Below are 72,089 nucleotides of genomic sequence, written 5' to 3'. Positions count from 1 at the left end.
ATGTAACATGACTGTCATGTTTCTTTTGGTGAGGAATATGTCAAACATGGCACCAGTCTGCCCTCAGTGTCACAGCTGCAGTTCTGGGTATTATCAGCAAGTCACATCAAGGATTTACATTTTATGACCTCATACGTATTATTATTCATATTCTGATATATCAGCATTTTGTTGTCACACAATAGTTAATGTTCATAGTGTTCAGTGTCAGTGTCAGCAGTTAGAGTACAGTGTGTTTTTGTTGTCTCATGTTTTATGATTAAATACCAGTTTAACATCAACAGTAGTAGTTACCAGCGGGCTCCAGCAGCGGGAGCATACAGCTGTTATAATAAGGTGTCCTCAGCCATCATCTCTGTCTTTATCTTGGGCGCTGTTTAGCTCAGTTGGTAGAGTGCAAGCCCCAGATGCCGAGTCTCCGCAGCGGACCCGGGTTTAACTCCTGGTCTTGGTCCCTTTCCTGCGTGTCACTCCCCCTCTCCCTATTTCCTGTCATATCTTCAGCTGTTCTATCAATAAAGGCCAAAAAAAAAAATTAAAAAAAATTCTGTCTTCATCTGAGGCTCTGCACAACATTTAACTGTTTCTGTAAAAGCAAAAAAGAAATACGTTAATTCTATTGTGCAAAAGCAGCCCAGGTTCATGTTAACATGTGTAACATCTGCCCACAGTGCAGGAAGTGGTCACAATGAGGGCATTTCATTGGAAAAAACACATTTTTTCAAAAGTTTTCACCAAAATGAACTGAAAATCTTAATGTATATTGTTTTCCGAATCAACAAGTTGGCCTAGATAGTTAAGATCGTGTTATAGACAGAGCTTCATGACATGTTTACAGTTACTTGTAACACAACTCTTAAAATTTAGGTTTGGTGAGTCTATTTTCTCCAAAGAAGCAGTGTTTACTGGATATGTTAAATTTTCAATGTTTACCATCCATATGTGATATTCTTGAATACATTTACATACATCAAGTCATCATCACTGCAACATCATTCAAAAGCACAAACTCTTGACTTTTGAAAATTTAGTGTGTCTTGCCGATGTTAGTTTAGTGTACAGGGTAATCCAGAATCTGGCCGCTCCTCCGTTAAAGGAGTTCATATCACTGCGCCCAGACACCAAGAGAACAACGAGGACGACTCGCAGAGGTGACTGTGCAGTACAGCACAGACGTACTGAATTTGGCAGATCAGCCTTTTCTGTCAGAGCCACTAATTATTGGAACTCTGTACCAAACGAGATCAGAGACATTAGTACATTTACTGGTTTTAAATCTAAGATAAAATCATGGCTTAAATCTACTCAATTATGCACCCACCAACCATAAATTCAAACATTAGCTCACTATTTTGTAATCTTTTTAGTGCTGTATCTTAATATTGTTTTGTTGTGTTTTAACATTGTTATTTTATTCCTGTTGTATTGTGTTTTAAGAGTGTGAAACCATGTTATTGTTGTTGTTTGAAAGGCTGTTTGTGTGATGAGTTTTTTTTTTTTTTTTTTTATGTGCTTGTCTGTGTTAGATTTATGTTATTTGTTCTTGCCCAGGGACTACAGATGAAATTTAGCGAGGAGCTAATTCTGGTACGGCTGAGAGCCGTGCATTGTCCCTGTTAAATAAACTAAATTAAAATTAAAATTTGTTGTAAATGTTGAAATCAGCTGAAACAGCTGTTGGGAGGTAAGAAACACGTCAGACACAGAAGCAGACAAGATTCACTTTAAAGACAAAGAACTGACACTTTTTACAAAGAAAGAAACATCTGAATGTTTTGTATTTAATGCCAAATTTGAAAGAAGGCACCAATTATTTATAATTTGTTGGAGCCGTTTCACAAAGTTTGTGAAGTGTCTTATCAGGATGCGACAACTCTTAAAATCACATGATTGTTAAGGGAGTCTGGTGACGTTGTCGTTGCTAGTAAATGTACTTAATTGCTTGGAACAAGTCCATGAATTTCACACACACACACACACACATGCAGCCGCTCATTTCTTGCACCAATTAGATCAAGTTGGTCAAAACAAGTTAAAGAGTTAAAGTTAGTCATATTGTTTGTATTGTTTGTCACGTGATCGTCCGTCTCCTCCACACATGTTCAGTCTTCCTGCCAGAGAGTGCGCAGTTAACAAAGAGTTCCATGTGAAGGAATGAAAGAGGATGTGTTGATGTGCACAGTTTAGTCTTTAGGACCAGAGATGAGACGTAAAGAGGCTCTGCTTCATGTTTACAGTCCGATCACTGAGGAGCGACACTAAAAGTCAAACTAACAAGTCGGTGATGTGGTGAGTTTACTCTCGACTGACTCAGAGGAGATTTGCAGCCTCCAGATCAGTTCCAGCAGCGGTTTTAACCTGAAACGGGACCTTCACCTCCTCAGTGATGTTCCTCACACTGTCACGACTGGAAGCGTTTCAGCGACAGAAGACGTCCTGCAGGTGAACTTTACTGTGTAACACGTTTCTGCAAAAAGAGGAATGAGGAAAACGAGGAGGGGTTTTTCTTTTTTCGTCATGAACTTCATCATTAAATTTGAGACTTCAACATTAAAGTCGATCAGCTCATAAACAGTGCATGAGGCAAGAATGAGTTTGCTGATTTTCTAATTTTATCCTTATGTTATTTAAATATACATTTTGTACTTTAACTTTGGGTTTGCAGTTTAAATATTTTTCTAACAGTCATTGATGAGTAAATGTAATTGACGTTGGATATTTGTTAATCTTTTCTGTCTATAACAGGCTATTTCATTTAAGTTCAATACTCGCGATACTGCAGCTTTTAGAGGCAGCAGCCTCACACTCTGGCTCCAGAGGGGTCGTTGACCTGAGTGTAGCAGTGGACCTCAGACTAGCAGTGGAGACACAGGGTTTTCATACCGTGTCTTTTTCTATATTGTTTTTAGGCCAATTTATGGATAACTGAGTGACACTTGTGGAATAAAGGTTTTCTTTATTTTTTCAACATTACCTAGACGTGGAGTGAATTATTACAGTTTTTCTCAATTGTTTACAAACAAAAATTGGTATTTGAGACACAATAACCACAACATCTAACTCATGCACCAACCCCCTGAACCAATTCTGCTAAACTACAAGCACAATTCCTGCTTTACACTTAAACTGCAGTTCTAAAACACACTTTTTTCAAAACACAACACACAATTCTCTGCATTTGGCACAGTTTTTATAAGGAAAACCTCTTGTTTTCAAAAAAACACTCTGTCATTCAAAATTCTAAGTCAATTGCCCTACTATGTGTACTGACCCATCACATGGGCAAACACCTAGACACTCTACACAACACACTCATTCCACCAGATCAGATCAAGTACGTTGTCATTTGGGACAATGTAAGTTTCCACTGGGCTGCTCTGGTTCGTAACTGGTTCACTGCCCAACCACGCTTTATAGTGGTTTATCTCCCTCCAGATTCTCCATTCCTCAATCCTAGTTGGAATTTTTTTTCTGCCTAGTGATGGAAAGTGTATGACCAAAATCCACAAATGTGAATGCCCCTTCTCCAAGCTATGGAAGACACATGTGAATATATACAAGTTAGAGGTTGTGATGCTTTGGGCATAGCAACCACTTTTAGTGTTTACATAAGCATAAGGCAAAAACTGTGAAGTCAAAAACCATCCAAAGTACTGAATACAGCTATGTTTTGCATAAAGCACATCTGTGTGTTGTTGCTGCTAGGAAAGAGTGCAAACAAAGGTGCATGTGTTTTGTGTTATGATGCTAAAAACAGTTTTGAAATGGGATTGTTAGGTTTTGTTTCAAGAGTTTCATTTTGCCCTATAAGTTAGGAGTTTATCTACATGTGCTGTGTCTTACTCGACCTGTGTGTTAAGTTATGACACAGTGAGCCAAAGTCTGCAACATGTGTGTAAGCATTAGGCAAAAACTGTAAACACAGGCACCTTTGTTTGCACTCTTTCCTCGCAGCAACAACACACAGATGTACTTTATGCAAAACACTGCTGTATTCAGTACTTTGGATGGTTTTTGACTTTCAAAGTCTTGTACAGATTTTTATTTTTATTTTTTTTTGTGAAAGATTGATCCACTACAGTTGATCTAGACACATGAAAACAGAGAGACCCATTTTTTTTTTTTTTTTGTCTTTCAGGTTTTTGCAAAAGTAAAATAAATTTTTTTTAAAAAAAAGACACAAAGAAGTGGTACATCTAGAATGTCCTACAAAACATAGTGTTGTAATGGAACTATTCAAAAATATTTAGGCTATGGACCCTGTCTCCTGTTGGCATTTGGCTACATTACCTCATCCACATCACAGGCACGTTGAGTGCAATAAATCTATTATGATTGATGAACCAGTCCTGGACCAGAGCAGCCCGATGGGGACTGACATTATACCAGAAGACAACAAACTGGGGCTGCTCTGGCCCATCCTAGACAACTGTCTCATGAGGTGTGTCCAGAAAGCGAATAATGAGGGCTGTGTTGTAAGCCCGAGGATGAAGTGGTGATGCAGTGTCACTGTTGCCTGCTCTCCTTCTTCGTCCTCTTCCTTGTCCTGCTGCTGCTCTTCCTCTCCCTCACCCTCTTTTTGCCTCCACGTTTCCAAAGTTGGCACAAAGGAGCTGAGCTCACATCAGGTGTATCTGTAGTGCTATGGCTTAGACTGATTGGTCTACAATTAGATTTTAAATGTGTGTGAGTCTGTGTGCTATTCCAATTTGAGTTGTGTTTTTTATTTTAAATAGATGTGTTTTCCCAATGATTGCATGAGTCTTCCTTTCTGAACAATGTGTCTTATGTAAAAAAACAGTGTGTAGCGTTTTGCAAGAAGTGTGTTGGAGAATTTCAAACACAGTGCAAAGCATATATTGTGTTTACAGGGTTGGTGCTTTTGTTTAGGGCATGGTCACCAAAGTTAGAGGTTGTGATTCTTTGGACATAGCAAGCACTTTTAGTGTTTAAGCATTAGACAAAAACTGTAATGTTTTGATGCTAAAAACGGTTTGGAAATGGGATTGTTAGGTTTTGTTTTAAGAGTTTCATTTTGCCATATAAGTAAGGAGTTTATCTACATGTGCTTTGTCTTACTCGACCTGTGTGTTATGTTATGACACAGTGAGCCAAAGTCTACAACATGTGTGTAAGCAATCGGCAAAAACTGTAAGCAATCATGCTTTATTTTTACAGTCCAACAGAACAGTCCACAGGCAATACTGTACTACTGTACTCACTGAGTCCTGTACTGATATGTAGGACTGCAATTTTCTGGTGAGAGTAGATGTCTTACCTATTCTCATTTCGGAAAGTCTAGATGATGGATGCTACAGTGTACCTGCTCAAATTTGGCTGTACTCTTTGCCCAGTCTGCCTCATTGTTAGACCACATGGTCAACCAAAGTGGCTCGGATCTGACCAGAGATTACGGGCCTTGGCCTTCCTTGTCCTCCTCCTCTTACTCTCACTCCTCTGGCTCTGCCTCTGTTTCCAATGTTGTCATCCATTGCTCCAAAACAGAAGAGCTCACATGTTGCCTTTTTATGCTAAAGCTAATTGTAAAACTGTGTGACAGGTCTTTGCCCATGTGATGAGTCAGTTTGCATATTAGGGCAATTAACTTTATTTTGAATGACAGTGTGTTCCTTGTGAAAACAAGAGATTCTCTACATGAAAATTGTGCCAAATGCAGAAAATTGTGTGTAGTGATTTGAAAAATGTGTGTTTTAGAACTGCAGTTTGAGTGTAAAGCAGGGAATGTGCTTGTAGTTTAGCAGAGCTGGTTCAGGGGGGTGGTGCATGAGCTACATGTTGGGGTCATTGTGTTTCAAGTACCAGCATTTGTGTGTTGAGAAATTGAGAAAGACTTTAATACATGACTGCAGCTGAGAAGATTTCATTTTTCTCTCATGTTAGATGTCATGTTAGGAGTGTGATGAATTGATTTTAAACTTAATGTTCTTAGACTCCTTTGCAGATGAAAATGCCACCCTGCTTTACTCGACTCAACTTCCACCACAAGAGAGAGAAAAAAACAACCACTTTTCAGTTGGGAATGATGACACTGTCTAACACTATCTATGACACCATCATGTTGACACTTCACTGGAAACTTATTTCAGTCATGCTGATAAGAACTGGCTTCAGGTGTTACGCTAAGACACTCTGCAATTTATTTTAGTATTTTGTTCATGTGATTTTATTTTCCCTCATGATGATCCTATTTGATATCTGGAGTCATTGTAGTTACATGAGGCAAAAACAAAGTCATCTCAGGACAGGTCACTTCTTAATGATTAGAAGTTGTGAAACATTGATAGCTGATATAAAACTCTGCCTTTTTAGATTCATATCTGAAGACACCCCATTGACAATCTTTTTTAATTTGTCAAATGTAATTCTTTAACTGAAGAAAACACCACTTTGAAAACATCTTTATTTTCTAAAGTCAAACACGAAACAGCTGTTTTACTCTAGTGATGTAGTATTTTTAAGAAGATTGTATGGTTGACATGGTGTACACATAACACAGACCCACAATAAAACACAGGCAGTGTGGATGCACAAACATATCTACAATATAATGTTAGTATATGGTCTGATATGATTAATGTTATGTTTCATGTATGTGCAATACTTTCCGGTAATGCCAGTTTTGATGGCATTACTGGCATTTTGGCATTTTGATGGGTCTTATCATTTAGTCACAGTTGACAGGAAATGTAATCTTGTCAAAATCTGCTGTGATCAACACCCATCCAGTGGTTTGAGCTTGTTTTGAGGTGTTAAAGTGAAGTAAGAACAGAGTCACACAGACACTCTGAGGAAGAAGCTGATAAAAATCTCTGCTCTCACATTTCTAAGAAATGTAACTTCTCTTTTCTCCCTGTTGCATATTAATCAATACAAAGTAGGAAGTTTGATCAGAAGCAGAGTGACAGTGTCGGTGCTGGATGTCAAGATGGGTCATGCTCTGCTCGGTGTGCTCGTGTTATTCTGTGAGTACATCTGTGACTTTCTATGTGATTGTCAGTATTTATATCAGTGTATTAGTTGTGTAGACATGAACTTTGTTGCTGTTTGTCTTGGTTCAGATTGGAGGATCATGTTAAGTTTATTACTCAATTAGTTTGTGCACACGTACCTGGACAATACATGTACAGTATATGATCACAGGTATTATGTATATAGCTGTGGAATTACCTGTATTGCTTATTTAGCAGGCCTTTATATATTGAAGAGGTTTTTAAATGTGTTTCCCTCCTCTGTAGCTCTGTATCATCACAGAACTGTGTGATACTGTTGATAGATAAACAATAGTTGTCACTGATGAAACTCCAGCTGGATTTTATATTTGATTCTGGTCTAATGAAGTTTTAATCTTTATTTTAGTGCTGAATACACTCCTGTACGGACATGCTGAAGGTGACTAGTTATCTTTTCTATATTTACTGATTATGTTTGTCCTGTATGCCACCTGCTGTATCACTCTTGACCACTTGTTTTAGCAGCTGTGTTTTTCCATATATGTGTCATTTTACTCAGTGCATATTATGAAATGACTGGATTAGTGCTCAGTTGTTCAGGAAAGCTACTTGGAAAGTGTAGCTCTGCATGATGCCACTGACCTCACACTGGAATAAGTTTAGTGACTGTAAAGATACTTTAGTTTTTAGTCTTCATTATGGCCCAACACTGTGTATAGTTGTGTGATACAGTCACTTACAACAGTCTGTCTCTCACTCAGTCATTGTGGGTGGTGACGTGGTGTGTTTGCTGCCACATGCTGTGTTTCTCGTTATGACCTCTGGGAGCTGCAACAGTCACAAGTTGTCAAATGCTTCACAAACAGATGATGACAAATCATTAACCAAAGTAAAGTGTCTAATATAATCAATGTAATCATAAACTACAAAACTCCAGAACAGTTTCAATGCTCTTCGGCATAATTTCTGCACTTCTATAAACTATATTTCTCTTTATTCTATTCTCCTCTTCTCTCTTTATTGTTACTGTCACAGAGTTCAGCAACAACAGTATAACTTATTTATAAGCCATTTTGATATAATCATGTTTTGCACTGTGTATGTAAGATGTGTGAACTAAAAACCTTTGACTGGTTTAGACAGTACTGGCTCAAAGCTCAGTACATGTTGTATTTTGAGTTGATTTGTTTCAAATGACACACGTTCAGTGACCTTCATCTTGTTTTTTCACAACAAACTATCAGACATTATTTCATTGTGAAAGCCAAATACAGAACTCAACCATAGAAATAAGCCGTCCTCTGTTTACCCTGCAAAGGCTCAGAGGTGATAATTGAAAATTTAACAGCTGTTTAACAGCTGCTAGTGGCTTTTCACCATCAAGACTAGCATGTTTTTGGTGCTGGTCTATGTTGTTTTTTTCAGCAGGGCAGTGAAAATGTTCAACTTGGCTCTTTAACACTTTAACAAGGTTTCGCCTTCACAAATGTAACATTCAGTAGATAAACTTAAGAATTAGATGAAGAAACCCAGAAAAGAGAGACATGACATCTAAGAGAGGTCCTTGACCAAGTTTAAACAAGTACATACACCACAAATAATGTTCAGAACAGCACCAAACTTCAACTTCGGGGCATCAAAACTCCCCAGCTTGCTTAGCTGGATTTTTATGGTGAGAGGAGCACAGCTCTCCACTGTCCTCCAACAGCTTCCTGTTGAGGTGAAGTCCCGATACGATGATTACCGGGTGCAGTTAGAAATGCTCGATTCCATTCTTTTCCCTGTCCGCATTCGATAATAACTGTTATAAACTGGCAGGGAAGACACATATGAACTTTGACTGCTTTTCCATGGAGTCATAATCATACATTTTCATCCTTGAGCTGCGGAACTCTACTGCACTCCGTTATCAACTCGTCGGGACTTTCCCTCAACAGGAAGCTGTTGGAGGACAGTGGAGAGCTGTGCTCCTCTCACGATAGAAATTCAGTTACGCTAGGGGAGTCTTGATGCCCCGAACTATGTGCTGAGACCCTATTTGTACTGTTGCTGAAGTTTGGTGCTGTTCTGAGCATTATTTGTGGCTTTTTGATGGTGGTTTCTTGTTGGAGGTGTATACTGCAGTGTATTGTTATCATGCAGTCTTTTTCTGGGGTTGCTAACTGTGCATTCAGACCAATAGCGCACAAAGAGGAAAATCCGTCTTGTCCCCCTTGTCCGCCTTGTCCACTCCACCTAAGTCACTTAGTCACCCTGTTCGTTCTTACTTCTTAAGTTAAAGAGCCTGCACGCCACTCGCGTTAAACACCACCACGCAACTACTGCTGTAGCACAGCCCATCCATTTACCAACATTGTTGATCACGGAAAGTTACTTGATGAACAGTAACTTGATAACGCACTATGCGCACGCGCACACACACACACACACACACACACACTATGGCGGTAAATCGATGTCAGTACAATTAGAGATACACGCAGCAACGCACGCACGCACGCATGATTATTTTGTTATGCGTGCGTGTGTGCGTGCGTTGTTACGTGCATATTGTACTTCACGCGTAAGAAAAAGCTGCGTACGTATGAAGCAGCGTGTGCACGTCTGTGTGTCACTGTTTGACAAATGTTGTTAGGCGTTCACACGTACGTGCATTCGCAGACTCTGATGCTTCGCAGCCGGAAGTTGATCTGCAGCGCGCACACCAGTTCGCATACATGAACGCCTCACGTAGTTGGCCTTTTCATTTTAACCAACCAGGGGAGGCAGCAGTGAGCCATACTTTGCCTGCCGGAAATTCAAAAGAAGAAGAACAACAAGAAGAAGAAGAAGAAGAAGAAGAAGACGACGAAGACGACGACGACGACGACGACGGAGGATGAGAAAGGTGACTGGGAAATGGTTGATATTTACGTATGAATACATAGGTCATTTGTGTTGTGTAAGTTTAAAAGTAGAGTCTGGAGTATTGCTTGTTTCAGTTTGTAAAGAAAACATTGAAACTGGGCCCCTCCTGTCGGGCTGAACTGTGTAACGTTAGCCTCCTGCCCCTGACAGCAGCAGTTACCAGGACCACAAAGGTAAGGAAATACAGTCCGAGAGAAGCGCTGGTGCCTCCGTCACCAACACCGGGAGCCTCCGGTGTTATGTTGCCGTTGTGGTCAGCTGGGACGATGGTATTAGCGGCGGATGCTAACCGCCAACGCTAGCCAAAGTTAGCATTGAGTTAGCTCACCACCACAACAGTCTACAGTCTAAGCTTTAGTTGTCAGTGACGGGAATCGGCCCGCGGCTCCAGCGCTTTACTCAGGCTATATTTCTTTTTCTTTGCCGTCCTGACTGCTGCTGCTGAGAGAGAGAGACGTGCCAGCACCATGTATTGTTATAATAGATCCATGCCTAGCACTCAGCAGCATCAGAAACAGCTAGTGGGGCTAACGGGAGGGCTACACAAAGCCACCACCACACAGGACTAGAAGCCAGGTGATGATTAAGACGGGTTTCATTTTTAAAAGTCTAGCGTTTATTTTGGGCAAAAAACTCAAGACTCAACCTTTTAACAGGGTTCATAAAACTCATTCTGTGCCTTAGACAAGATAATAAGGTATTAAGCACCAGAACTGCGCCCCCTGCTGTCGAAAAGAGCCTCCACAGAGTGGGTTGATGCAGCAGGTGGAACATTTATATTGTTAGTGCTGCTAATCAGTTAGCTCATTAATGCTTATTAGTTGCTAATAGTAAGAACTCTCCTACATGTGCTTGTATTATTGTTGTATATTGGCTGTTGTTAATTAAGCTGAATGATTCATTCTTATTTCTATTGGTTGTTTACCATTCCTGGTACTGTATAGTTAACCATTTACCTGCTGTTCTGATAACTGCTTTTTATTCTCTGTTACAGAACCACACAACTTTCATATACCTTCCACACACACATACTCATCTGTCACACTCACACCATCAACCATTCCTAATCAGCAATTGAGAAACTAAAAGGATAGTTAACAACAGATCCACTCAGACACATGTCAGACTGGTGAAAAGCACCTGTAAAACTGAGTTTTGAGAGCTTAAAAAAATAGTGTTGCCTGTTGTGTCTGGTTTTAACCATTTTATATACCTACACTAAGCTTGTCCTTTTTCATGTCAGGTGTATTGTTGATACAGGGCTAAACCAGGGTTTGACAAGAGTTGCCAGTGTCTGATTCTACACCGTAACACAGCAGAGTGGGCGGGGCCTGCAGACCGACCCAGTTACACCTGCAGCGAGCAGACAGAGGAAGAGGAGTGAGAGATCCACGGGGAAAGGAGCAGGAGAAAGAGAACGACAGCTGTCGCCAGCAGACGGGCATTGACTCTCAGACTAATTGAAATGTGAGTTTATCCTCTGCCCTAGGGATGTAATGAGATCAAAATCTACAGTATTTGCTGTCATTTCATACCATACATGTTCACAATAATATTGAGACACTTTTGTTATCACGATATCGTGGTATTACCAATACGTTACATCCCTACTCTGCCTCCATTGTGCGAGTAGTGATCCCTGGTCGTGGAAAGTTATTGCGAATGTGTGTAAAAGTACAGTGACTGAAGTCCCCCCCCCTCCCCACATGACAGCGTAAGAGGCCGGCGCCCAAGGACGGTGTGACAGCAGTGGTGCCAATGACGAGAGTGATGACGGTGAACAGCTGATACTCTGCCCCATCGTGTGAGCAACAATCTTAGGACGTAAATGAAGTGGTGTGCATGTATTGGGTTTAAAAGTGCAGTGACTGCCATCTCGTTTCTCCCACAGCTCCCAAGTCTGCGCCCGGCAGAGGACAGTGTGCAAGTGGAAGACAGCGGTGGTCGTGGAGAATCGGTGTTACCAAGTCACCACAATAACGGACCCCTTCCCCCCAGACCCCATTCTGTAATTTCTGTGAATAAATATTGTTTTAAATGCCCTTTACGGTCTCCAAGCACTTTCTTGGTTATCGAAACACACGTCATATACGTCAGCGTAGATGAGAGCCAGGTCAGAGACAAGAGAGACAATGAATGAAATCCCGCGAAATGATGTGCGGTCAATATGACCGCTTATGGCCGAAATAGGTAAAACAAATCATATTTTCTTTCCTTTTCTGTAATTTATATAAAAAATATTCTCAACTAAAATACAGAGACTTTTAGAAAAATGGTTAGAAGTCTGTAATGTTTGCATTTTGTTATTAACATCACAGATTGATAACTTAACTGATAATGTTCAAAGTTATTATTAGTATTATTATTTCACATAAACACACAGTAAGTATAACGGTACTGTGCTAGGTATTCTTTTCGTTAGTTCTTTATTGCTTTAGCAATATTGTTGTGGCATTCATGGCAATAAAGCAAATTTGAAATTTATTGAATGAATAAACCTTTAGATTCTTGATTCTTGCCTATAGACTGATAAGTGTTGTGTGTACAAATGAGCAATACATCCAGATTTCCTGAGATTTGTATTGTCAGTGGGAATTTAAATTTAAATATCAGGCGATGTTTTCTTCATGGAAATTATTTTTCGGGCAAACAATTACAATAGAGAGGGATCCGTTGTGTGACAGTGGAGCGGAGGGTCAGCAGCTGGATTTTGCACGCACGGTCAGTATTATTAGTAGGTGTTTGAGGTTTATTACGTTTGCAGACATTATTATATTCAATGTAATAATGTAACAGCCTTTGCGCGCGCACAGTTTGCGTGTGTATGCAGGGGCCCGTGGTCATGATAATCCCCTCTATGGCTATAAGAGATGGATCAATTTCATGTAGTTTTTATTGAATCAAAAATACATAGGTAGCCTATTATCTAATAAAATAGTCCCACTGTAAAAAAAACAAAAAAAAACAAAAAGGCTGCAGGGCGACTGGGTTGTGGGTCAGCATGTCGTCTTCTCCTCTGCTTTAAAAAACAAACAAACAACAACAAAAAAACTGAGCAGCACTGCTCAATCCACTCATACACACTGTCAACCTGAATAAGTTACCAGAACTCAAAATAATTGAGGCAATCGATTGCCTCAATTTTTTTGAGTTGATGAACTCAAAAGTCAGCATTTTCCAGAACTTAAAAGGTTGGATGACTTGCTACTTGTACCTTTTGATAACCGTTAAATTAAAGTGCTCATTTAGCTCAACTCAAAAATTTGCAGTTAATATGACTAAGTTTTCTCTTAAGGCAACTCAGTTATTTTGAGTTAATATGACTTACAGTTTCCAGTTTTCAAAACCCCTGGAATAACTTCACAGAACTTTAAAAAATAAGTACACAACCACACCATTTTATGTTATGCAAACTCAATGTTTATTAGTTTGTGCTGTTATTGTTTTAAGTACACATTAGTCACATATGTTGAGTTTGTTAACTTAAAAACATGTGATTCAAAACTTAACATTTTTGAGGCAATTGATTGCCTCAATTACATAGAGTTTAACAAACTTAATATCTCTCTCATATAACTCAAAATTCTCTGATTCTAGCCTTCCAAATGTGTTCCTGGTCACTTAAGGCCCTAGGAAATAGATATTTTTCACAAATTTCTGATACTGACCAAACAACTAATCAGATAGTCAGGAAAATAATTGGAGTAATCAAAAACAATAATAAACAATAATAAATAATACACAAATGAAATTAGCTTTCGTTATCAGCTATAAAAGTGCTTTTGGTGATCTGGCTAATTCCTTTCAGTGACGACAGAGATTCTCACAGGGTGGTAGTGAACTGGACTTGTATCATGGTCACTGATGACAGTAAGGAGGCCCACGGCAACACCATCAAGCTCTAGCTCATCAAACTCGTCCTGAATGGATGAAAAAGAGACACTAATCACAAACTAACACATGGAACAGAACAGATGACATATCATTTATCTTTATCACATCTCCAGTTATATCTTCCTCAACTCTTAAGTCTTAACTTCTTGAAACTGGAAGAGAGATATGCAATGATGGGAAATACATTAATCACATATCAAAATGTACTGTTTGTGAGCTTGGATCCTCTGAAAGATTAGGTTGTAACCTAGGATAGCTAATGTTAGCTCGCTAGTTCTAGCAGCTGACCATTACATTTGTTGTAATTGGATAGCTAGTTAGCACCATGGTGGCCAGCGGAGTTTTGCCTCTGCTGTAAACTTACAATCCATGGCGTTAAATAAGTAAAAGTGAATAAATATTCAACTTCAAAACTTACAGTAAGTCCTGACTGCTGCCGCGTAGGTCGAACTTTCTGCCTTCTGTTGCTTCCGGCCGCCAACCATCTCTGCAGTTCAAACTTTTCTTCTTCTGTGTTTTTCAAAGAGCGGTAAGGAATCAGTGTAGTATGCACATTAGCGCCACCTTCTGCTTCGGAGGGTGAATCAGAGATGAACTCGAAATAAAACATCATCCCTGCAGCTGCTCAACACTTAAGTAAAAATAAAAAAAACATATAGGCTAGAGTAAACTGATCCTCCACTAATGTCAAATGCATTGTAGACGATTTGTCCCAATCGAATTGTTAGTTTTTTTTTTACTGATTTTATTTATTTGGAGAAGCACTTTGAGATTTTATTGTATTTTAGCATGTGCTATATAAATTAAGTTTATTTATTTAAATCATCCCTATTTAAAACCATAGAAATAACAGGACTTTATCATTCTTAGCATGTAATAACTTAATTCTATTAAGTTGTCCTAAGTGATGTTTTTAAGTTATGCTCACTTAAATACAAAATAGTTCCATTTTATCAAAAATGATTGGTCAAAATTACTCAAAAAGGAACAACATGTTACACCAACTTGACATAATTAAGTAAGTAGAACTTTTTCTAAAACTTTGAGTATACAGTACTTAATCTATTTAATTACTTTGAACGTTTGGGTTTACAGTGCATTGTTAACCTTCCACAAAGACAAGTTATGTTAAAACGAACGAGCAGAGGGGTCATTCCCCGGCAGATCGCACCCATGGGCCACAGTTTATTTCAGAGTTGTGTGAGTGCGGCTGGAAGTGGGGATTCCAGCACCACGGTTACACCCCGCCTTTCCGAAACCCCGCTGTTCCGAACATAGACATCAATTCATCATAATTGCGGGGTTTCCCTTTTTTTCAAAGACCCCGCTATTCCGAAAAGTCTATTGGGGAACCCCCCACTCCGAACGGACTCAATCAGAAAGGAAACGGAGGCTGCGCATTTATCATTTTTTCCTTTGTGGGTTTAAACGGATCATGTGGCGGATTAACCGCAAAACAAGCCTACTTCATATTAATAATGACATAACGCTCATTATGCTTCAGCTGGACAAATGGCTGTGTTGAATTGATTTTTTTTTTTTTTATCATGCTAAATATCCGAAATTGTATGAAAATTGCTCCAATGCGTTATACCGATCTTCGTGCATATTCAGACACAGCCTGATATGGGTTCTGAGCAAAGGAATGTCTGTTTTCTCCCCCGGTCTGTTGTCAGCAGGAGCGAGGGCTGCAGGCTCGCTCCTGGGTGAAGTGGGCTCAAGCCAGAGTTCAGCCGCGCTCGAGCCGAGCGGGGAGAGAAAAAATGTGTATTACTTTTGCTCTGTGGGAGATCTCCCACAACAGAGTGGAAGAGAAACCAAGGGGGACAGATCTGCCCAGCAAACATCAGAACGCAGAGTGCAGCCTTTGTCTGTGACCTGGTTCAGCACCCTGGACAGCTGCCTGCGTAACTGGATGTGGGAATTTGATGCATTTGAAGCCGCGACATTAGGTCAGAAACGTCATATATAATAACATTGTTTCGAGTCGTAAACAGTTCTGTAAGTGGAAGAAATAACAATAAATTAGGCTATTAGTGTTAGTCAGAAGGGGCCGGTGCAGAGGGATATGGGTGGCGGTCGTGGGCGGGGGCCCCGGCGGCCCAATCCCCGGATGGTGACTCTAGCCATGGGGACATGGAATGTCACCTCACTGGGGGGGAAAGAGCCTGAGCTGGTGCGGGAGGTTGAGCGGTACCGGCTAGAAATAGTCGGGCTCACCTCCACGCACAGCCTGGGCTCTGGAACCCAACTCCTTGAGAGAGGCTGGACTCTCTTCTACTCTGGAGTTGCCCGCGGCGAGAGGCGGCGAGCTGGTGTGGGCTTGCTTATAGCCCCCCAGCTCAGCCGCCATGTGTTGGAGTTCTCCCCGGTGAGCGAGAGGGTCGTTTCCCTGCGCCTTCGGGTCGGGGATAGGACTCTCACCATTGTCTCGGCTTATGGGCCGAACAGCGGTGCAGAGTACCCGGCCTTCTTGGAGTCCCTGGGAGGGGTACTGGAGAGTGCTCCAACCGGGGACTCCATCGTTCTCCTGGGGGACTTCAACGCCCACGTGGGCGATGACAGTGTTACCTGGAGGGGTGTGATTGGGAGGAACGGCCTCCCCGATCTGAACCCGAGTGGTGTTTTGTTACTGGACTTCTGTGCTAGTCACAGTTTGTCCATAACAAACACCATGTTCAAGCATAAGGGTGTCCATATGTGCACGTGGCACCAGGACACCCTAGGCTGGAGATCAATGATCGACTTTGTGGTCGTGTCATCTGACCTCCGGCCGTATGTCTTGGACACTCGGGTGAAGAGAGGGGCTGAGCTGTCAACTGATCACCACCTGGTGGTGAGTTGGATCCGCTGGCGGGGGAGGAAGCTGGACAGACCTGGCAGACCCAAACGTATCGTGAGGGTCTGCTGGGAACGTCTGGCAGAACCCTCTGCCAGGGAGATCTCTAACTCCCACCTCCGGGAGAGCTTTGACCAGATCCCGAGGGAGGCTGGGGACATTGAGTCCGAATGGACCATGTTCTCCACCTCCATTGTTGACGCGGCTGTCCGGAGCTGTGGCCGTAAGGTCTCCGGTGCCTGTCGCGGCGGCAATCCCCGAACCCGGTGGTGGACCCCGGAAGTAAGGGTTGCTGTCAAGCTGAAGAAGGAGTCCTACCGGGCCTGGCTGGCCCGGGGGACTCCTGAGGCAGCTGACGGGTACCGGCAGGCCAAGCGTGCGGAAGCACGGGCAGTCTCGGAAGCAAAAACTCGGGTCTGGGAAGAGTTCGGGGAGGCCATGGAGGAGGACTACCGGTCGGCCTCGAAGAAATTCTGGCAAACCATCCGGCGCCTCAGGAGGGGGAAGCAGTCTTCCACCAACACCGTTTACAGTGGAGGTGGGGAGCTGTTGACCTCGACTGGGGACATCGTCGGGCGGTGGAAGGAATACTTCGAGGATCTCCTCAATCCCGCTGACACGCCTTCCATAGAGGAAGCAGAGGCTGGGGACTCAGAGGTTGACCCATCCATCACCCAAGCCGAAGTCACTGAGGTAGTCCGTAAGCTCCTCAGTGGCAAAGCACCGGGGGTGGATGAGATCCGCCCTGAGTACCTCAAGTCTCTGGATGTTGTGGGGCTGTCTTGGCTGACACGTCTCTGCAGCATCGCGTGGCAGTCGGGGACAGTGCCTCTGGACTGGCAGACCGGGGTGGTGGTCCCCCTATTTAAAAAGGGGGACCGGAGGGTGTGTTCCAACTATCGGGGGATCACACTCCTCAGCCTCCCCGGGAAAGTCTATTCCAGGGTACTGGAGAGGAGAATTCGGCCGATAGTCGAACCTCGGATCCAGGAGGAACAATGCGGTTTTCGTCCTGGCCGTGGAACACTGGACCAGCTCTATACCCTCCGCAGGGTGCTCGAGGGTTCATGGGAGTTTGCCCAACCAGTCCACATGTGTTTTGTGGACTTGGAGAAGGCATTCGACCGTGTCCCTCGTGGCATACTGTGGGGGGTGCTCCGGGAGTACGGGGTCGGGGGCCCTCTGTTAAGGGCCGTACGGTCCCTGTACTGCCGGAGCAGGAGCTTGGTTCGCATTGCCGGCAGTAAGTCAGACCTGTTCCCAGTACATGTTGGACTCCGGCAGGGCTGCCCTTTGTCACCGGTTCTGTTCATTACTTTTATGGACAGAATTTCTAGGCGCAGCCACGGGCCGGAGGGGATCTGGTTCGGGAGCCAATGGATCTCATCTCTGCTTTTCGCGGATGATGTGGTCTTGTTGGCTCCTTCGAGCCAGGACCTCCAGCATGTCCTGGGGCGGTTGCAGCCGAGTGCGAAGCGGCTGGGATGAGAATCAGCACCTCCAAATCCGAGGCCATGGTTCTCGACCGGAAAAAGGTGGCCTGCTCCCTCCAGGTGGGAGGAGAGTTCCTGCCTCAAGTGGAGGAGTTTAAGTATCTTGGGGTCTTGTTCACGAGTGAGGGAAGGATGGAGCGTGAGATTGACAGACGGATCGGTGCAGCGGCCGCAGTAATGCGGTCTTTGTATCGGTCCGTCGTGGTGAAGAGAGAGCTGAGCCGAAAGGCGAAGCTCTCGATTTACCAGTCAATCTACGTTCCGACCCTCACCTATGGCAATGAACTTTGGGTCATGACCGAAAGAATAAGATCCCGGATACAAGCGGCCGAAATGAGTTTCCTCCGCAGGGTGGCAGGGCGCTCCCTTAGAGATAGGGTGAAGAGCTCTGTCACCCGGGAGGAGCTCAGAGTAGAGCCGCTGCTCCTCCACATCGAGAGGAGCCAGCTGAGGTGGCTCGGGCATCTGTTTCGGATGCCCCCGGGACGCCTCCCTCGGGAGGTGTTCCTGGCATGTCCCTCCGGGAGGAGACCCCGAGGAAGACCCAGGACACGCTGGTGTGACTATGTCGCCCAGCTGGCCTGGGAACGCCTTGGGGTCCTCCCGGAAGAGCTGGAGGCAGTGTCCGGGGAGAGGGAAGTCTGGGTGTCCCTGCTCAGGCAGCTGCCCCCGCGACCCGGCCCCGGATAAGCGGATGAAAATGGATGGATGGATGGATATTAGTGTTAGTCCTTCTTCATATAAAGTTGTGTTACAGTCGCACAGCTGGAGACTGCTAACAAAGTTAGAGACAAGAGAGACAATGTATGAAATCCCGCGAAATGATGTGCGGTCAATATGACCGCTTATGGCTGAAATAGGTAAAACAAATCACATTTTCTTTTCCTTTTGTGTAATTTATATAAAAACTATTCTCAATTAAAATACAGACACTTGTAGAAAAATGGTTAGAAGTCTAATGTTTGCATTTTGTTTACATCGCAGATTGATAACTTAATTGTGATAATGTTCAAAGTTATTATTATTATTATTATTATTATTATTATCTACTGTGCTAGGTATTCTTTTCGTGGTTCTTGGTGCTTGGAGCAATATTGTTGTTATGGCATTCGTACCAATAAAGCGAATTTGAAATGAGTTGTATTAATAAACCTTTAGATTCTTGCCTATAGACTGATAAGTGTTGTGTTTACAAATGAGCAATACATCCAGATTTCTTGAGATTTGTACTGTCAAGGGGAATTTAAATTTAAATGTCAGGCGATGTTTTTTTCATGGAAATTATTTTTCGGGCAAGAGAGAGGGAGCGCGGGGGGATCCGTTGTGTGACAGCGGAGCGGAGGGTCAGCAGCTGGATTTTGCACGCACCGTCAGTATTATTAGTAGGTGTTTGAGGTTTATTACGTTTGCAGACATTGTTACATTAAATGTAATTATGTAACAGCCTTTGCGCCCTTGCCTTACAGCGCCTTTGCGTGCGCACAGTTTGCGTGTGTAGGCCCATGGTCATGATAATCCGTCTATGGCTATAAGAGATGGATACACAATCAATTTCATGTTTATTGAATCAAAAATACATAGGTAGCATATTGTCTTCTCCTCTGCTTTTTTTTTTCAAAGACAAACTGAGCAGCAGTGCTCAATCCACTCATACCTTGTTAACATTCCACAAAGACAAGTTATGTTAAAACGGACGAGCAGAGGGGTCATTCCCCGGCAGATCACACCCATGGGCCACAGTTTATTTCAGAATTGTGCGAGTGCGGCTGGAAGTGGGGAATCCAGCACCACGGATAGTGCGTGTAAAAAGATTAGACAAACGTTTAAATGTGTTTGCTGCAAGCGAAAATATACTACATAATAAATGAAGATAGTGACAAAGGCCTATTAGCAATAAAAAGCACTGAGTTGTGTGAGTGCGGCCGGTGAGCGGACGTTAGTGTTTGATGTAGGAAGTAATGTCATGCGAGCGTTAACACGCGCGTTTGCATAAAGACGCATGAATGTTAAGTGTAGTCACTACGCGTCGTGTGATTACCGGCGTGAAGCAGTCATCACGCGTGAACGTGCGCGTGAACGGGGGCCCATTATAAGTCAATGAGGAAACTACATTACACGTCAGGCGCGGCTTGCTGCACAGGTGTCAAAGCAGGCGCAAGTGACACGATCAGTTGATAGGTGCGCACGCTTTTTGAAACGATTCTACCGCCATAAACGTGTGACAGAGTTTGCGCACGTCATTTCCGCGTACGTGTAAGCGCGTGAAAAAAATTTTCAATCATCTTCATGCGAGCGTTAACACGTGCGTTTGCAAAAAGACGCATGAATGCTAAGTGTAGTCACTACGCGTCGTGTGATTACCGGCGTGAAGCAGTCATCACGCGTGAACGGGGGGCCATTATAAGTCAATGAGGAAACTACATTACACGTCAGGCGCGGCTTGCTGCACAGGCGTCAAAGCAGGCGCAAGTGACACGATCAGTTGATAGGTGCGCACGCTTTTTGAAACGATTCTACCGCCATACACACACGCACACACACACACACACTCACACAAACACACGTGCACACACACACACACGCTTGGACACATGCACAGCCACTGGAGAAACTGCTATTGCAGGGATGGACTGGCCATTGGGAGTACCGGGATTTTTCCCGGTGGGCCGATGGACGGCCGTTTTTTATTTTATTTTTATTCATTGATTTATTTATTTCTGCTGCGCCTATTCGACAATCTCTCTCTCTCTGCCGACCCCATGAGAGAGAGAGATTGGCGAAAAAATCAAACTGAGCTTTGGCGTCTGTCCGAGGAGGATAGCAACAGGGCCAGGCTGCCTGGTGGAAGGAGGAAGAAGTCTAGCAAGGAGCCTGAGATAAACATGCGGGGATGGGTGATCAGCAAACGGGCAAAACCCGGCCACGAGAGAGTTTTCCGCATGATGATCAGGGCAATGGCGACACAGTTATTTGGTAATTTACGGTATGATAACTCTCCCGGCTGGGGAGAGAGACAAGCTTCACACAGCTCAACTGCAGACACAGTGGAGAGGTGACGACTAATTACCATAATCTAGGTTTCAGGCGCCATCTCTGAACGAATGTTTGGTAGGAACCAAAGTTACGTGGGTATTTCTCTCGGACCGACCTGACCGAGGGATAACAGCAGAACGAGACATCGCCATTGGTTCTCGCATGGCTTTTCCCCCTTTTCCACCTAGACGCGTCATAGCTCATTACAATGAATGACTTCCGGGATATTTTTCCTCTTTGTGCACTTTCGTTCTGAACGCACAGTAAGACTCACTAAATTAGCGGTCTGCTAACTTGATCGCTGGACAGGGGGTCTAACACACTTTTACACAGTGTCACGGTGTGTTTGACCATGGATTAAACTTACAATGAAATGTCCCTTTAATTTCCTTGTTTCTGTCTTTGTTCTAAATCAAACAGCAAACAGACCAAAGGCTGAACTGAGGGCTGATGACAGAGACATTCCTGTAGGGGGCAGTGTGACCCTGACCTGCTCTGTGAACCCATCATCATCATCTGGTTGGAAATACTTCTGGTACAGAGGAGAGAAAACCTCTGAACCTCTGACCTCTCAACTCTCAGCTGGACCAATCAGAGTCTCAGAGGGAGGAGTCTACTGGTGCAGAGGAGGAAGAGGAAAGCCAGTTAACTACACAGAGTACAGTGATTCAGTCACTATCTACAAAATCAGTGAGTTTGACTTTTGTATTGGAAACAGAATAAAGATATATGTTGTATTCATTGATTGAAAAACATTGCATGTTTGATGTAGATTTATCTTTTATAATTTTTGTTTCCTTTCTGTGAATTCTTGAACATGAACAGTTCCAAACAAGGCTGTTGTGACTCTGCAGCCAAACTGGTCTGAAGTATACAGAGGAGAGAGGATCACTCTCAGATGTGAGATCAAAGATGGAGGAGACACTGAGTGGGAGTATGAATGGAGAACAACCAGCTCAGAAAAACCTTCAGATCAAAATGAACACAGTATTACATCTGTGACTGGATCCCACAGTGGAGACTACAGGTGTAAGGGCAGAAAGAAACATACGCAGCATTCTTCAACAGATTGGAGTGAGCCCATCAAACTGACAGTATCATACAGTAGGTCACATCACATTTCTTTCAAAGTGAAGATTATACAGCTCATTAAAGCGCTTTTTTTGTTCATGTATATGTTTTAAAGTAAATCTTCAGTTGACTGCTTGTGCAGAATGTATCTGATCCACTATCAATACATGATTTAATTTAAAGAATCATTTTCATGCAGAACTCCAGCCTGTCATCACTGTGTCTCCATCATGGCTGAGTGCTGGAGCCTCAGTAACTCTGAACTGCAGTGTTGAGGATCCATCTGCAGGATGGAGGTTCTACTGGTATAAGATGGTTCCTGATCCATCAGACAAGTCCAAGTCCTTCGCCTTTAGATTTGAGCTGCTACCTGGCAGCAGCAGTGGGACTGAACAGGATTCCTACATTGTTCGTGGACGGACACTAACAGCAGGATATAGTTGCAGAGCTGGAAGAGGAGATCCAGTGTATTACTCGGAGTACAGTTACTCTAGGTATACCTGGTCTTCAGGTCAGTTTGTTTCTATCTCTTAAGAAACAGATGTTATATCAGCTCTGTTCATCTTGATTCTGAATGATGAGAAATAAACAGTATCTTGAAAAAAGTTAATTAATTTACTGGTCTTATGATCTTGCCTCTCGCTCACTAGCATCAAGCTAAACTTCATGCTTTCCACCTTACTGCGTGGAATTTACTTGTTTGCTTCTGTCCTCACTCTTTAACACAACACGCAAAAAGACAGATATGATATCTTGGCTAAAACTCTGCTCTCATTTACAAAAAGTACTTTTAGTCTGGATACTTAAGCTCTTCTTCTGCTTACAGCAGCTGGAGTAAAATGTTCTCAAAATTGTAGCAAGAGGTCAAAGTCGAACTCATAATTTTACCAAAATACTGAACTTTGTTACAATAAAAACAAAGCTAAGGACTATTTGAATGTAGACATTTTATATCTGAAGATCTCTGTGCTCTGTTTGACCTCTTATCACATGTTGTTCTTCAGATATTCACTCATCAGCATCTCTCACAGTGAATCCTGACAGCGCTCAACACTTTGCCTCTGAGTCTGACTCTGTCTCACTGAGCTGTGAGGGAAACTCTACAAAGTGGACAGCGAGGGCGTTTTCAACCGCTTCCGTCTCATGGTTAGACTGCTCCCATTGGAAGACAATGACTGGATCAGGATGCTACATGGACACTCACAGCCGCTGTAGTGAAGTGTACTGGTGTGAGTCTGATTCAGGAGAGTTCAGCAGCGCAGTCAACATCACTGTACAGGGTATGATTTCATTACATTATGCTTTTCTTTGACTTATTACTTCAAACATCCCGTTGTGTGTTGAGGAGGACAGCACACTGACATGTTAAGAGTTCTGCCCAACACTCTGCTTCATCATCTCTCCACTAATTAATGGTTTTCACTTCATGAACATAGTTGAGTATTTAATCACACTGTGATTTGAACCATGTATAAATATAGAATATAGATTTGTGGCTGATGTGTTCTTCAGTTTTTAGGTCAATGATCACCATTTAAAGTCCAGTGTGAAGGATTTAGTGATATTTAGCTGTGAGTTTACAGATTCAGCCAACTGAAAGGGTTCTTGAACATTAGACACACAAGGTGTATGAAGAAGAAATATCAGATTTTATCATCACTGTTAAATCAGTGAAAACAATGTAAAAGAAAAAAACCCAGTATGTCTTTTCTCATCTCTCTACATCAGCTCATTCTCAAGTTCCTCAACCAGCTGATCTCTGACTGAAACCTGGTATTCTTTGACTGTTTAACAGGTGGAGATATGATCCTGCTGAGCCCTGCCCGTCCTGTGACTGAAGGACATTCTGTTAGTCTGAGCTGCAAATTAAGAAGACGAACATTTGACTCCATTGTGTTTTTCTATCACAATGAGAAAGTCATTCAAAGTGACAGCAGATGGGAGTTAAATATCTCTGCAGTGTCAAAGTCAGATGAAGGATTCTACAAGTGTCAACACTCAGGACGAGAGTCAGCACAGAGCTGGATGTCAGTTCAGGGTGAGTAGGATCAAAATAATTGCTGCATTTACTTGTAAAGTGTTTGTTTTTCACTGGGACAGAAATTTAGACGAATATAGTTTTCCTAGTTGATCAGTTATATCCAAAGCACGATCAGACAGACCCATAGTGACGACACTGTGGGAGACGGAAGTCTGTGTTATGAGTTCACTCTGTGATGGACTGACAGTCTGTCCAGGATGTAACCTCGCTCTCATCACATGTGACCTTGATAATCACCCTGTGACCCTGCAAAGCATAAAAGGCCACTGATAATTGATAATTTAACATATGTCTTTCGACAATTAAAACCACAGTGAAAGTGTTCAACTTGGCTCTTCAACACTTAAACAAGGTTTTGCCTTCACAAAGGTAACATTCAGTGGTGAAACTTCAAAATTAGACAAAGAAACACAGAAAAGAGAGACATGAGATGGAAGAGAAGTTAGTGACCAAGTTTAAACTAATATGTCTCCAGTATTTATGAAATAATTCAGTGTTACGTGTTAATTTACAGTTCCAGTATTTCTGACCTGTGTGGGCTGCACTATATAAAATGGACCTAATCACAGATACATTAAATTCCTTTTTTCATGTATTCGTTCTAAATCAAACAGCAAACAGACCAAAGGCTGAACTGAGGGCTGATGACACAGACATTCCTGTAGGGGGCAGTGTGACCCTGACCTGCTCTGTGAACACATCATCATCTGGTTGGAAATACTTCTGGTACAGAGGAGAGAAAACCTCTGAACCTCTGACCTCTCAACTCTCAGCTGGACCAATCAGAATCTCAGAGGAAGGAGTCTACTGGTGCAGAGGAGGAAGAGGAGAGCCAGTTAACTACACAGAGTACAGTGATTCAGTCACTATCTACAAAATCAGTGAGTTTGACTTTTGTATTGGAAACAGAATAAAGATATATGTTGTATTCACTGATTGAGTAACATTTTATGTTTGATGTAGATTTAACTTTTCCTCATTTGTGTTTCCTTCCTGTGAATTCTTGAACATGAACAGTTCCAAACAAGGCTGTTGTGACTCTGCAGCCAAACTGGACTGAAGTATACAGAGGAGAGAGGATCACTCTCAGATGTGAGATCAAAGATGGAGGAGACACTGAGTGGGAGTATGAATGGAGAACAACCAGCTCAGAAAAACCTTCAGATCAAAATGAACACAGAATTACATATGTGACTAGATCCCACAGAGGAGACTACAGGTGTAAGGGCAGAAAGAAACATACGCAGCATTATTCAACAGATTGGAGTGATCCCATCAAACTGACAGTATCATACAGTAAGTCACATCACATTTCTTTCAAAGTGAAGATTATACAGCTCATTAAAAGCCTGTATTAGTTCATATATATGTTTAAAGTAAATTTTCAGTATGTACTGATTGTGCAGAATGTATCTGATCCACTATCAATACATGTTTTCATTTAAAAAATCATTTTCCAACAGAACCCTGGCCTGTCCTCACTGTGTCTCCATCATGGCTGAGTGCTGCAGCCTCAGTAACTCTGAACTGCAGAGTTAAAGATCCATCTGCAGGATGGAGGTTCTACTGGTATAAGATGGTTCCTGATCCATCAGACAAGTCCGAGTCCTTCGCCTTTAGACTTGAGATGCTACCTGGCAGCAGCAGTGGGACTGAACAGGATTCCTACATTGTTCATGGACGGACACTAACAGCAGGATATAGTTGCAGAGCTGGAAGAGGAGATCCAGTTTATTACTCTGAGTACAGTTACTCTAGGTATACCTGGTCTTCAGGTCAGTTTGTTTCTATCTCTTAAGAAACAGATGTTATATCAGCTCTGTTCATCTTGTTTCTAAATGATGAGAAACAAACAGTATTTTGAAAAAAAATTAATTGATTTACTGTGGTCTTATGATCTTGCCTCTCTCTCACTAGCATCAAGCTAAACTTCATGCTTTCCACCTTACTGGGGGGAATTTACTTGTTTGCTTCTGTCCTCACTCTTTAACACAACACACAAAAAGACAGATATGATATCTTGGCTAAAACTCTGCTCTCATTTACAAAAAGTACTTTTAGTCTGGATACTTCAGCTCTTCTTCTGCTTACAGCAGCTGGAGACACTTGGTTGAAGGTCAAAGAAGAAATCAAAATGTATTTGACCAAAATACTGAACTTTGTTACAATAAAACAAAGCTAAGGACTATTTGAATGGAGGCATTATCTATCTGAGGATCTCTGTGCTCTGTTTGACCTCTTATCACATGTTGTTTTTCAGACATTCACTCATCAGCATCTCTCACAGTGAGTCCTGACAGTGCTCAACACTTCACCTCTGACTCTGTCTCACTGAGCTGTGAGGGAAACTCTACTGAGTGGAGAGTGAGGAGGTCATCACCTGAGGGCAGAGACTGGTCAGTCTGCTCCTACTGGGGGACAATGAATGGATCAACATGCAACATAAACACTGACAGGACCAGTGATGCAGTGTACTGGTGTCAGTCTGGATCAGGAGAGTCCACCAATGCAGTCAACATCACTGTACAGGGTATGATTTCATTACATTGTGTTTTTCTTTGACTTATTATTTCAAACATCCCGTTGTGTGTTGAGGAGGACAGCACACTGACATGTTAAGAGTTCTGCCCAACACTCTGCTTCATCATCTCTCCAGTAATTAATGGTTTTCACTTCATGAACATAGTTGAGTATTTAATCACACTGTGATTTTAACCATGTATAAATATAGAATATAGATTTGTGGCTGATGTGTTCTTCAGTTTTTAGGTCCATGATCACCATTTAAAGTCCAGTGTGAAGGATTTAGTGATATTTAGCTGTGAGTTTACAGATTCAGCCAACTGAAAGGGTTCTTGAACATTAGACACACAAGGTGTATGAAAATGGAACGTCAGATTTTATGATCACTGTTAAATCAGTGACAACAATGTAAAATAAAAAAAACCCAGTATGTCTTTTCTCATCTCTCTACATCAGCTCATTCTCAAGTTCCTCAACCAGCTGATCTCTGACTGAAACCTGGTATTCTTTGACCGTTTAACAGATGGAGATATGATCCTGCTGAGCCCTGCCCGTCCTGTGACTGAAGGACATTCTGTTAGTCTGAGCTGCAAATTAAGAAGTCAAACATTTGACTCCACTGTGTTTTTCTATCACAATGAGAAAGTCATTCAAAATGACAGCAGATGGGAGTTAAATATCTCTGCAGTGTCAAAGTCAGATGAAGGATTCTACAAGTGTCAACACTCAGGACGAGAGTCAGCACAGAGCTGGATTTCAAACAACCCGTTGTGTGTGTTGAGGAGAAATTCAATGAATATCATTTTCGTATTTATTCCAGTGGTGTCCAGGCCTGACAGCTCTTCATTTCCTGTACTGTTGATTGTTGGGCTGGTTTGTGGAATCGTTCTTGTTATTCCTCTGCTCGTTTTGTTTTGCTACAGAGCGTCCAAGGGTGAGACCTTCTTCTTCTGTTATTACATGTTCTTTAATTATTCTAGTACACACACATACTCTGACTTTATGAGAGAGAACAGCAGTATAACAACCATCTAACAACAAATGTCTCTTTCACAGATTCATGCTTCGTCAGGTAGGTGCAACACTCTCTCATGTCATGTTGAACGTAACATCAACACATTTTTAAGTTCCCATTTAAATGTTCTGTATCTGATACGTGTTGTAGACCAGTCCAGTCTGAGAGCACCAACGCAGATCGCGTGGACTACGAGAATGATCATTACTCCGCTCTTCACCACGGTAAGCAGTTAAACTAATCTTTTTTTATTGCGTATCATATTTTAAGTTATCTAATAAAATATTAGTTTGTGTAATAAGTATTGTAAAGTAACCTTGGCTTGATTTTCATTTCTCTGTAGGTGATGTTTGTCTCTATAACACAAACGGAGACCACCAAGAAGCTGAACATGGTACAGTTTATACCTTTTATTCACCATGGAGCTGTTAGAAATACTAGAATAAGACAATTTAATTTAACTGTAAATTATTTATTGACGATCCCTGCGCATATTTATTTGTCTGAAATGACATATTTTAGACTGAGTTACACATCTAACAACAAGTGTCTCTTTCACAGATTCAGGCTTCGTCAGGTAGGTGCAACACTCTCTCATCTTATGTTGAACGTAACATCAACACATTTTTAAGATCCTAATTAAATGTTTTGTATCTGATATGTGTTGCAGACCAGTCCAGTCTGAGAGCACCAACGCAGATCGTGTGGACGACGAGAATGATCAATACTCTGCTCTTCTCCATGGTAAGCAGCCAAACTAATATCATAAATCTAATCTTATATACTTATACAGTGGGGTCCAAAAGTCTGAGACCATTGAAAATCTCTAATATTGTCACGTGAACCTGGAAATAATCAGAAAGTGTGAGTCTGGGCATCAAATCATTTCCAGGCTCAAAGTTTCTAAATGGGAGGTGCAGGTAACAATACAAACTGTGAAGCACTTGACAGAAACTGAATCAGTTGTATCCAAAGTCAGACACAAAGTGACCACACCATCAGAAGATCAATAAATCACACTTCGCTCTCTTGGGCCTTCATTACACGAGGCACAATTAATTAGTGTTCATGCAACATTAGAAGAGAGTTTTAGGTTAAATTTGGCTATCAATAATAATTCATGATTATCAGGGATAATTATCAACTAACTCTGCAGCTCTTTGAGTTTAAGGTTTGCTTAAACTGTGGTTTAGGCCTGTAATGCGAGCTGGGTGCAGAAAGGAATTTGGAGTAGCTGTCACTGTCTAAGGGTTTATGGCTGTGCACTGAACTGTGGTCCTCATCTGAGCAGTTTGCTGACTGGTCATAATTCTGGGCCAAGATTTCTGCATATGGCCTTCTACAACTCCTTCTGTCTGCATGTCTGTCGCGACTCAGTTGGTGGTCATGGAGGTTACACTTGGTGTCCCTCTGCATTCTTTTGTCACCCCCCTTTGGTTTGTTGGCAAGGTGACGTTTTGAGGCAGGAGATTTCTGAGACACTGCTGTGTTTCAGCAGACAGGCTCAGGTGTCATACCCCTGGATTTGGAAGTGACAACAGTTTCCCAAATCACCTGTATCATCTTCCTTATCTCATTCAGTGGGAGGTTTTCTTGGCACATCGTAATTGCATTGTGAGTGCGTACACATGGGTGAAGGTTATTCACAAACAAAGACTTAAAGGTAGGGTTCTCTTTTAAGGCTGGTGCATTCTTGCTTTGAAAGTAAGCATGCCTCAAACGCATAATAATAACAATCTCTGGGATGCTCACGAGGGGAATGTTTAATTTGGATGGCTGCAGTAGAAGAGAAGAGAAGTCTTCTTTCAAGGCCTGACAAAGCCCTCTGTAGTCATTTCTGACCCTGGGAGGTTATGATTGTATGACATTACATACAGCTTTAGAGCTGGTCTTCCACACAAGTTTAACTTTCTCCCTCTCGTTTGATGGGACAAGTCAATTAGACAACGTTCTAGTAAAAAGATCCTCAACATGGTGATTACAGTTGTCTGGCTCAAAATGTTCAGTGTCCTTTGCTATAAACTCAAGCTCTTCAAGGCGGGGGCAGTCTAAGCTAGCATTTCTATGGACATTGACATCACATGCTGCAGTTCTGTCAAGCTGAGAGGCAGGGGCAGGTAAGCTGTTATCACTGTCATGGAGGTGCAGAGAGGAGGCAGAGCACTCCTGCAGTGATCTGGTCCCCCTTTCAGAGGGATGGTCACTGATGAAGGTGTCATGCATCAAAGACTGAGAACAGTGGATAGAATATCTTCTTGGAGATAAACTACCTGTGACCTCCCTGTCTCTTTCCAAAGGATGGGAAGTCAAGTTACTGTTATCTCTATCTCTCAGTGGAGGTTGAGGAAGGGGCAGTTGAGAACCATTCACATCTTCTGAATGGAGAGGGAGTTAACCTTCCATCAAGGGAGGAGTCTGAATCGGAGTAACCAGAATCACATTGGCTGAACGACTGTGGTGGGGAGAGACGTCCTGACCTAAACCTTAACCACTCTTCCTTGTGTGAACAAAGATCTAACTCTTCTGAGTGCAGGTCATCTACATAGTATATGGCTTACTTATTAGCCATCTGATCTTCATGGAGGAGACTAGAATTATGCACTCTAAGGAGTTCTAACTCCTGTACTAGGGCTGTTTTGCTCTGAACAGCAAGGCTGGTTTGCCTTTGGAAGATCAGAAGCAAACATCTCAACAACTGGCCTGTTGATTGGTTCTGCGCATCACACCTGTCCTTAAAGGAGAACTTCGGTCGATTTAAACATGCAGCTTCATTGCTCAAGCTACCCTTGACTTGCGAGTACCGAAGACGCGAACAAATTTGGTCCAGCCATTACAGAGCTCCGTGAACGGAGATGTAGCATTGAACGCTAACTGCATGGGGTCAGAACTTCACGCTGTGTTTTAAGCATCTTAACATGCTCCACACCTCACACCAGAAGTTATGCAACATCAGCAGACACCTTAGCACACAGCTAGTCAATCCGTCGAGCGTGCACTTACTCCCTCACTGGCGGAGACGGAAACGTATTCCAGCATTTTCGTGTTTATGTTCATAATGTACATGTCCATGTTACAGCCTGTCATGAGCCATGAGCCTTACAATAGCCTGTTAAGCCTGTTAAGTGCACACTCGATGGATACGCTAGTTTGGTCTAGCTATGGGAAGACACGGATGTCAACAAACAGGTAAGTAGCTGCTTGCACACACTATTTTAACTACTTTTTTATTCATTTTGAGTCATACACGCTACAGTGCTGTGTGCTAAGGTGTCTGCTGATGTTGCATAACTTCTGGTGTGAGATGTGGAGCATGTTAAGATGCTTAAAACACAGAGTGAAGTTCTGACCCCATGCAGTTAGCGTTCATCTCGTTTACGGAGCTCTGTAATGGCTGGACCAAATTTGTTCGCGTCTTCGTTACTCGCAAGTCAAGGGTAGCTTGAGCAATGAAGCTGCATGTTTAAATTGACCGAAGTTCTCCTTTAACCCTGTAAGACCCAAATATAGAAAAACCTAAGAACATTTTTTTTGATCCTTCAGATATTGTTGTAGGAGGCCTCTGATGCAGAAATGAAAGAGTTTTTTTTTTTTTAAATGTTTATGTACGTTTTTAGAGAAATGTTGTAATATTGCAACGTTGGGCTTAGGTGGGAGCAGAATTTCTGTATGTGTACTCACGTTCTCTGAACAACAATTCAGAACAACTAAGGGTTCATTTGCAGAGTTGATTGCTTACTTAGCCCCATAAAGGTATATAACATTAATAATAATCACACATTCATATTTTTATGAAGAATTATTATTATTTTTTTATTAAATAGCTTTTTCTAGTGACTTCTTCATTCCTTTTTTTCTTTTCATGGCTGACTTTCATTCATAGTGAAAGTCCCAAAAACAGTTCTTGTCCTCTGAAAAGCAAAGGTGAACATCACACTTGCTGCATTGCATGTTAGTGTATCCTTTAGTGCAGTGTCTGCAGCTTCCTCTCCCTGTCTTCACTGGGAAATGCGCAACTAGGTCCTTGCGTACATCCAATGGGCGGTGTGCACTTCTCTTGGATGGTCTCTTCTGAGGAGTCAGAGAGCTTCCTGATGTCACTGTTGCTAGGCTCCCTTGGCCTGAAGATGGTCGTCCTCTCTTTGGAGTTTGGAGCGCCATGTTCACCAGGATGAGAGAGGATGCTGGCTGTGCCTGAAACTGTCTCCTGTTCATTGTCTCTTTGCTAGACATCTTGAGAGAGGATGATGGTTTGCCAGAAGATGTACATGTACCAGTGACAGGATTTGTTGGGGGACCTCTATTTGGCTGTAAATGAGTCCAACAAATCCACAACTCCCATGTACTTGTTGTTGGCACCAACAATGTAAGGCCTCTTAACTTCAGTGTAGGTTCGGCTGGCTTTGTCCCAGCGTTGAATCTCCTGCACAGGTTCAGGTCCAGCAAAGGATAACACAAGTGTGATGGCCCTGTTGTCAGACCATCTGACAGCACAGATGTTGTGATTCCCCTCCACTCTGACGTCATCGCTTCCTCTCCCCTTTTTCTTAAAGCTCTTCTCGTCTTCAAGGTCACAGTTGGGCAGGCGCACCTGCCTGGCTGTTCCCATGTAATGAATTCCCCAGTGTTTTCCAGGCAGACAATACTGTCTGCTTATTGTAAGTTGCTTTGGACAAAATCATCTGCTAAATGCCCTAAATGTAAATGTAAATGGCTTAGCCTATGCTCTCTACTTATCATGCTAAAAGAAATGTGCATCCCAATCACCAGCCATTAAGTCACACAATACCGCCTTGACATGACAATACTGCTTGTAATGCCCTCTAATTATCATACTCAAGGGAAAACATGCATACTCCCACTTACATCCACACATCCACATTCAGGAAAATGTTCACCTTTCTCAGAACTGAATTGTCTGTTGATATCCACTTTGTGGACAAAGTTGTGGAATTTTAGGTCAGCTTGATCAAATTACCTACATTTTTTAGAGATAAACTTTTAAATCAGTCAAATATGACCAGACCAGAACACAACACAAGGGTAGTATGTATACTTTCCATGTATAAAAAAACACTCTGTTTCAGGCAGTGGTGTTAGTGGAGGGAATACAACCTATTTGTTCCCACTGCAAAAAGCCTGCTATTTTGACTACCACACTCACCCAACGTTGTAATATTACAGCAATTATATAACAAGCTCTAAATGAAATCTGATGAATCTGTTCTACAAAAACTACATATGTACATGTTCTAGACATTGTAATAACAACAACAAAAAATAAAAAAGACATTTTACTTACTTGAATCTGATGAATTTCGTCCAATTAAACAAAGCAATGTTGTCCGAAGGAAACCATGAGAGGTTGTGTGAGTTCATGGCCATGAGGTGGGACTTATAAATAAATGTACTATCCAATAGCATCGTGAGACTGAACAATAGGACCCAATGACTATGTAAATGTGGTAAAAAACAAGATAAAATACAACAGATTGTTTTTTTAGGGTGGCTAAAGGTAACGTTGTAATACTACAACAGTGGGTCTTAGAGAGTTAAGTAGGGACTTTATCTCTTCATTGCACTTCAGTGCACTGAGATTTAAACTGCTAATGACTTCAGGGCAGCAGGGTTGTACACTACATACCAGGAAAGAAAGCAATGGCTCTACACAGGGGGCTCTCCATTGTTAAAGAAGTTGTCCAACAACGATCAGTGTGGCTGGCTATGGCGTTGCTTTGGCAAACACTCTGTAGTTTAGCTTGGGGGAAGTACACTAACCTAATCAAACTGTGTTATGGCTTACAGTATAGTGGGTAGCTTCCTGTGGAGGAGGAGTGGGTATGGGCATATAGATTGGGTCCATTGCAGAGCCCCACACGGGGCACCATTGTGTATATGTCTCACACAGGGCACCATTGTTTTGGATAAAACATTTTGCTCTGTTTTTTTGAGCCTATGAACACATTTTAAATGAGCCAACGAATCTGAGGACAGGATCTCAGAACATGATTCATTAGTTGTTACAGTTAAAGTAATTTAATTAATTAAATTCACCTTGTCTTGGTTTTCATTTCTCTGTAGGTGATATTTGTTGCTATGACACAATCAGAGGCCGTCAAGAAGCTGATTATGGTACAGTTTATTTTATTCACCATGTAGCTTTTAGAAACACCAGAATAAGACAATTAACTGTCAATGATTCAATGATCAATCTTTTAAGATTAATCCAATAATCTCGCATATTCTTTTATTGATCATAAAAACACTGAGAGAAAGAGGGGTGAGGGGAGGGGAGGGGAGGGGAGAGAAGACAGTGAAATGTGATAAAACATGTTGATCGTGACGTCATCCTGAATCTTTCTTGTTGACTTTCTGTTTCTTTCAGCTTAATAATGAAATCTGTATCAACTAAACCAACGGAATGGACAACAACATTAAAAACTCCATCTGTACTTTGACAGCTTCTCTGTGGTCACTGTGTGCAGCTGTGCTGAACAAATAACACACAGCATTTTGTAAAGTTAATCTAACAGCAGCTCATTTAAAATAACTGTATCATATGGTTTTAATCTTCTGTTGTATTTGGTATGAAGAGTTCAGATCATCACATATAATCATTTAAATGGTTTGTTGTTTACGTCTGGTATGTTCTGACACCTTTGTTGTTGTTTGTTGTTGCAGAGAACAAATATTATGTGTGGACACTCGGTACGAGGTGATAGTGCCATTTTAAAGTCAGCTTTTCTTGTAGCTTCTGATTAAAAAGAGTTAAACATTCAGAACATTTAATGTATTTTATATGAAAAACACATCCTGTTAACACACAAGCTTTTTCTGTCATTTTTTTAAATGCTTGATATTCTCTATATTTCATGTTTTTATATATATATAAACGTATTTTTAAAAGGTGGTTGACCATTTTCTGCATCAGTAAACTTGTTCCATCAATAAGCTGTCAGCAGTGTTCCTCATAGATTTAGAGGGAACCAGGGCCGGAGTGGGACTCATTTTCAGCCCTGGAGTTACATGGCTCAGACCGGCCCACTTTCGATCACGACTTATTATATTGAAATAATGTAATTATAGCTTTACATGTTAAGCTTATAATAGCGCACTGTTTTCTAAAGCCTTGTAATTCTGTGTATTATTTCTAAAATAACTCCAATTCAGCAGAAGTAATGGTTGCTTCACAATGTGGATTTATTTCAACATGAGTGCACATCTCCACCATTATTCTTTGCAACACAACATCCTTTTCAACAAATTCAAAAAACAATAAAATAATTAAATATTAAATTACAAAAAATAAGAAAATGTAAAAAAAAAAAAAAAAAAGTGTTACACTCTCTAATAACATTATACTCAGAGCTTAGATTTCACAAATACAGCATCAGAATGTCCTTTTCTGCAATATCAAATATCAAGCAAATTAGTGTCCACAGAAATCTAATCCCTAAACATGAAATGGAATATGGTTCCTTCCCTTCCTCACCACTGGCTCCTGCTCTGCCTCTGACACTAAATCACATTTTGAAAATGTTCAGAATTCTCAACACAAATCTCCCTTTTTCAAGTCAGTTTCAATATTGTAGCGCTGAATCATCTATCATCATCAATTATCTCAGGGCATTTATCATACAGAGCAGGGCTACACCATACTCCTAATTATAGTAATTCTAACAATATTCAGTGAATGAACAATCCTACCTGCCCACTATGGACCTGTGGTGGGCTCATGGCTGCTGCTTCATGCAGCATCTTATATCTGAGGGGCTACAAGACAAAGTTTCTCTGTTATATTTCGTTGCAGCACACTATGAATTAAATTATGTAACGTTAGGTTAGGCAGGCTATATGTTACACCGCCACGCAATTCATTGACTTGATGGGCTAATTACTTAACTTGAACGTTGCAGGTAAATTTGCATTTTGTTCATCTTGCCTTCTTACCCATTTCATCATTTTCATTGGTCGTATCAGACCACGAGTTTGTTTTATTGAAAAAGCTGCAGATTTTTGCACATTCGGCTGCATCTGTCTCCAGTGACTTTTCTCTTTTTAATTCTCGTGTTTTCAGCCCAGACAAGTACTGACGTCACTTCCTCCTCCTTACATGACAGACTGTCAGTGTGTTGGTGTTCACCATTTTTGATCCCACCTGACGGAGACTTGTTCTCATTCTTCATCCACTAATGACTGAAGACTCACAATTTCATATATGTATTTATTTAATTTAAGTCAGTGGAACAAACCACAATTTCAACGATGACTAACTGAAAGTTTGATATTATATATTATTATATTATAATATGATAAGTGATTTATATCTTTTGTCTTTTGAACTGTTTAAAAAGCATCAATTACTTTAATGATGTATAAATATACAGACAGTTTACTGCTGACAAAAAGCCTCCAGAACATCCTGATGGATCTTTTGTTTATGAGGGTGAAATAAGAGCTCATCTTCATGTTCTCTATCACTTCTGGTTCTTTCACTTTTGAACCAGTTGTCACCAGTGATGTATGAGACATGCTCACTGGGATCAGTCAGCTGGATGATGGACTTCATGCAGAAACAGCTTTAACTAAACATCTTGTGAAAACAAAACATTTAAATCTTGAATCTAAACATTGAGTCTATAGAGGACATGTTCAACTATGAGACACATGATAACAAATTCAATCATGTTCCTGTTTATTTGCAGTTGTTGTTTATATGGAGACACTGTTTATGTGTTTCTAGTGTAGCAGTGTTCCTGGCTGCATTTGAATGCAGCATTAGCCCCCTAATGAGCTGTCTGTGGTGCTGAAACCCTGAAGCCTCTGAACGTCTCTCCTTTCTCCTCTGTCTCATTACATATTACCTCCCTCATTACATATTTGCATGAATAAATCTATATCTATATGAGAGACGTTGTCTTGACTCTTTAAGTCAGAAGATGTAAAGAACTCAAAGAGTTTTTCAGCAACAAAGTTCATAGTAATAAACTTTAACACTCACAGTTACAAACTGACTTTCAGGCCACATTAATGAATAGAATATTAAAAAACAGACATCGAGCCACGACAGGACAATTCTGGAATGCCACATTTCACCTTCTGTTGACATATTTATTTGTCTTTGTTTGGACAGAGATGGTTCATGTGAGGAGCGTCCAGGGTCAAACTCACTTCTTTTGACAGCTAACAGGAGTGTTTGAGCCAAATAATATCTCAAAATAATGACCTTAACCAAAAACTGTACAAAGAGAAAATAAAATCATAAAGATGAACCAGGTTCACTTCAAAATATCTTCCAGACAAACTGCCAAATAATGAAATATAATGAAGTCTGAAGTCAAGAAAAACGACAACGTTCACTCTCAGTTTATCTAATTTAACTTTGTTAATGACTAATTAAATCTCTGAACTGAATGTTGGACTTCCTCATGAACAGACTTCAAACAGTTCCGTTGTAAGATGTCCAACAAACCGAAAAGCTAGGCTGAATACAATGTGAATATTTTAGATTAATGAACTTTGTGGATAATTTGGAGCCATTAGTTTTTCACATATTTTGTCAGCCAATTTTGAAAAAATAGCACAGAATACTTTGTTACATGTTGTATGTAATTCATCAGAGACAGCTGCACTGACCCATTGCACAGCTCTGTGTGATTACTGAGACCGTTCTAGTGTTTCATCCTGTCTCAAGCAAATCAGCTCTCAGTGTCTTTAACCTGCTTTCCATCAGTGATCTCTCACTTCATGGATGGTTTGTTCAGAGTTTACAGTCCACCTCCATCTGTGTGACCCTGCTCCTACCTGATCCTGGAGAAGTTCGACCAGCAGAGGGCACCTCGAGCCAGCTCAACCTGCCCAAAGAAGGGTGATATCGCCAGACTCCCTTGAGAAATCATGTGATTTTAAGACGCGTAGCATTGGGAGGAACTAAACAAACTTCGTGTAAGTGCTCTTACACATTGTAAGTGATTGATGCTTTCTTGTGAATTCAGCATTAAATAAAAACATTCAGATGTTTCTTTTCATGTCTGTGTCTGAAGAGTTTCTTACCTCCAAGCAGCTGTTTAACTCAAACAACTCAACAGCATTCAGATTATGTAGCAACAACACTGAAGATAAGAAACTTCCTGTGAGCAGCTGCAACTTCTGTCAGTGTTCACATCAGAACTGAGTGATCAATACATCCTGCTGGAGTCCAGACAAGGATCAGAATAATAATGATAATAATAATAAAAAGAATTATAATGATGATAATATACAAGGGCTTTTAAACCAATATGAAAACATATGGACTGAGGGAAATAAAAACTGTACTGTACTCAAGATACGAAATGACATCAAGAATAAGACGTTATAACGCATCCATGAAACATAAAACCATTACATCTAATCCTGTCATAGACTCACTATTTCATTGTGTTCATTGTGTGTTGTTGTTTTTGTTGTTGCTGTATGATAACACTGTGTGTATGCATGCTTCATACTCTCTAAACTGAATTTAACATAAAATGAGGTCAGAACTTTTATTTGGTGTCAATTTTATGTAATAATATGTAACATTTCTACTTTAAAATAGCTAAAAATAGCCTTTTTAATATACATTTCACATTTCACTTTTATTTTAAAACTACCTCTGGTACCATTTTAGTAAACATCATAAAGAAATGTAAATGAGATATAAAACAGTTCCACAGTATGAAGCATCATGTTGAGACATGAAGATAACTGACATGCAGGATAACATTTGTCTGAATGGGCTCGACTCTACTTCACATGATGAAGAGTGAGCAGTGACACAAAGAGGAAGAGACTTTTCAAACTAAAGTAACTCCAGTTATATTCCCTTTGTTCCCTCTAAATCTATGAGGAACACTGCTGACAGCTTATTGATGGAACAAGTTTATTGATGCAGAAAATGGTCAACCACCTTTTAAAAATACATTTATATATATAAAAACATGAAATATAGAGAATATCAAGCATTTTTAAAATGACAGGAGAAGCTTGTATGTTAACAGGATGTTTTTCACATAAGATACAATAAACATTATAAATGTTTAATTCTTTTTAATCAGAAGCTACAAAAGAAGCTGACTTTTAATTATTATATGTGATGATCTAAACTCTTTATACCAAATACAACAGAAGATTAAAACCATATCATACGTTTTAAAATGAGCTGCTGTTAGATTAACTTTACAAAATGCTGTGTGTTATTTGTTCAGCACAGCTGCACACAGTGATCACAGAGAAGCTGTCAAAGTACAGATGGAGTTTTTCATGTTGTCTTCTGTTCTGTTGGTTTAGTTGATACAGATTTCTTTATTGAACTGAAAGAAACATAAAGTCAACAGAAAGATTCAGGACAACATCACAATCAACATGTTTGATCATATTTTACTGTCCACTCTCTCTATTTCTCTCACCTCCTTTCTATTTCTCTCCTCTTTCTCCCCCACCACTCTCCCAATAAAGAACACACTCTCAGTGTTTTTACGATCAATAAAAGAATATGTGAGATTATTGGATTAATAAGTGAATAACTGAGAGTTAATTGTCTGCTTCTAGCATCTCTAACAGGTCCATGGTGAATAAAAGGTATAAACTGTACCATGTTCAGCTTCTTGACGGCCACTGATTGTGTCATAGAGCCAAACATCACCTACAGAGAAATGAAAATCAAGACAAGGTGAGTTTAATCACTTCAACTGTAACAACTAATGAATCATGTGAGACCTCAGATTCTTTGGATCATTTGAAATGTGTTTATAGGCTCAAAAAGACTGAGACAACCCAACAATTCAATTTTGCAAATTATAATATTAGCTTGAATAATTCTGGTGTTTCTTAACCCAACTCCAGTCTTTCATCTTGTTCACCAACTAGGAAGTGTTTTAGAGATGGCTGATTGTTCTCAAGACGACTACAAGACAGCTTGCCTTTGTCACACTTTACCTGACTGGATTCTTGTGTGTGTGTTTTATTCTATGAAGTTGCTTTTCTTTCAGGGAGCTTTTGGGACCCACAGATGAAGTCATCTATTGTGGATTTTAAAATGGACTCTGAACTGAACTCAGTGACCCAGAATTCACCATTCTTCAAACCTGGGTGCAAAGTTCAGCATTAAGCTACGATTGGTCAGGGTGACAGACTGTCCTCTGATCAGATAGTCAAAACCACTGCATGAAAAGTGGGATTTTTGTCATTATGCTGCACTGTAAATTGTCGTGGAATTTCAGGTTTGCGACAATTCGTGGCAATTTGCAGGCAACACCAAAAACTGACGTAAATTGTCAGAAATTGACGTGGGCCTTGCTTGGCAGTTGTCCCCCCTTGACCCCCCCTCCTCCTGATTCTAGGGGAGGCTTTAACATGTAAATGAAATGCTGTGAGCTATACAAATGCAAATCAGGGTAGCAGGGGGAGTTTTACCCAGGTGACCTTTTTCTAAAAGGTATTAACTTCATTTCAAGAAAATATCTGGTATAAATAGATGAGGCTCAATATAGCCTAATTATAGACTCTTAAATTTTAGCTTGAATTGATTTATTTAATTAAAGTATGCTAGATTAATTACTGTGTATGTCATTAGCAATGGCCAATGTTATGTAACAAAGGTTATTTATTCTTTTTTTTTCTCTCTCCTGAGACCCAGTTAAAGATGAAATGGCAGTTGTTAAGAAGTTAAAATTTGCATGACATATTTTGAGATAAATAAGATATTGAAATGTATAAATAATTTCTGTTTAAAATATGTGACATTAAAATATAATTTCATGGGTTCCATCATCAGACAAGATGGTGCCGCTCCAGGTGGCTGCAGCTCCCGTCGTGTTTTTTAAACCTTGTGTATTTGTTGTTTTTATTCTTTTCGTTTCTTTTTCGGACCAGTCACAACTTGTTCATGAAAGTTGTGACAATGGCTGGACTAAGTTTTGTTACCCTTCTCCGCGTTCTCCTGTTACTTTTTCTAATATTTGTAACAGAGAACCTCGCCGGTAGTAGTGGGGGCATTGTTTTCTCACGTGAACAGCTGATAAGCCTGTGCTGCTGCCCGGAGACAGACTTGAGGTCCCGCAGGAGTTACGGAGGAGACGTCGGGGCTGTAGGTCTGGAGCCAAACGGAGGGAGAGAAGGAGAACATTTAAGCCAGCGGTACCGGCGATTATAATGGGAAACGTGAGGTCTCTAGGGAATAAAATGGACGAACTTACAGCGCTTGTGAAGACCCAGAGGGAATACCGTGAGTGCAGCATATTTTGCTTCAGTGAAACTTGGCTGCACTCGCATATCCCGGACAACAGCGTGGAGGTTCCTGGTTACAGTTTGGTATGGGGAGACAGAGACTGTTTGAAAAGTCGGAAGAAGAAGGGTGGGGGGCTTGCACTTTGTGTGAGTGAGAGGTGGTGCAATCTTGGACATGTCAACGTGAAGGAACGGCTCTGTACCCCGGACATTGAACTGCTGGCCGTGGGGATGTGCCAGTATTATTTAAGAAGGGAATTCTACCATTGTTATTGCCGTCTACATCCCCCCGTCAGCTGATGCAGAGGTGGCCTGTGAAGTCATCAGCTCCGCTGCTGCTAAACTACAGACTGAACACCCGGATGCATTCATGGTTATTACAAGTGATTTTAATCATGCCTCACTGGATAAAACTTTAAATAACTTCCACCAATATGTGGACTGCCCTACAAGAGACAATAAAACGCTGGATCTCCTGTATGCTAATGCCATGGATGCATATGACGTCACAGCTCTTCGCCCCCTCGGCAGGTCAGACCACAACTTGGTCATGATGACTCCAAAGTATGTCCCTCTTGTGAGAAGGCAGCCTGTGCAGACCAGGACGGTGAGGAGGTGGATATGGGAGGCTGCTGAAGCACTGCAGGACTGCTTTGAGCTGACAGACTGGGATGTGCTCTGTGAGCCTCATGGGGAGGACATTGATCAGATAACTGACTGCATCACCGATTACATCGGATTCTGTGAGGACGCCAACATGCCAGCCCGGACCGTGCACTGCTTCTCCAACAACAAGCCTTGGATCAACGGTGACCTGAAGGCACTTCTGAACAAGAAGAAGAGGGCTTTCAGGTCTGGAGACAGAGAGGAGCAGAGTAGAGTGCAGCACAAACTCAGAGAGATGCTGAGGACATGTAAGGACAGCTACAGGAGGAAGCTGGAGACCAAACTCCAACAGAACAGTGTGACAGATGTGTGGACAGGAATGAAGAACATCACAGGGATGAAGGGGAAAGACAGGCAGACATCAGGGAGCCTGGACAGAGCTAACCAGTTCAACCAGTTCTTTAACAGGTTTAGGTCACCTCCTGCCACCCCTCCGACACCCCCAGCCCCTCACACACCCACACTGTCCCAAATGGCTCGACCCTCCCCCCAGCACTCTCCTGTGCAGCATCTCCCGATCTGCGCCCCCCGCCACACTGAAGACATCTGCATCAACCCCCGCCCAAAAGTGACTACAGGCCAGGTAAAGAGGCAGCTGGAAAGACTTCACCAGCGAAAGGCTGCAGGCCCTGACGGCATCACACCCAGGATCCTGAAGACCTGTGCCAGCCAGCTGTCTCCTGTACTGGGACATCTGTACAACCTGAGTCTGAGTCAGGAGAAGGTTCCGATGCTTTGGAAAAAGTCCGCGGGTTCGCTGCTATTCATATGCAAATTGAAGCCATTCGCACCTCCGGGAGCTCCACATACATCATGGTTTGTTTCCGTCAATATGTGGCACAGACGAACGCAACGTTCGCAGACTGTAAATTGACGTTAACCGCCGAAAATTAGGGAGATTTCTTGGCATTTATGGGGATGAAAATCCAACTTTTCATGCAGTGTAGTAATAACTACTATATCCAAATGAAAACAGGGAGAAGATTAATAGGACATGGCTTATCTACAGTGAATCAGGGGACTGTGTTATGTGCTTTTGTTGCCAACTTTTAGAAATAAACAGTGCTGGTTAACCTGGAATTTTTGCAAGGACAGTTGTTTTCTTATTCTCCTTCATGGGTGACTATTAGCTTGTGTAGTACACTTCGTGTGTTCCTTGTTCTCTGTCTTCATTTTGGAGTGAAGAAGTGTATGCAGGGTTTAGGGCCCCCATATATACCTAAATCCGGCACTGAGTCTGAGAAACATCACTGAGGAGGTGGAGGTCCCGTTTCAGGTTAAAACCGCTGCTGGAACTGATCTGGAGGCTGCAAATCTCCTCTGAGTCAGTCGAGGGTAAACTCACCACATCACGACTTGTTTTTTTTCACTTTTAGTGTCGCCCCTCAGTGATCGGATTGTAAACATGAAGCAGAGCCTGTTTACGCCTCATCTCTGGTCCTAAAGACTAAACTGTGCACATCAACTCATCCTCTTTCATTCCTTCACATGGAACTCGTTTGCGCACTCTTTGACAGGAAGACTGAACATGTGGGGAGGAGACGATGGATCACGTGACAAACATTACAAACAATATGACTCCAACTTGAACTTTTTTACTTGTTTTGACCAACTTTTTCTAATTGTTGCAAGAAGTAAGCGGCTGCATGTTATGTGTGTGTGTGTGAAATTCATGGACTTGTTCCAAGCAATTAAGTACATTTACTAGCAACGACAACGTCACCAGACTCCCTTAACAATCATGTGATTTTAAGAGTTGTCGCATCCTGATGAGAAACTTCACAAACTTTGTGAAACGGCTCCAAGAAATTATAAATAATCCGTGCCTTCTTTCAAATTTGGCATTAAATACAAACATTCAGATGTTTCTTTCTTTGTAAAAAGTGTCAGTTCTTTGTGTTTAAAGTGCATCTTGTCTGCTTCTGTGTCTGACGTGTTTCTTACCTCCCAGCAGCTGTTGCAACTGATTTCAACATTTACAACAAATGTATTCAAGAATATCATATATTGATGGTAAACACTGAAAATTGAACTTATCCAGTAAACAGGAACAGCCTGCTTCTTTGGACAAAATAGACTCACCAGACTTTAAAAAAACCTCAATTTTAAGAGTTGTTGCGTTACAAGTAACTGTAAACATGTCATGAAGCTCTGTCTATTACATGTTCTTAACTATCTAGGCCAACTTGTTAATTCGGCAAACATTATACATTAATATTTTCCTTTCTTTTTGCAGAAGACCTTTGAAAAAATGTGTTTTTTCCAATGAAATGACCTCATTGTGAACTACTACTTCCTGCACTGTGGGCAGATGTTACACATGTTAACATGGACCTGGGCTGCTTTTACACAGTTAGAATAAACCTATTTCTTCTTTGCTTTTACAGAAACAGTTAAATGTTGTGCAGAGCCTCAGATGAAGACAGAGATGATGGCTGAGGACACCTTATCATAACAGCTGTATGCTCCCCCTGCTGGAGCCTGCTGGTAACTACTACTGTTGATGTTAAACTGGTATTTTGATCATAAAACATGAGAAAACACAAACACACTGTACTCTAACTGCTGCTACTGACACTGACACTATGATCATTAAGTATTGTGTGACAACAAAATCCTCATATATCAGAATATGAATGATAATACGTATGAGATTATAAAATGTAAATCCTTGATGTGACTTGCTGATAATACCCAGAACTCCAGCTGTGACACTGAGGGCAGACTAGTGCCATATTTGACATATTCCTCACCAGAAGAAACATGACAGTCATGTTACATAACTTGTTAACATATTATAGATGCAGGTTGTGTTTGGAGTGCCGAGGGAAATGAAAACTCCACTGGAGCATCATGGATGCTTTTCATCTTATTCAGTATATGAGTAGTGGTGCAGGTGAGCCTCTTGTGGTCACAGTGAGTATTACAGAAAGAAACACTTGTCACTTGGCCTGATGGTGTGTTGAGGTGTGCAGACTAGTGGACAACTATTATTATCATATTAGACAAAGTGGTGGGGTGGCTGTAGCTCAGTGGGTAGAGCTGGTTGACTGATCACTGGTTCGAATCCTGGCTCCCCAGGGCGGGACTGAGCTACATGTCGAAGTATCCTTGAGCAAGATACTGAACCCCAAAGTTGCTCCTGATGTGCAGTTGGCACCTTGTGTGAAGGCAGCCACTGCCATCAGTAAGGGTCCTGCGATGAACTGGCGACTCATCCAGGGTGAACCCTGGCCTACGCCCGTAGAGTGAAACTGGATTTGGCCCCAGTAAGCCCCGCAACCCCTTAGGGGGGAAAAAGCGGCAACATCCCGCGACCCTCACGGATAAGCGGAAAAGAAAACGGAACGGAACGGAACAAAGTGGTGAATCAAGGAGAGTAATATCTAAGTTTTTCAGACCAGTGTTCATTGACTATAACAGTAAGTCCTGACGGTGCAGCACTGAGATGTACAGGGAGTCTTCTTCTTCTTAAAGGATGGTAACACAGTGTACCAGTGTGAGGTTACCAGGTAGCAATGATAAGGACATGTGATTTAAGTTAATGTGATTAACAGGTCAATGAAACGTCTTAAACTTTATTATAAATGAACACTATCAGGTGGATGAGTCAGTCAGTCAGTGTACTTGATAGACCCCAGTCACTGTGCAGGTGAAAGAAAAGCTTCTTCCACAGATCACCACAGGGGGCGCCAAACCACACTAACTGATACCGACACAATGCATGTGCTCCTTTTTACCTCTGAGACGAGGGCGGCTGTAGTTGAGTCTCCGGACGCCAAGTCAAGGTTACCTGAGAGCCTCATTCTCATAAAGTTGTAGTACTCTCTAAGTAATAGTGATCTGAGTTTGACACTTTTCATGTTCTTTGACTCTTTTGCAGCTGAAAATGTCACCCTGCTTTACTCGACTCAACTTCTACCACAAGAGGAAAAAACACTTCTGATCTGTGAATGATGACATTGTCCAATTCTGTCTATCACAGCATCACTTCATTATGTGTGAAGTTTAACTGGAAACATATTTCAGTCATGCTGATGAGAACTGGCTTCACGTGTTCTTCTCACGCTAAAACACGCTGCAGTTTATTTTAGTATTTTGTTCATGATATTTTATTTCCCTCATGATGATCCTATTTGATATCTGGAGTCATTGTAGTAACATGAGGCCAAAATAAAGTCATCTCAGTTTACAGATATCTTTACTCCATCTTATCAGGCTGCAGCTCACAGAACAGGTCACGTCTTACAGATTAAAAGTTGTGGAACATTGATAGCTGATGTAAAACCCTGCTTTTTTAGATTAATATCTGAAGACACCCGACTGATAATCTTTTCTATTTTGTCAAATGTAATTCTTTAACACTTTGAAAACTTAAGAAATTCTTTGTTTTCTAAAGGCAAACAAGAAACAACATACAGGCTCTGTGAATGCAAAGACTGATGGACAGAATAACAATACAATTTCATTGTAATATGATTAATTCCAATGATCTTATGTTTATTGGATGTGAGTTAAAGATGAGGAACAAACCTTTGTGAGGGAGATGAGCTTATAGTTTATTCACAGTGGACAGGAAATCTAAACATCTCTAAGTGTGCTGTAGTCAACACCTCTGCAGTATTTTGAGCTTTGTGTGAAGGGGAAGTAAGAACAGAGTCACACAGACACTCTGAAGAAGAAGCTGAAGAAAAAAAAAACCTCTGCTCTCACATTTCTGATAAATGTAACTTCTCTTTTCTCACTGCTGCATATTAATCAATACAAAATAGGAAGTTGGATCAGAAGCAGAGTGACAGTGTCGGTGCTGGATGTGAAGATGGGTCACGCTCTGCTCGGTGTGCTCGGGTTATTCTGTGAGTACATCTGTGACTTTCTATGTGATTGTCAGTATTTATATCAGCGTAGTAGTTGTGTAGACATGAACTTTGTTGCTGTTTGACTTGGTTCAGATTGGAGGATCATGTTAAGTTTATTACTCAACTGGTTACTTACACATTAGTTTGTGCACACGTACCTGGACAATGCATGTACAGTATATGATCACAGGTATTATGTATATAGCTGTGGAATTACATGTATTGCTTATTTACCAGGCCTTTATATATTGAAGAGGTTTTTAAATGTGTTTCCCACCTCTGTAGCTCTGTATCATCACAGAACTGTGTGATACTGTTGATTGATAAACAATAGTTGTCACTGATGAAACTCCAGCTGGATTTTGTATTTTATTCTGGTCTAATGAAGTTTTCATCTTTACTTTAGTGCTGAATACACTCCTGTGCGGACATGCTGAAGGTGACTAGTTATCTTTTCTATATTTCTTGATTATGCTTTTCCTGTATGTCACCTGCTGTATCACTCTTGATCACTTGTTTTAGCAGCTGTGTTTTTCCATACATGTGTCATTTTACTCAGTGCACATTATGAAATGACTGGATTAGTGCTCAGTTGTTCAGGGAAGCTACTTGGAAAGTGAAGCTCTGCATGATGTCACTGAATTCACACTGGAATAAGTTTAGTGACTGTTAAGCTACTTTAGTTTTTAGTTTTTCATCTTCATTATGGTCCAACACTGTGTATAGTTGTGTGATAACAGTCACTTACAACAGTCTGTCTCTCACTCAGTCACTGTGGGCGGTGACGTGGTGTGTTTGCTGCCACATGCTGTGTTTCTTGTTATGACCTCTGGGAGCTGCAACAGTCACAAGTTGTCAAATGCTTCACAAACAGATGATGACAAATTATTAACCAAACTAAAGTGTCTGATATAATCATAGTAATCATAAACTACAAACCTCCAGAACAGTTTCAATGCTCTTTGGCATAATTTCTGTACATCTTTAAACTTTATTTATCTATATTCTCTATGTATGAGTAATAAAACCACTCTTAATTGTATCCAGCAGCTCTGTAAAGTTATTGTTACTGTCACAGAGTTCAGCAGCAACAGTATAACTTATTTATAAGCCATGTTAATAAAACTATGTTTTGCACTGTGTATGTATGATGTGTGATCCAGGACATGAGTAGTGGTGCACTTCTGCCTCTGGAGGTCAAAATAAGTATTACAGAAAGAGGCACTGAATTTCCCTTATGATGAATTTTGCAGTCTTAAACACATGACACACGATGTGTAACTTAGAAAATGGAGCATTAGAAGAAATTAATTCTCACTTGTCCCTCTGGGCTTCTGCACATTTTTGTTTCCTTTCTGGAAATTCTTGAACATGAACAGTTCCAAACAAGGCTGTTGTGACTCTGCAGCCAAACTGGACTGAAGTATACAGAGGAGAGAGGATCACTCTCAGATGTGAGATCAAAGATGGAGGAGACACTGAGTGGGAGTATGAATGGAGAGCAACCAGCTCAGTAAAACCTTCAGATCAAAATGAACACAGTATTACATCTGTGACTGAATCCCACAGTGGAGACTACAGGTGTAAGGGCAGAAAGAAACATACGCAGCATTCTGCAACAGATTGGAGTTATCCCATCAAACTGACAGTATCAGAAGGTAAGTCACATCACATTTCTTTCAACGTGAAGATTATACAGCTCATTAAAAGCCTGTTTTTGTTCATGTATATTTTTAAAGTAAATCTTCAGTTTGTACTGATCGTGCAGAATGTATCTGATCCACTATCAATACAGGATTTAAACAATTTCCAACAGGACCCCGGCCTGTCTTCACTGTGTCTTCATCATGGCTGAGTGCTGGAGCCTCAGTAACTCTGAACTGCAGTGTTGAGGATCCATCTGCAGGATGGAGGTTCTACTGGTATAGGTCTATTCCTCGTCCAACAGACTATCTCTCCTATAGACTTGAGCAGCTACCTGGCAGCAGCAGTGGGACTGAACAGGATTCCTACATTGTTCATGGACAGACACACACAGCACGATATAGGTGCAGAACTGGAAGAGGAGATCCAGTGTATTCCACTTATGACAGTTACTCTAAGTTTGTCTGGTCTGCAGGTCAGTTTGTTTCTATCTCTTAAGAAACAGATGTTATATCAGCTCTATTCATCTTGTTTCTAAATGATGAGAGACAAACAGCATCTTGAAAAAATCAAATGAATTTACTGTGATCTTATGATCTTGACTCTCTCTCACTAGCATCAAGCTAAACTTCATGCTTTCCACCTTACTGGGAGGAATTTACTTGTTTCCTTCTGTCCTCACTCTTTAACACAACACACAGAAAGACAGATATGATATCTTGGCTAAAACTCTGCTCTCATTTACAAAAAGTACCTTTTGTCTGGATACTTAAGCTCTTCTTCTGCTTACAGCAGCTGGAGTAAAATGTTCTCAAAATTGTAGCAAGAGGTCAAAGTAGAAATAAGAATTTAACCAAAATAATGAACTATGTTACAATAAATACAAAGCTAAGGACTATTTGAATGGAGGCATTTTATATCTGAAGATCTCTGTGCTCTGTTTGACCTCTTATCACATGTTGTTTTTCAGATATTCACTCATCAGCATCGCTCACAGTGAGTCCTGACAGAGCTCAACACTTCACCTCTGACTCTGACTCTGTCTCACTGAGCTGTGAGGGAAACTCTACTAAGTGGAGAGTGATTAGGTTTTCAACTGGGGACAGCGACTCATCAGCCTGCTCCACCTGGGGGACAATGACTGGATCAACATGCAACATAAACACTGACAGCACCAGTGATGCAGTGTACTGGTGTGAGTCTGATTCAGGAGAGTTCAGCAACGCAGTCAACATCACTGTACAGGGTATGATTTCATTACATTATGTTTTTCTTTGACTTATTACTTCAAACATCCCGTTGTGTGTTGAGGAGGACAGCACACTGACATGTTAAGAGTTCTGCCCAACACTCTGCTTCATCATCTCTCCACTAATTAATGGTTTTAACGTAATAATCATAGTCGAGTATTTAATCACACTGTGATTTTAACAATGTATAAATATAGATCATACAACAAGTAGTTCCGACAACAACAACAAGGAAAACATTAACGTCAGCTCAGAGTTCACACTTCTGGGACTAGAAAATCCTTTCTGTTGCTAGGTCGTTACTAAGGTTTGGACTATTTGCTGCAGTGGCAAGGCAAGTTTATTTGTATAGCACAATTCAGACAGAAGGCAACTCAAAGTGCTTTACAGGCACACACAAATTACATTAAAAGACATAAACATTTAATTTAAAAGACATTACAAATTTCATTAAAAAAATGATAACAATAATAGAAATAAATAAAAATAGCATTTCAAGACCAGTAAAGACATTAAGAGACAAACATCAAAACAAGTAGGCTGGTACGTTCCATTACACATATGAGTCTACTGACGTTACTGATTTTGTTTCAGTTATTAGTCAGACCCCATGTGTTTCCATGGAAACGCGACGCACACTCGCAAAAACCTTTACAATTTGAGAGCAAAATGTCCATCAACATGGATATACTTGACTGTACAGTTTATTTGTGTTGGGATTAGTTGTATAATCGCAATAATACCCTCGAGGAGACTCGAGTCTTAATGTCATTTGAGCACAACAGTGATGTGGTCAGGCACAAGCAGCACTGAAGTGGTAAGTGGTAATATTGCTTAGATATAGTTTTGTGGCTGATGTGTTCTTCAGTTTTTAGGTTCATGATCACCATTTAAAGTCCAGTGTGAAGGATTTAGTGATATTTAGCTGTGAGTTTACAGATTCTGCCAACTGAAAGGGTTCTTGAACATCAGACACACAAGGTGCATGAAGATGAAACGTCACATTTTATCATCACTGTTAAATCAGTGATAACAATGTTGAATAAAAAAAAAAACAGTATGTCTTTTGTCATCTCTCTACATCAGCTCATTCTCAAGTTCCTCAACCAGCTGATCTCTGACTGAAACCTCCTTTTCTTTGACTGTTTAACAGATGGAGATATGATCCTGCTGAGCCCTGCCCGTCCTGTGACTGAAGGACATTCTGTTATTCTGAGCTGCAAATTAAGAAGTCAAACATTTGACTCCATTGTGTTTTTCTATCACAATGAGAAAGTCATTCAAAATGACAGCAGATGGGAGTTAAATATTTCTGCAGTGTCAAAGTCAGATGAAGGATTCTACAAGTGTCAACACTCAGGACGAGAGTCAGCACAGAGCTGGATGTCAGTTCAGGGTGAGTAGGATTAAAACAATTGCTGCATTTTCTTGTAAACTGTTTGTTTTTGATTGAGAAAAAAATTCAGATGAATATTGTTCTCCTAGTTATTCCAGCAGTGTCCAGGCCTGACAGCTCTTCATTTCCTGTACTGTTGATTGTTGGGCTGGTTTGTGGAATCGTTCTTGTTATTCCTCTGCTCGTTTTGTTTTGCTACAGAGTGTCCAAGGGTGAGACCTTCTTCTTCTTCTATTATTACATGTTCTTTAATTATTCAAATACACACACATACTCTGACATCATGAGAGAGAACAGCAGTATAACAACAATCTAACAACAAGTGTCTCTTTCACAGATTCATGCTTCGTCAGGTAGGTGCAACACTCTCTCATCTCATGTTGAATGTAACATCAACACATTTTTATGTTCCTATTTAAATGTTCTGTATCTGATACGTGTTGTAGACCAGTCCAGTCTGAGAGCGCCAACGCAGATTGTGTGGACTACGAGAATGTTCATTACCCTGCTCTTCACCACGGTAAGCAGTTAAACTAATATTATAAATCTAATCTTATATACTTACACAGTCGGGTCCAAAAGTCTGAGACCATTGAAAATCTCTAATATTGTCACGTGAACACGGAAATAATCAGAAAGTGCCTAGAAAATGGAAGACTCAAGGTTTCTAAAGGGGCAGTGCATGTAACAATACAAACTGTGAAAAGATTAATCCAATAATCTCACATATTATTTTATTGATCTTAAAAACACCGAGTGAGACTTGTGAAAGTCAGTGAAATGTGATAAAACATGTTGATCGTGACGTCGTCCTGAATCTTTCTCGTTGACTTACTGTTTCTTTCAGCTCAATAATGAAATCTGTATCAACTAAACCAACAGAACAGAAGACAACATGAAAAACTCCATCTGTACTTTGACAGCTTCTCTGTGATCACTGTGTGCAGCTGTGCTGAACAAATAACACACAGCATTTTGTAAAGTTAATCTAACAGCAGTTCATTTAAAATGACTGTATCATATGGTTTTAATCTTCTGTTGTATTTTGTATAAAGAGTTTAGATCATCACATGAGAAATGTTTGGTTATGTACATCTGGTATGTTCTGACACCTTTGTTGCTGTTTGTTGTTGAAGAGAACAAATATTATGTGTGGACACTCGGTAAGAGGTGATAGTGCCATTTTAAAGTCAGCTTCTTTTGTAGCTTCTGATTAAAAAGAGTTAAACATTTAGAACATTTAATGCATTTTATGTGAAAAACATCCTGTTAACATACGAGCTTCTTTTGTCATTTTAAAAATGCTTGATATTCTCTATATTTCATGTTTTTATATATATATAAATGTATTTTTAAAAGGTGGTTGACCATTTTCTGCATCAATAAACTTGTTCCATCAATAAGCTGTCAGCAGTGTTCCTCATAGATTTAGAGGGAACCAGGGCCGGAGTGGGACTCATTTTCAGCCCTGGAGTTTCATGCCTCAGACCGGCCCACTATAGATCACGACTTATTATATTAAAATAGCTTAACTTTACATGTTAAGCTTATAATAGCGCACTGTTCTCTAAAGCCTTGTAATTCTGTGTATTATTTCTAAAATAACTCCAATTCAGCACAAGGAATGGTTGTTTCACAATGTGGATTTATTTCAACATGAGTGCACATCTCCACCATTATTCTTTGCAACACAACACCGTTTTCAACAAATTAAAAAAAAAATTGAATAATTAAATATTAAATTAAAAAAAAGAAAATGTAAAGAAAAAAAGTGTTACACTCTCTAATAACATCATAATCAGAACTTAGATTTCACAAATACACCATCAGAATGTCCTCTTCTGCAATATCAAATATGAAGCTAATTAATGTCCACAGATATCTAATCCCTAAACATGAAATGTAATATGGTTCCTTCCCTTCCTCACCACTGGCTCCTGCTCTGCCTCTGACACTAAATCACATTTTAAAAATGGTCAGAATTCTCAACACAAATCTCCCTTTTTCAAGTCAGTTTCAATATTGTAGTGCTGAATCATCTATTATCATTAATTATCTCATTTATCATACAGAGCAGGTCTACACCATACTCTTCATTATAGTAATTATGATAATATTCAGTGAATGAACAATCCTACCTGCCCTCTCTGGACCTGTGGCGGGCTCCTGGCTGCTGCTTCATGCTGCATCTTATATCTGAGGGGCTACAAGACAAAGTTTCTCAGTTATATTTCATCGCATCACACTATTATTCAAATGATGTAACGTCAGGTTGGGCTGGCTATATGTTACAATGCCACGCAATTCACTGGCTTGATGGGCTAATTAATTAACTTGAACGTTGCAGGTAAAGTTGCATTTTGTTCATCTTGCCTTCTTACCCGTTTCATCATCTTCATTGGTCGTTTCAGACCGCAGGCTCCTTTTTTTGAAAAAGCTGCAGATTTTTGCACATTTGGCTGCATCTGTCTCCAGTGACTTTTCTCTTTTTAATTCTCGTGTTTTCAGCCCGGACAAGTCCTCACGTCAGTTCCTCCTCCACACATAACAGACTGTCAGTGTGTTTGTGTTCACCATTTTTGATCCCACCTGACGAAGACTTGTTCTCATTCTTCATCCACTAATAACTAAAGACTCACAAACTCAATTATGTATTTATTTAACCTAACTCAGTGGAACAAACCACAATTTTTCAACAACGACGAACTGAAAGTTTGATATTATATATTATTATATTATAATATAATGAATGATTTATATCTTTTGTCTTTTGAACTGTTTAAAAAGCATCAATTACTTTAATAATGTATAATTATACAGACAGTTTACTGCTGACAAAAAGCCTCCAGGACATCCTGATGGATCTTTTGTCCATGAAGGTGAAATAAGAGCTCATCTTCATGTTCTCTATCACTTCTGGTTCTTTCTCTTTCCAACCAGTTGTCACCAGTGATGTGTGAGACATGTTCTCTGGGATCAGTCAGCTGGATGATGGACTTCATACAGAAACAGCTTTAACTAAACATCTTGTGGAAACAAAACATTTAAATCTTGACTCTAAACATTAAGTCTTTAGAGCACATGTTCAACTATGTTGAACATGTCCTCTATAGACTTAATGTTTTATGAGACACATGATAACAAATTCAATCATGTTCCTGTTTATTTGCAGTTGTTGTCTCATGACTTTATACGGCGACACTGTTCATGTGTTTCTAATGTTTCAGTGTTACATGTTTACATCACTGACATTATGTCGTCACACCTTTACAACCAGACAGGCTGAATAATCCACTTCCTGTTTGTCTGTCTGCCTCCATGCAGCACGTGTTCTGTGTTGTTCACAGACTTTTGGCGCCATCTTGTGTCAGAAGAACAACACAGCAGCTTAGCATTAGCATCCAGACTGTGTCCAGTCAGTGTTGACGAGCCTCAACACGAGCAGTTCTCAAGACGGGTTCTGTGCGACAGAGACTCTCTCAGAACAGGACGGGTCAGACTTCATGTGTCCAGAGTCAAGACTGAAGACTCGGGCCTGTGCCTCACATCATGTGACAGGACTTCTGGGTCCTACTTCTGACTCACATGACTGACATGTTTAAGCTTCCTTTCTTCAGCTACTGCTGCTCTGAAGACAGAACTGCTTCTCTTGTTTCTACTGTTTTATGACCAATGTTGTACCAACTTAGACTTAAGATGTACTGTAATACCAAAGAGAGTACTGTGATTAAAGTTACTGTAGATGCAAAGAATACAGACAATCGGTGTAGTATGAGTTCTGCTGATGTTAAAGTCTCAGTCTAATTGTCTGTAGTTTTGATTCATTAAATAATGGTTAATACAGTTTTTACCACTATAACATTTACTGAATTAACAAGAAGGCTCAAATATTTAAGCAAGTGTTGTAGACAGCATTTCACAAAGTTTTACAGTTCTTTCTAACGTATCAAGTCTTTAAATTGAGTGTTTTTTGAAGGGAGTCTGTTGACTGTCTTTTTCATTCTCCGAGGAAGCAGCCTATCTAAGTTACATTATTTGTAAAAAAAAAAAAAGATGTGTTTACAGTCAATGTGTTGCATTCTTTAATAAACGTGGTGTAAATGGTGAAATCAGTCATAACAGTGTGTTCAAACAGCTGCTGGGAGGTAAGAAACACTTCAGACATGGACTTTAAACATGAGACACAGACACTTTTTACAAAGAAAAAAACATCTAAGTGTATTGTATTTAATGCCGAATTAACAAGAAGCCAGCAAGGATTTAGAATTTGTTGTAGCCGTTTTATACAGTGTTTAAGTTTCTCCTGACGACACAACAACTCTTAAAATCACTTGATTTGTGAAAGGAGGCTGGGATATCGACATTACAAGTGATTTAACTTGTCTATGGCTTACACACACTAACTTTCGAGTTGACCTAAAACAATATGTCACTGTTTCATCACTCGATGAGCCCACTACATCATCATAATCGTCATTTTGTGTTTTTTCTTCTTTGAATGAAATGTTCCATTTCCCGGCTGGATTTGAATGCAGCATTAGCCCCCTAATGAGCTGTCCGTGGTGCTGAAATCCTGAAGCCTCTGAACGTCTCTCCTTTCTCCTCTGCCTCATTATATATTACCTCCCTCATTACATATTTGCATAAATAAATCTATATCTATATGAGAGACGTTGTCTTGACTCTTAAAGTCTTTTAATATCAGACACCCAGAAGATGTAAAGAACTCAAAGAATTTATTAGCAACAGAGTTCATAGTAATAAACTTTAACACTCACAGTTACAAACTGACTTTCAGGCCACATTAATGAATAGAATATTAAAAAAACAGACAATAGATGCATTCATGTGTTTTTATTGCTTCAGTCACAAATCACATAATGAAAGGTCCTCACATCGAGCCACAACACGACAACTCTGAAATGCCACATTTAACCTTCTGTTTGCGTATTTATTTGTCTTTGTTTGCACAGAGATGGTTCATGTGAGGAGCGTCCAGGGTCAAACTCACTTCTTTTGACAGCTAACAGGAGTGTTTGAGCCCAATGATATCTCAAACTAATGACCTGAACCAAAACTGTACAAAGAGAAGATAAAATCATAAAGATGGACCAGGTTCACTTCAAAATATCTTCCAGACAAACTGCCAAGTAATGGCAATTCAAATATAATGAAGTCTGAAGTCAAGAAAAACGACAACGTTCACTATCAGTTTATCTAATTTAACTTTGTTAATGACTAATTAACTCTCTGAACTGAATGTTGGACTTCCTCATGAACAGACTTCAGACAGTTCCATTGTAAGATGTGAATACAATGTGATTGTCTTAGATTAATGAACTTTGTGGATCATTTGTAGCTATTAAATATTAGTTTTTCACATCTTTTGTCAGCCAATTTTAAAAATAGCACAGAATACTTTGTTACATGTTGTATGTAATTCCTCAGAGACAGCTGCACTGACCCACTGCACAGCTCTGCGAGATTACTGAGACCGTTCTAGTGTTTCATCCTGTCTGAAGGAGATCAACTCTCACTGTCTTTAACCTGCTTTCCATCAATGATCTCTCACTTCATGGATGGTTTGTTCAGAGTTTAAAGTCCACCTCCATCTGTGTGACCCTGCTCCTACCTGGTCCTGGAGAAGTTCGACCAGCAGAGGGCGCCCGAGCCCGCTCAACTTTCCCCAAGCACCAGACTCCCTTAAAAAAATCAAGTGATTTTAAGACGTGTCGCATTGGGAGGAACTAAACAAACATTGTGTAAGTGCTTTCACACAATTAAAGTCATTGATGCTTTCTTGTATATTCAGCATTAGATACAAACATTCAGATGTTTCTTTTCATGTCTGTGTGTGAAGAGTTTCATACCTCCCAGCAGCTGTTTAACTCTAACAACTCAACACCACACAGATTCTGTAGCAACAACATTGAAGACAAGAAACTTCCTGTGAGCAGCTACAACTTCTGTCAGTGTTCACATTAGAACAGAGTGATCAATTCATCCTGCTGGAGTCCAGACAAGGATCAGAATAATAATACTAATCAGAAGAAGAAGAAGAAGAAGAATATACAGGGGTTTTTAAACCAATATTATAATAATATATGGACTGAGGGAAATAAAAACAAGTGTACCATACTCAAAATACGAAATGACATCAAGAATAAGTCGTTATAACACATCCAGGAAACATAAAACCATTACATCTAATCCTGTCATAGACTCACTATTTCATTGTGTTCATTGTGTGTTGTTGTTGTTTCTGTTATTGTTGTACGATTAAACTGTGTGTATGTGTGCTTCATACTCTCTAAACTGAATTTGATATAAAATGAGGTCAGAACTTTTATTTGGTGTCAATTATATATAATAATATTTATAATATAACATTTTTACTTTAAAATGTCTAAAAATGACCTTTTTAATACACATTTCATATTTCACTTTTATTTTAAAACTACCTCTGGTGCAATTTTAGTAAACATCATAAAGAAATATAAATGACATATAAAACAGTTCCACAGTATGAAGCATGATGTTGAGACGCGAAGATAACTGACATGCAGGACAACATTTGTCTGAACGGGCTCGACTCTAATTCACACGATGAAGAGTGAGTAGTGACACAAAGAGGAAGAGACTTTTCAAACTAAAGTAACTCCAGTTATATTCCTTTTGTTCCCTCTAAATCTATGAGGAACACTGCTGACAGCTTATTGATGGAACAAGTTTATTGATACAGAAAATGGTCAACCACCTTTTAAAAATACATTAATATATATAATGACATGAAATATAGAGATTATCAAGCATTTTCAAAATGACAGGAGAAGCTTGTATGATAACAGGATGTTTTTCACATAAAATACATTAAATGTTCTAAATGTTTCACTCTTTTTAATCAGAAGCTACAAAAGAAGCTGACTTCAAAGTGGCACTATCACCTCGTACCGAGTGTCCACATGTACTATTTGTTCTCTGCAACAACAACAAAGGTACATACCGGACGAAAAACCACTTCGGTGGTAAAATGGGTCGGCCTATGTTCAGAGGGTCGGCAATTCGATCTACGCCCGGCCAACTGCGTCATGGCCGTTGTGTCCCTCGGCAAAACATTTCACCCCCCTTGCCTCGTGTGAATGTGTATGACTGCTGTATGTTTGAGGTGGAGGTCAGAGGGCCCGTAGGCGCTGAATGGCAGCCACACTTTTGTCAGTCTGCCCCAGGGCAGCTGTGGCTGCTATCGTAGTTTACCATCACCAGTATGACTGTGTGTGAATGAATGGAACCTGGAACCACTTTGGGTGTATTGAAAAGTGCCATACAAATCCAATCCATTATTATCATCATTATTATTGTAAACAACCAAACATTTCAATGATTATATGTGATGATCTAAACTCTTTATACCAAAAACAACAGAAGGTTAAAACCATATGATAGTTATTTTAAATGAGCTGCTGTTAGATTAACTTTACAAAATGCTGTGTGTTATTTGTTCAGCACAGCTGCATCACAGTGATCACAGAAAAGCTGTCAAAGTACAGAGGGAGTTTTTCATGTTTTCGTCCGTTCTGTTGGTTTAGTTGATACAGATTTCTTTATTGAGCTGAAAGAAACAGAAAATCAACAAGAAAGATTCAGGACGATGTCACGATCAACATGTTTTACTATATTTTACTGTCCTCTCTTTCTCTCCCCCCTTTCTATTTCTCTCCCCTTTCTCCCCCCACTATTCTCCAAATAAAGAACACCCTCTGTCTGTTTTTATGATCAATAGAAGAATATGTGAGATTACTGGATTAATCTTAAAGAATTGATCAGTGAATCATTGACAGTTAATTATCTTATTCTATTATTTCTAACAGCTCCATGGTGAATAAAAGGTATAAACTGTACCATGTTCAGCTTCTTGATGGCCTCTGATTGTGTCATAGAGACAAACATCACCTACAGAGAAATTAAAATTAAGACAAGGTGAGTTTAATCACTTTAACTGTAACAACTAATGAATCATGTGAGACCTCAGATTCTTTGGATCATTTAAAATGTGTTTATAGGCTCAAAAAGACTGAGACCACGCAACAATTCTATTCTGCAACTGATAATGTCAGCTTATCAGTTTGAGTTAAAAGTTGATTCTTTGAAGAATTCTGGTATTTCTTAACACACCTCCAGTCTTTCATCTTGTTCACCAACTAAGAAGTGTTTTAGGAACGGCTGATCATCCTCGAGACGACTACAAGACAGCTTTCCTTTGTCAGACCTCACCTGACTGTATTCTTGTGTGTCTGTTTATCAAATTCTATATCTGTGATGAAGTTGCTTTTCTATCTTTTAGGGAGTGAAGCTTGGTTTATTGATCTTTTGATGGTGTGGTCACTTTGGGTCTGTCTTTGGATCCAACTGATCCAGTTTCTGTCAAGTGTTTGACAGTTTGTATTGTTACATGCACTGCCCCTTTAGAAATCTTGAGTCTCACATTTTCTAAGCACTTTCTGATTATTATGATGAAGTTGCTTTTCTATCTTTCAGGGAGCTGTTGGGACCCACAGATGAAGTCATTCATCATGGATTTCAAAATGGACTCTGAACTGAACTCAATGTCCCAGAATTCCCCATTCTTCACACCTGGGGGCAAAATTCAGCTTTGAGCTACTATTGGTCAGGGAGACAGACCCTCCTCTGATCAGACATTCAAAACTCCAGTATCTTACTTGTTCTCTGTCTCTTACTCTGCGCCCTCCACTCCTTCAACTTCTTCTTCTAAAGGGCTCCTCTCTACCTCCCCCCACGGGGCTGCCTGCCCTCAAGATCTCTTCTTCTGGGTCTAACAGCTGTAGAGAGCTGCAAGCCGCATTTTAAACTCAATGTCCCAGAATGCCCCATTCTTCACACCTGGGTGCAAAGTTCAGCTTTAAGCTACTATTGGTCAGGGAGACAGACCCCCCTCTGATCAGATAGTCAAAACTCCAGTGCCCTCCTTGTTCTTTCTCTCACTTGATGCCCTCTATTCCTTCAACTTATTATCCTCAAGGGCTCCTCTCCACCTCCCCCCATGGCGCTGCCTGCCCTCAAGGTCTCTTCTTATGGGCCTAACAAGCTGCGGAGAACTGCAAGCTGCATTTGCAGCAGGCCCAAAGAACTTCTCCTCACTGCAGCGACACGAGTGAGTTGAGTTCAGTTTATGTGGTTGTCCACTATTAGTGTTTTATGGTGATCTCAGGTCCATTAACTCCTGTTTATGGACATCTAGAAGGGCATTATCCCGCTTATACCATCGTCACTCGCCAAAGAAAAGAAATTCGGACCATTAATTTACATTTTCATGCGTTTTACAATTAAAATATAAAGTTTTTCAAAAGCCATAACTTAGTTTCCCTGGTAACGCCTGAGGGTTTGACTAATACCAGGAACAATCATTACTCTCCCGTAAGATTCTTATGCAACAGAGACGTTGTTCACTCCTCCAGTAAATAGGACGGACCATAGATATGACTTGGCAACGGGAGATATTCTAGTCTGCTCAGCGATGAGCCAAAAAGCTAATGCTATGCTAGCAAGATTCAAAGTCAATAACATCGCACACGGTTGACAAGCAGTAAATATAATTGGACAGTATGCTAGCTAACACGATTAGCTAACTATCCAGTCATGTCATTGTCCCCAAATCAATAGCAAGATTTTCACGAACAAATGATCGGCTGTGTGTAACATTACTGTGGCCGCAGCCTGAAGCAGAGAGCTGAACAGCGAACGGGATTATTCGCATTATCAGTAAGTTTAGCGGGGATGTGTACTTTCTGCAGCTTGTGTGTTACAGTCGCCACTCTGTGGTGTTCAGAGGATAAGACTGAAGGACTGACAGACTGAACTCAGTGCTGGAAATAAAATATTCAGATTTGATACGCCAGCTAGCGTATTGATTTACAGCAGTGAACAGTCAATTTGACTGGAACTACTTAGTAGGTGTCCATATATCAGGGGTTAATGGACACCCTGCAGCCAATCAGAATCAAGTATTCCCCCAGACCATGGTATAATACAAGTTGGATAATATTATTTATCATATTGATAATCATCCCTGGTAATTAATTGTCATTGATAGCCAAATTTAACCTAAAATTCCCTTTTAATGTTACATAAACACTACTTAAATGGCCTCATATAATGCAGCCCAGACATTATGGTGCCCCGTGCGAGTCACACATACAATGGTGCTCGGTGTGAGGTAGTGTACTGTTGGCAATCATTCATAAATGTCCAATATCAATTTCAACATAATTTGACCAGTGCCAGATTTTAGACTCACATCTTGAACCCTCAACATTCAACCCTACGAGTCTAAATATGTTGATTTGTACTTCTGAACAATTGCAGTGTGATGAGAATTGATTTATCAATCAAATTCATAACCCATTTGATTAACCAAAATCTTTTAGGTTATTAACTGCCACTTTGAGCCATTTGATGTTGCCGCTATCAATTCGAGTTGAAAGTGCTCTGTAGAAATTGTGAGAATTTCAGTTCAGCATTTGAATATCCCCTGTTCAATGCACTGTAGCCAAGCTGTCATAATTTGATGACAATTTAAGTGTTCCTTGTGTTAATCACAGCGTGCCGCCAACCCTGTGATACACAAAAGTTTATATCTGGCTGTTACTGCCTTGCATTTCAGCCTGAGTAAGATGTAGAGCCAGAGATTGATAGATACCTCCATGAGAGTGATAACAGCTGTCCTTACCCTGCCTCTCAGCTAGACAGAACTGCAGAATGTGATGTCAATGTCCATAAGAATGCTAGTACCCCCGACTTGAAGAGCTTGAGTTTATAGCTAGGAACATTGAATATTTTGAGCCCGACAACTGTGATCACCATGTTGAGGATTACTTTAGTTTACTTGACCATCGTCTAATGGACTTACCCCGTGCAACCCGGAGGGAGAAAGTTAAACTTGTGTGGAAGACCAGCTCTATAGCTGTACACAAGTTCATACAATCACAACCTCCCAGGGTCAGAAATGACTACAGAGAGCTTTGTCAGGCCTTGAATAAAGACTTCTCTTCTACTGCTGATGAAGCCACAACAATGGTTCCAGCCATCCAAGTGAAACATTACCGTCGTGGGCATCCCAGAGATTATAACATGCGTTTGAGGCATTTTTACTTTCAAGGCAAGAATGCACCAGCCTTAGAAGAGAACCCTACCTTCAAGTCTTTGTTTGTGAATAACCTTCACTAATGTGTACGCACTTACATTGCAATTAGGATGTGTCAAGAAAACCTCCCACTGAAAGAGATAAGGAAGATGCCTGCTCAAACAGAGCAGCATCTCAAAAATCGCCTGCCCCAAAACGTCACCTTCCCAACAGACCAAAAGGTGGTGACAAAAGGATGCATAGGAACACTGAGTGTACCCACCACGTCCAACAACTGCATCACAATAGGCTTGCAGACAAAAGGAGATAGTGACAGCACTTCAGAATTCTTTTTTGCACACAGCTACTCAGAGCGTTACAGCCCTGAGCCACAGTTTAAGCATAACTTAAACTCCAAGAGTCGCAGAGTTAGTTAATAATTATCCCTGATAATCATTAATTATTACTGATAGCCAAATTACCCTAATACTTCCTTTTAGTGTTTCATAACCACTAGTTAATTGTGCCTCGTGTAATGCAGGCTCAACAGTGCGAAGCTTGATTTATTGGTCTTCTGGTGGTGTGGTCACTTTGTGTCTTTGAATACAACTGATCTAGTTTCTGTCAAGTGTTTCACAGTTTATATTGTTACATTCACTGCCCCTTTAGAAATCTTGAGTCTGGAGATGATTGGATGCTCAGACTCACACTTTCTGAGCACTTTCTGATCATTTCCAGGTTCATGTGACAATATTAGAGATTTTCAATAGTCTCAGACTTTTGGACCCCAGTGTATAAGTAAAATTAGTTTTATAAGTTTGGTTTAACTGCTTACCGTGCTGAAGAGCGGAGTAATGATCATTCTCGTAGTCCACACGATCTGTGCTGGCCCTCTCATACTGGACTGGTCTACAACACGTATCAGATACAGAACATTTAAATACGAACATAAAAATGTGTTGATGTTATGTTCAAGATGAGATGAAAGAATGTTGCACCTACCTGACGAAGCCTGAATCTGTGAAAGAGACACTTGTTGTTAGATTGTAATTCTGTCTAAAATATTTCATTTCAGACAAATAAATATGCTCAAGGATCATCAATAAGTCATTCACAGTTAAATTAAATTGTCTAACTCTAGTATTTCTAACAGCTCCATGGTGAATAAAAGGTGTAAACTGTACCATGTTCCGCTTGTTGACGGCCTCTGATTATTTCATAGAGACAAACATCACCTACAGAGAAATAAATATCAAGACAATGTGAGTTTACAATACTTATTAAACAAACTAAGATTTTATCAGATAACTGAAAACATAATATGTGTCAAATAAAGATTAGTTTAACTGCTTACCGTGGAGAAGAGCGGAGTAATGATCATTCTCGTAGTCCACACGATTTGTGTTGGCGCTCTCAGACTGGACTGGTCTGCAACACGTATCAGATACAGAACATTTAAATAGGAACATAAAAATGCGCTGATGTTACGTTCACCATGAGATGAAAGAGTGTTGCACCTACCTGACGAAGCATGAATCTGTGAAAGAGACACTTGTTGTTAGATGGTTGTTATACTGCTGTTCTCGCTCATAAGGTCAGAGTATGTGTGTGTATTTGAATAATTAAAGAACATATAATAATAGAAGAAGAAGGTCTCACCCTTGGATGCTCTGTAGCAAAACAAAACCAGCAGAGGAATAACAAGAACGATTCCACAAACCAGCCCAACAATCAACAGTACAGGAAATGAAGAGCTGTCAGGCCTGGACACTGCTGGAATAAATAGGAAAACAATGTTCATCTAAATTTCTTTCTCAGTCAAATGCAAGAAAATGCATCAATTGTTTTAATCCGCCTCACCCTGAACTGACATCCAACTCTGTGCTGACTCTCGTCCTGAGTGTTGACACTTGTAGAATCCTTCATCTGACTTTGACACTGCAGAGATATATAACTCCCATCTGCTGTCATTTTGAATGACCTTCTCATTGTGATAAAAAAACACAATGGAGTCAAATGTTTGACTTCTTAATTTGCAGCTCAGACTAACAGAATGTCCTTCAGCCACAGGACGTGCAGGGCTCAGCAGGATCATATCTCCATCTGTTAAACAGTCAAAGAATACCAGGTTTCAGTCAGAGATCAGCTGGCTGAGGAACTTGAGAATGAGCTGATGTAGAGAGATGAGAAAAGACATACTGGGTTTTTTTCTTTTACATTGTTGTCACTGATTTAACAGTGATCATGAAATCTGCAGTGTCATCTTTATACACCTTGTGTGTCTGATGTTCAAGAATCCTTTCAGATGGCTGAATCTGTAAACTCACAGCTAAATATCACTAAATCCTTCACACTGGATTTTAAATGGTGTTCATGGACCTAAAAACTGAAGAACAGATTAGCCACAAATCTATATTCTATATTTATACATGGTTAAAATCACAGTGTCATCAAATACTCAACTATGTTTATCAAGTGAAAACCATTAATTACTAGAGGGATGATGAAGCAGAGTGTTGGGCAGAACTAGAGTTACCAACGGGTCGGGCCGGCCCTAGAAACCTGACCGGACCTGCAGGTCCGGGCTGGGTTCGGGCCGAAAAAATACGCAAATAAGCCGGGTCGGGCCTCGGGCTTCCTTTTTTATAAAACACATTTCATAAAGCACATTTTTTGCAGGTTGTAAATTATATATTGTTCGTTGTGAATCATCGCTGTTCATGTGTGGTGAAGAGAGAGTCTGGCTGCCTGTTTCATGGGGCAGACGCAGACCTGACACTGCTGCTCACGATAACAAGTGTATGAGGAAAACAATGCAGGCGCGCGGGAAGTCGGGTTCGGGCAGACAATTCATGCTGCTGTGTCGGGCTGCGTCGGGTTCGGGCTTAAAAACCCTCGTGCCGGGTCGGGTCGGGTTGTAATTTTCAGGCCCGTTGAGAACTCTAGGCAGAACTCTTAACATGTCAGTGTGCTGTCCTCCTCAACACACAATGGGATGTTTGAAGTAATAAGTCAAAGAAAAACATAATGGAATGGAATCATACCATGTACAGTGATGTTGACTGCGTTGGTGGACTCTCCTGATTTAGACTCACACCAGTACACTCCATCACTGGTCCTGTCAGTGTGTATGTTGCATGTTGATCCAGTCATTGTACCCCAGACAAAGCAGTCTGACAGAGATCTGTCCTCAGTAAATAACCTCCACACTGTCCACTTAGTAGAGTTTCCCTCACAGCTCAGTGAGACAGAGTCAGAGGTGAAGTGTTGAGCTCTGTCAGGACTCACTGTGAGAGATGCTGACAAGTACATATCTGAAAAACAACATGTGATAAGAGGTCAAACAGAGCAAACAGATCTGCAGATATAAAATGAATCCATTCAAATAGTCCTTATCTGAAATCTACTTTGACCTCTTGCTACAATGTTGAGTACATTTTAAAATGATAGACAACCAAGTGACTAAGCAGAAGAAGAGCTGAAGGACCAGAGCTTAAAAACCAAAGAAAACGAACCCAACAAAACTCGCTCCACTAATTACAAGGGGAAAAGATGCTGTCTACAAACCTTGGAGCCGAAGGGAGCTAAAAGCAATTGTCTGAGATTTTCCCAAAGATGTAAGGACAAATAAACAAAAATGGTTCGAGAATGGAATTCAGTATGCATGATCTACAGTCCTCATATGCTTGCTATGACGCAACAGTTAAAAGTTACTTTGCCATCTGATGTGAAAGACAAAGTAATTGATGCCTGTGAAATCGTCCGCAATCCCACAGAGTTGTTCAGGATCATACCAGAGAAAGCTCAGATGCTTTACAGACATAGAAAAGATGACATTTCTAAGAAGCTGTATGTAAAAATGATGACAACTACAAAGGACAATTGTGGTCCGTCACCATTTGTTTGTGAATAATCTTCAAACACAAATCAGATCAAGGGTACAATTGACAGTTGGATTGTCAAGAAAACCAATGAATGAATAGGTAGATATAGCCCAACACCATTGGGCTTGGGATAACACAGAACAAAGTATATGTATAATGCATGAAATGCTAATGGTTTCTCAAGTGTCTCACTGCACAGGTGGAACAACAAGAGGAGAACAAAGTGGCAGAGGAAGCTTCCAAAAAGAGAGGGGGCATTAAATTAGCAAAAACAAAAGAATAACCTAATTCAGTGATATTATGTGAATTAACCTAATTCTTGGTAGACACAAGAGCTTCACAGGACACTGTCTGACTCCCTCAATCCCGGGGACGGAACCATCGCTGTGATTTATTTTCATCACAAACACTCGGTGAGTTAAATTTGTTTGCTGGTGACAGACGCTGTTTTTCGAGCAGAAATGTGATGAAGAGTCGGTAGGACAGGTGGGAGAACAGACAGTAGGATAGACGCTTCTCCAAGTGTATCTGCAGTATTTTTTTCCTCATAAGTTGCCATCGACATTACAGTTACTACATTACTTTTGTTTGGTCATGTAACATTGCTTTGTGGGACATTTCTTTGTATGTAGTTGAGTGAAGAACCTGTGCAGTTATCAGACTAATCAGACCGACATGCCCTCGCTCCACACCTCCGGCATATTCGTTTACACTGGGGCAGTTCACCAATAATGCGGCCCTGATACTACCTCCAGAGGCGCATCAGCACCGGAGAGAAATTTCACCCCTCTCCGCATCTGAAACTTTCACACAGAGGAGGGTGCGGAGAATTGGCACAGGATCCCCACATGCAAACGGCAGTGTGAATGGGGCTACTGAAAGAGTATGAAGTTTCACTACTTACCACTCCTTTCTTTTGTCAGATACCACACCCTTGAATCTGTTAGGACGAGATTTGTTTGATCTTTTGCACACCAGACAGAATCTTTTTAGAGATTACTCAACATAACAAAACTGTGTTAGCTACTTTGACAGTTCACATTCAACCCATAGGTGAAGAGAAAGGTAAAGTCCATGATAGAGAAGGGTCTAGGGCAGGGGTCGGCAACCCGCGGCTCTAGAGCCGCATGCGGCTCTTTAGCGCCCCCCTAGTGGCTCCCTGGAGCCTCTTACAAAATGGATGAAAATGGATGGGGGGATATATTTTTTGTTTTAATATAGTTTCTGTAGGAGGACAAACATTCTTAACGTTTTCCAATGCTGTAAAAATGTGCACAATAAATATTAAATTTCAACATTTCTGTCAACGAAGATTTGCGTCATAGCCTGCGACACACGTTTCAGCGCGGTGCCGTGCCAGGCAGGTGGCTGTTGTAAACAAACCGGCGGGTGTGTCAAGGGCCATGGATCCCAAAGGGAAAAAGAGAAAGATAGCTGATGAGAACAGAGGATTCAAGGAAGAATGGACCGAATCATTTGCTTTCATTGCCAATGCGGAAGGATTGCCTGCATGTTTGCTTTGTAATGAGAAGTTGTCGAACAACAAAAAGAGTAATTTGGAAAGACATTTCCAGGGAAGGCATGCTAAATTTGCAGCCGACTACCCAGTTGGGAGTGAGAGAAAAAGTGTGATTGCAGTACTTTGGAGAAATTAGAGGAGCGCAAAGGTAGATTTAAGAAGTGGATTGCATCTCCAAACTCCACTACTGCTGCAAGTTTTGTTGCAACCCGAGAGATAATAAAGCGTGGAAAACCGTTCACGGATGGTGATTACTTGAAGGATTCATTCATCAAAATATCAGAGCACCTATTTTCAGACTTCAAAAACAAAACCGAGATAATCCAGAAAATTAAAGACATGCCTCTCTCCGCAAAGATGGTGAAAGAAAGGGCCATTAAAATGGCAGGCGACATCACCAATCGGCAAATCAAGGACATTAATTCAGCTCCAGCGTACTCAATTGCCTGTGATGAGTCGTGTGATGTGATCGATATCGAACAGACAGCGCTGTTATGCAGGTATGTGAACTCTGATGGGCCGCAAGAAGAAATTATCGAATTAATACCACTGAAAGGCCAAACACGGGGGGAGGACATCTGTGAGGCTGTGCTGAAGTGTTTAAATGACAAAGGAATAAACACCAACCACCTGAACATAACATAATACATTAATATTGTAATGGAAGTTAAACTTAAAGCACCAAATCTCGTACAGCAGAGTAGTCACGTGGTGTGTCATTCTCTCCAGGATGCGCTGCAGGGAAAATAAACATTTAATCATGAATGCTCATTATGTATTTGTAGACTACTTAGTCATTTTGATAGTAGGCTCATATAGCTAATATACACTTACAGCCTGTGTTGCATTCATATAAGGCTTATATAGGGCTTTTAATTTTTTGCGGCTCCAGACAGATTTGTTTTTTGTTTTTTTGGTCCAATATGGCTCTTTGAAAATTTGGGGTTGCCGACCCCTGGTCTAGGGTATGCAATTTGTGATAACTTTCAATAAATAATATCACTGCCCTTCCACCCTCAAGTTCCACCCAAATAGCTAAGTTGTACGCACTGATAAGAGCCTTTCATCCAGAAAAAGATAAAACTGTCACCATTTACACAGACTCCAAACATGCTTTTGGAAGTTTACATAATTTCCTTCATCTATTTGCTGTTGTTAATTCTGAAGCTCAGACCAAATCCAAGGACCCTGCCAAAATTGTTCTTCCTGTCCTTGTAAAGCTCTGTCCTTTCCTACCTGCTAACAATCTTGCTTCTCCTAATGGTGTTCTCCTTTCACAAGAATCTGCTTATCTGAAGAAGTATAAACTGAGGCTTTCCCATGGATGTAAGAATGTAAATAACATGTGGGTCCACAAAGACAGCCGCACTGTGGCACTGACTTCCTTATACATTGAAAATGTAATGGATATGACAATATTCTTGTATGTATAGATATGTTCTCCAGCCAGCCCGAAGCCTGGGCCTGTAAGAAGGCTGATTTTGTTTCTTTAGCAAAATGCTTGCCAGGCAACCCGAGATGAAGAAGATGAACCTCCATGCCATGGATGAGTCTATGTGAACATTGTGCTCTGCATTAACCTCTGCTGTTCAGTTTATCCACAGACAAGCAAAAGCTGTCCAGCCCCTTCCTAGTGACCAGTTTTGCCATGCCCTTCAACCAGGAGACCGGGTCTGTATCAGAGTGCCAGCAGAAAGATTCCCTGAAACCCTGCTAATTGAAACCACAGCACGTCCTGCTTACCACCAACACAGCAGTCAATTGTGAGGGTCGTTCCACTTAGATCATGCATCCCACTGTAAGAAGACACCTCCACCAGGCGGAAGACAGCAGCAGGCTCCCTCTACATCCAGTGGGCCATTTTCCTCATCACCTACAGTGATATAAAGTGCTGGGAATAACCTTCCCACCTGAGGGACAACGCTGGCACTGCAGCCCAGAAGAATCTGTAGAACACCCACCAGCACACTCACAGACCACAGAGAGCAAAAGACACCACAAACAGGACCATTCCACTAACCAAAGAAAAAGAATGACCCTAAATAGATATGAACCACACTCATAAAACGCAGATCTCCAATTGACCAAAAATGGTTGCTGATAATAGTCCAAACCTAAAGAACTGTTGTAGGTGGCTTCACCCCCCCACAGCACAAAAGAACTCCCACTGACTCTCCCCACCTCATCCTGCAACACTTAACAGTTAACGACGTGTGTCTTTTTTAAAAAGAGAAAAAAAAAGTGAATTGAGGAAGAAAAAACACATTTGGAGTGATGTCTGGGAAGAGCCCTTTGACCTCCAGTACTAAATGGTGAGTCCTGTCTCCTAAACACCCTGCAGATACACCTTTGCGTAACACCAACTAGTTAGTCAAAGGACGTCTAGACCTAGTTTGCTCCCTATATTAAATGTGTGACCCCCCCCCTGTATAAAATGCTGCAGTTTCATTTGGCTTAGATCTGTTCTGTGACTGTCAGTTTACCAGTTTACCCGTATTCTTTGAATAAACACATCACCACAGCAAACTACTCAACAGGACTTGAATGATTTCTTCAACAAAGGAAACAAGTAAATTCCACCCAATATGGTGGAAAGCATGAAGTTTAGATTGACGATAGCGAGAGAATAAGATCACAAGACCACAGTAAATCAATTTTCCCTTTTTTAAATTTTTTTTACAGGTACCATATTATGAAAAACACGTTTTTTCTGGTCTCTACATATATAAACTGGTCCTCCCTGAGCCTACCAACTCCAAGAATGAGGAAAGCAAATGAGTCCTGCATCGTCTTTGCAGCCCACCCACTGGTAAAACGGCACTCCTACAGGCTGTTCAGATTCAGTTCCCGTCGTTACGTAATGACAGGAGACATTTTCATGAGCCGGCCTCCGCGTGAAAACACTCCCCCCTCTCCATGGAGATATTCGAGAGCAGGGGGGGGCGTTCATCCCCGAGGTGAAGTTCGGTGTGTCCAGCAGTAAGATAGCAGTGTTTCACAATGTCGTCACTCAGAGCTGGAGACGCAAATCAACACAGTGCCTATATTCTGTCCCAGCTATAGAAGAACAGAAGAGACAGTGGTTGCGTTTCATTTTTAATAAAAAAGTGTCAGCTGCAGTTCATGTAAGTTTGTTTGTGTGTGCTAACCACTTCACAGCGGACTGCTTCAGTAACAAGGGTCAGTAGAAAGCTGGCTTTGCCTGGACCCTGACCCTCATAAAAGGATCAGTCCCAACCATACGGGACCCAGCAACTGCACCCAAGCCACAGCTAAGTGTCATCATGTTTTGATAGTATTTACAGTTGCTGAAGAATGTTACCTTTAGCGTTAGCAGGAGCTAGAATAAGCTACATAGTAGTAACTGTAACAACACATACGAACAAACTAAGTAACAAATTCAGACACACTAACCATTCTGAAACGTCCTGCTGCAGCCGCAGAGTCTGTATTTCTTCAGGAGCCCGACCTTCTGGGTCCGATTCTGGGTCAAACTGGTATGGTTGAATGACAGCATCCCGGCGAGCATTAGCACATGCTACAGCTAGCGTAAGCGGCATCCTCTTCCTGAGAGGGGCGTGTAGCAGGCAAGGCAGGCATTTATAGGTGGAGCTCATTAGCATTTGAAGGTGCAGGCACAGAAACAGCCTACTCTCAGTAGAGTTCACTTGAGCAACTTTGAGACAGCTGAAATTCAGGACCACGGAAGGCTTGGGGCAATACATTTCAAATACAGTGTTGTTGGACCTCTGACAGCTGGTGAAATTGATGAAAAACAGTGTACTATGGGACCTTTAAGATACTATTTGTTTATCGTTTTTTAGAAACAAGATGAACAGACCTGATATAATATCTGTCTTAAGAGATAGAAACACACTGACCTGCAGACAAGACATACTTAGGGTCACTGTAATAAGTCAAATACACTGGATCTCCTCTTCCAGCTCTGCACCTATATTCTGCTGTGTGTGTCTGTCCATGAACAATGTAGGAATCCTGTTCAGTCCCACTGCTGCTGCCAGGTAGCGGCTCATCTCTGTAGAAGAAGTTGCCTGATGGATGAGGAATCATTTTATACCAGTAGAACCTCCATCCTGCAGATGGATCTTCAACACTGCAGTTCAGAGTTACTGAGGCTCCAGCACTCAGCCATGATGGAGACACAGTGATGACAGGCCAGGGTTCTTTTAAAAGAAAAATGTATTAATAGTGGATCAGATTCATTCTGCACAATCAGTAAATACTGAAGATTTATTATGTATAAATATGAACAAAAACAACCTTTTAATGAGCTGTATAATCTTCACTTTGAAAGAAATGTGATGTGACTTACTGTCTGATACTGTCAGTTTGATGGAATCACTCCAATCTGTTGAAGAATGCTGCGTATGTTTCTTTCTGCCCTTACACCTGTAGTCTCCACTGTGGGATTCAGTAGCAAATCTTATTCTGTGTTCATTTTGATCTGAAGGTTTTTCTGAGCTAGTTGTACTCCATTCATACGCCCACTCAGTGTCTCCTCCATCTTTGATCTCACATCTGAGAGTGAACCTCTCTCTTTTGTATATTTCGGACCGGTTTGGCTGCAGAGTCACAACAGCCTTGTTTGGAACTGTTCATGTTCAAGAATTCACAGGAAGGAAACAAAAATGAAGAAAAGTTAAATCTAAATCAAACAATGTTTTTCAATCAATTAATACAA

At 40.8% G+C, this 72,089-nt stretch overlaps 2 long non-coding RNA genes across 2 annotated transcripts; one reads left to right on the top strand and one right to left on the bottom strand.

Annotated features, from left to right (window-relative positions):
• Window positions 1–38,961: 38,961 nt before the first annotated feature.
• LOC115588999 (uncharacterized) lies at window positions 38,962–63,412 on the bottom strand. The gene is made up of 6 exons (XR_003985447.1): window positions 63,339–63,412; window positions 63,169–63,219; window positions 62,987–63,002; window positions 62,820–62,893; window positions 39,399–39,449; window positions 38,962–39,117 (listed from the first exon to the last, which is right to left on the bottom strand). It is a non-coding gene; the product is annotated as an uncharacterized LOC115588999 (long non-coding RNA).
• Window positions 51,293–52,250, top strand: LOC115589021 (uncharacterized). The gene is made up of 2 exons (XR_003985469.1): window positions 51,293–51,367; window positions 51,695–52,250. It is a non-coding gene; the product is annotated as an uncharacterized LOC115589021 (long non-coding RNA).
• Window positions 63,413–72,089: the final 8,677 nt, after the last annotated feature.

This window comes from Sparus aurata, chromosome 10 (assembly GCF_900880675.1).
Source record: "Sparus aurata chromosome 10, fSpaAur1.1, whole genome shotgun sequence".
Taxonomy (NCBI): domain Eukaryota; kingdom Metazoa; phylum Chordata; class Actinopteri; order Spariformes; family Sparidae; genus Sparus; species Sparus aurata.
The sequence above is the reverse complement of the archived record's forward strand: the minus strand, read 5'-3'. Positions and strand labels throughout refer to the sequence as shown.